The 72,089-nt window shown below is 38.8% G+C and overlaps 2 protein-coding genes and 1 long non-coding RNA gene across 5 annotated transcripts; 2 read left to right on the forward strand and 1 right to left on the reverse strand.

Moving 5' to 3' along the window:
- Positions 1-9,558: 9,558 nt before the first annotated feature.
- Positions 9,559-38,875, reverse strand: LOC100478771 (NKG2-A/NKG2-B type II integral membrane protein-like). 3 transcript variants are annotated; one of them, XR_004621349.1, is made up of 7 exons: positions 38,547-38,875; positions 38,067-38,144; positions 37,362-37,415; positions 36,692-36,843; positions 22,586-22,715; positions 12,843-12,943; positions 12,566-12,596 (listed from the first exon to the last, which is right to left on the reverse strand). XR_004621349.1 is itself a non-coding variant. In XM_034645622.1 (6 exons), the coding sequence occupies exons 1-6, from the start codon at positions 38,731-38,733 to the stop codon at positions 12,467-12,469; spliced, it is 702 nt and encodes a 233-aa protein (XP_034501513.1). In that variant the 5' UTR covers positions 38,734-38,855; the 3' UTR covers positions 9,559-12,466. The 3 variants fall into 3 exon arrangements, 2 of the variants coding, with proteins under 2 accessions (XP_034501513.1, XP_034501514.1); XM_034645622.1 differs by lacking the exon at positions 22,586-22,715 and having other exon boundaries at positions 9,559-12,596; positions 38,547-38,855; XM_034645623.1 differs by lacking the exons at positions 12,566-12,596; positions 12,843-12,943 and having other exon boundaries at positions 21,054-22,715.
- Positions 19,637-20,923, forward strand: LOC117796705. Its single transcript, XR_004621350.1, has 3 exons — positions 19,637-19,716; positions 20,024-20,121; positions 20,864-20,923. It is a non-coding gene; the product is annotated as an uncharacterized LOC117796705 (long non-coding RNA).
- A 24,243-nt stretch (positions 38,876-63,118) lies between the features above and the next one.
- LOC117796704 (USP6 N-terminal-like protein) lies at positions 63,119-67,037 on the forward strand. Its single transcript, XM_034645624.1, has 4 exons — positions 63,119-63,877; positions 65,657-65,748; positions 65,988-66,053; positions 66,466-67,037. Exons 1-4 carry the CDS (start codon positions 63,739-63,741, stop codon positions 66,631-66,633), a joined length of 465 nt encoding a protein of 154 aa, XP_034501515.1. The 5' UTR covers positions 63,119-63,738; the 3' UTR covers positions 66,634-67,037.
- The last annotated feature ends 5,052 nt before the right edge of the window (positions 67,038-72,089 follow it).

The following is a 72,089-nucleotide window of genomic DNA, read 5'->3' on the forward strand; positions in this document are numbered from 1 at the left end:
AAAATTAGTACAGTGTTGTTGACTATATTCCCTATGCCATAATTTACACCCCTGTGACTTATTTGTTTTGTACTAAGAATTTGCACCACTGACTTCCTTTCACCTAGTTCACCCATTCCTCCTTCCCTCTGCCTATGGCAATCACGACTATGGTCTCTCTATATACGAGTTGTTTCTATTCTCTGTGTTTGTTTTTAGGTTGTACATTATCAGTTAAATCATACAGTACTTGCCTTTGTCTGTCTCACTAATTTCATTTACATAAAACCTTGGAGGTCCATCAGTATTGGCAAAAATGACAAAATTTCATTCTTTTTTATCTCTGGGTAATATTCCATTGCATATATGTGTTGCTTCTATTTATTCATTCATCTATAGATGGACACATGGTTGCTTTCACATCCCGGCTATTGTCAGTAATACTGCAACAAACAGAAGGTGCGTACACCTCCACAAGTTAATGTTTTCATTTTCTTCAAATAGATGCCCTGACATGGATTTTCTGATGTTATGGTACTTCTATTTTTAATTTTTTGAAGACCCTCCATACTGTTTTGAATTGTGACTACACCAATTTAAATTCCTACCAACAGTGCACAAGGTTCCCTTTTCTCCACATCCACAACGATATTTGTATTACTTGTCTTTTCAATTCTGACAGGTGTGAGGTGAAATCTCATTGTGGTTTTGATTTGCATTTTCCTGATGATTAGTGATGTTGAGGATTTTTTCATGTGTTGGTTGGCCATCTCTGTGTCTTCTTTGAAAGAATATCTATTCAGGTCCATGGCCCAATTTTTAATCATTTGTTTATCAATTGTTTTGGATTGAGTGATTGGAATTCTTTATATATTTTGAATATTAACCTCTTGTCGGATATATCATTTGCAAATATCATCTTCCATTCAGTAGGCCAACTTTTTGTTTTGTTGATGGTTTTGTTAGCTGTGCAAATCTTTTTAGTTTGATGTATTGTTTATTTTTGTTTGTTTTGTTGCCCTTCCCTAAGGAGACAGATCCAAAAGAATAAAGGTAAGCCCTATTTCCAAGATCTTAATACCAATGCATTCTTGTGGGTGTCTTACGGTTTCTGGCCTTACATCTGGGTCTTTAAATCATTTTAGGTTTCATTTTGTGTATGGTGTGCAAAAGTGCTAGATCTTGAATTTATCCATCTCTTCCAGCTTGTCCCATTTGTTGGCATAATTTTTCATAATATTATCTTATAATTGTTTGTATTTCTCTGGTGTTGGTAGTGAAAAAAATCTTGCTCCTTTTATGTAAAAAGCACAGGTACACATACAGTACATAAAGAGAGATATAATGTATTTTGGGTTTGAATTTTCATGGGGATGGTTAATATCATGTGTTGTAAAGACTCCTTGGTGGGTTGAGTTTGGGGGAGATAATGAAGAAAATGTTGAGGAATGTAATATTAAAGAATAATACACATGATGTAAGAGTGCTCAAATCACCCAGGTTTTTGTAAGTAAGGCTATACCTTCTTTATCAAGAAGTATGAACAAATGAGTAACATGCTCTGACTATTTTAATAGTCTCAATTTGGCAGTTGGAAAGAAATACAGAAATTATAATAAAAAACAGGAAGGCTCAAAATAAGTCAGCAAAAGATGTGGTGTTTGGACTAAAGTAAATAGTGGCACTGGTGAGAAGAGAATGGATTCTGGCATGCTCTGAAGTCAGTGTTAACAGGACTTTAATGTGAGAATGTGGTCTGAGAAAGGAGAGGTGTCAAGGATGAAACGTGTTTTGCCTTGAGTATCTGAAAACAGATTGAATGTAACCATTCAATGCGTTGTAAAAGATTAGTCATGAAGTAGGTGTCAGAGTGATCAGTAGTCTGTTTTTGGATCGGAAATGTCAAGTATGAATTATCCATTAAATACACAAGTGGAGTTGTTGAATAGGGATTCAGATGCAAAACTCGGAAGGTAAATGGTGAGATTTGGGCCAGAACGTACAAAACCGGTTTTTCTGCCTGTATGTGGTACTTAAAACTAAGTGATAATATCACCCAGGAACTTAAAGTAGATATAAACAAGAGGAAGTCCATGGATGGGGCCTTATGGCACTCAAATGTAAGTGGTAAAGGGGAAGAGGTGGAATCAGCAAACAAGACTGAAAGAACAGTGATTGCCCTGGATGCCAAATGAAAAGTGCTTCCAGGAGGAATGAATGATCCACTCTGTCTAATGTTGCTCCTAATTCTGGTAAAATGGGATTTTATTATTTAAGGTACAAAATAAGGAATGATTCCAGTGAGCTTTGAGGCAAAATTCCAATTTGTGGTAGATTTAAAGGAAAATGGAATAGGAATTAGAAATAGTTTTACTATGATGCAGTTGGGGGTGTTCATTAAAGGTATCTTTACTGCTTCTTGAATGGAGGACCCAGTGGGCTACCAATCCTGACTACAGTTACATATGCTCTTTTCCAGTATGGTTTATCTGCATTTTCCCTATCATTCTGATCCACTCTGCAAATGTTACCCTTCATGCCTGAGTAGCTTTTATAGTTTCTACCTTCTCTCGTCTTCAATTGTTCTTTCAATACACTTACTTCTCCCTAATTGTTCTTTAATCATTCCATCAATTAGTCCTGTAAATGTTTTTGTTCTCATTTCTAGAAGTTTTCTTTTTGACTTTTTCAAATTTCTCTGGGTTTTTCCCATCACCCTACCCTCAGATACTAACTTCTTTTTTGGTGCATCCATATTTATCCCTTGTACTTTCATTCCCTCTATTTATACTTTAAAATCAATATTCAAGAATATTGATTTGTTGTCTTTTTTCCCCTTTTTTTAAATTTTCTTCTTCTTCTTCACGTCTCTCTCTCTCTCTCTCTCTTTTTTTTTTTTTTTTTTTGGCCTACTTTTCAATTTTAGATCACGGCTACCAAATCTTATGTGTCCTGGGTTCAAAATATCTGCAGAGTTTTATCTTTGGCAAAAATGATCCCTGAACTCTGGGAAATAATTTTGCCTGTGATAAACTGTACAGGTGGGGAATTTCTTCTTATTATGAAGAAGCTAATGGTGATGATTATGTGGATGGATAACTAGAGTTTTTATTTTTTATGTATTAATATAATTTTGGAGTCATAAGATTTTTTAAAACCCATTTTTTTTTTTTAATCTGGAAAATACTGCATCCATTTCAAGGAAAGGAATCTGCCAAAGGTATACTAACTTAGTCTATATAACACATACTTAATGGCTTAATGAAGAATAAACAGAGTAAGAATTTGGGGTAGAAGAACTCTTAATTATTTTTAGTCTTTCACATTATATAACTGTTAATCTGTTTTGTCTCTGTGCCCTCTGTGCCTGCCTTCTTTGGGACTATTTGAATATTTATTAGAATTCTATTTCAATTAATATTTGTCTTCTAGGCTATTTCTGTTTACATTATAGCTTTAGTGGTTGTTCTAAAGATTACAGTACATACTCTTAAGTTTTCATAGTCTAATTGGAATTAATTTTGAAAAATTTAAGAAATCTTGCACCAAACAGGTTATTGTGTAGTGTAGCTGTCATGTGTATTACATCCTGCATGCATTGTAAACTTCAGAATACACTGTTGCAAACTTTGCTTTTAATAGTCATGCATACTGCAAAGAAATTAACAGAAGATTTTCCCACATTTACCCAGATATTTATAACTTTTCATGCCCTTCTCACCTTCCCAAATACCTAGTTTTCCATCTGGTATTATTATTCTTTTTTTTTTTTTTAAAGATTTTATTTAATTTATTTGACAGAGATAGAGACAGCCAGAGAGAGAGGGAACACAAGCAGGGGGAGTGGGAGAGGAAGAAGCAGGCTCATAGCGGAGGAGCCTGATGTGGGGCCCGATCCCACAACACCAGGATCACGCCCTGAGCCGAAGGCAGACGCTTAACCGCTGTGCCACCCAGGTGCCCCTGGTACTATTATTCTTAAGCCTGAAGAATTCCTTTCCTGTAGCACCTCGTGCTCTGCAGGCCTGTTGACGACGGATGTTCCCAGCAGCTACTTGAACACGTCTTAATCTACCTTCATTCTGGAAGACTATTAATGATATTAAGTTCTGGGTTGGCAGATTTCTTTGTTATGATTGATATTCTATTATCTTGTAAATTTCATTACTTATAATGAATTTCTGGACATATAAAGTGTTGTTATTCTGTCCTTGCTCTCAAGATTTTCTTTTTATCTCTTTCAGAAGTATGACCACGATACACCTACTAGTGTTTTAGATTATATTTATCTTACTTAGTTTTTGCTGGGTTTCCTGAGTTTAACTTGGCATTTTTCAACGAATTTGAAATAGTTTCAGCCATCACTTCTTTAATATTTTTCTGCCAAATGTTTCCCTCTCCTTCTAAGATCTTTATTACACATGTGTCATAACTTTGATGTTATCACATTGTTTTCCCTTTAAAAAATTATTTTTATTCCCCTCTCAGACTGGATTACTCTTATCCAACAGGAGCATTTAGGGCTACACAAGCTAAATTTTTACCTGTTGCCTTAGGAGGAGCCATAAAGAAACAATGGCTGTAATTAAGGGAAAATCAGCATAAAATGTAGGGCACTGCCACACTTTTTATGGCTTTATCTCCAACTTTATCTCATTAATTACCAGAAAACAAAAGTCAGATTAATAAATTTGGGACAGGAGATTAGGCAGACACAGATCAGTCCTTCCTGCATTCTCCCTGAACTGGCCGCCTGCAGAGAATACACTTTCTGCTCTGCTCTAACAATAGTCAGTTTTAAAAGGACATAATTTTCCTCTGAATTTAGTACTGAAATGAATACTGTTTAACTCTGGGTCCAGAATAACAAACTCTTTTTTTTTTTTTTAAGATTTTTATTTATTTATTCGACAGAGATAGAGACAGCCAGAGAGAGAGGGAACACAAGCAGGGGAGTGGGAGAGGAAGAAGCAGGCTCATAGCAGAGGAGCCTGATGTGGGGCTCGATCCCATAATGCCAGGATCACGCCCTGAACTGAAGGCAGACGCTTAACGACTGTGCCACCCAGGCGCCCCGGGAATAACAAACGCTTTATGTTCAACATCTAACGTATATGTCAGATTAAGACACAGAGAAAATGACCATTTTCATCTTTATATTCCTGACTTCTCTGCGACCTTTTCTATTCTCAATTCACTCTTATAGCAGCTCCCTAATATACATACAATATATATTGTATTTCCACTGATTTGGGTGCATCCTTCTTCTTCTTCTTCTTTTTTTTTTTTTTTTTACTATGTTCAATTAGCCAATATATAATACATCATCAGTTATTGATGTAGTGTTCAAAGATTCATTAGTTGGGTATAACACCCAGGGCTCATCACCACACCTGCCCTCCTTATTACCCATCTCCCCATCCCCCTGCCTTCTGTAACCCTCAGCTTGTTTCCCAGAGTCCAGAGTATTTCATGGTTTGTCTCCCTCACTGATTTCTTTCCATTCAGTTTTCCCTCCGTTCCCCCGTGGTCCTCTGCTCTATTCCTTATGTTTCACATATGAGTGAAACCATATGATAATTGTCTTTCTGTGCTTGACATATTTCACTTAGCATAATCCCCTCCAATTCCATCCATGTTGATGCAAATGGCAGGTATTCATCCTTTCTAATGGCTGAGTAATATTCTATTGTATATATGATGCATCCCTTAACACATGTTCACTCTACCAAATAATCCCCATGGCTTCTTATGGGGACATGTAAGAGTTTAGGCACTTTTTATTTTTATTTATTTTTTTAATAATATTTTTTATTATATTATGTTAGTCACCATACAGTACACCCCTAGTTTTTGATGTAAAGTTCCATGATTCATTACTTGCGTATAATACCCAGTGCACCATGCAATACGTGCCCTCCTTAATACCCATCACCAGCCTATCCCATTCCCTCACTCCCCTTCCCTCTGAAGCCCAAAGTTTGTTTCCCAGAGTCCATAGTCTCTCATGCTTCATTCCCCCTTCTGTTTACCTCCCGCTTTCTTCTTCCCTTTCTTCTCCTACCGGTCTTCCTACTTCTTATGTTCCATAAATGAGTGAAACCATATGATAATTGTCTTTCTCTGCTTGACTTATTTTGCTTAGCATTATCTCCTCCAGTCCCGTCCATGTTGCAGCAAATGTTGAGAAATTGTTCTTTTTGATGGCTGAGTAAGATTCCATTGTATATATGGACCACAGCTTCTTAATCCAGTCATCTGTTGAAGGGCATCTCGGCTCCTTCCATGCTTTGGCTATTGTGGACAATGCTGCTATGAACATTGGGGTGCATATGGCCCTTCTCTTTACTACGTCTGTATCTTTGGGGTAAACACCCAGTAGTGCAATGGCTGGGTCATAGGGTAGTTCAATTTTTAACTTTTTAAGGGACCTCCACACTGTTTTCCAGAGTGGCTGTACCAACTTGCATTCCCACCAACAATGTAGGAGGGATCCCCTTTCTCCACATCCTCTCCAACAATTGTTGTTTCTTGCCTTGTCTATCTTTGCCATTCTAACTGGCGTAAGGTGGTATCTCAGTGTGGTTTTGATTTGAATTTCCCTGATGGCTAATGATTTTGAACATTTTTTCATGTGTCTGTTAGCCATTTGTATGTCTACATTGGAAAAGTGTCTGTTCATATCTTCTGCCCATTTTTTGTTTATTTGTTTCTTGTGTATTGAGTTTGAGAAGTTCTTTGAGGATATTGGATACCAGTCTTTTATCTGTGGTGTCATTTGCAAATATCTTCTCCCATTCTGTGGGCTGCCTCTTAGTTTTTTTGACTCTTTCCTTGGCTGTGCAGAAGATTTTTATCTTGATGAAGTCCCACAAGTTCATTTTTTCTTTTGTTTCTCTTGACTTTGGACATGTGTCATGAAAAAAGTTGTTGTGGCCAATGTCAAAGAGGTTGCTGCCTGTGTTCTCCTCTAGGATTTTGATGGATTCCTGTCTCACATTGAGGTCTTTCATCCATTTGGAGTTTATTTTTGTGTATGGTGTGAGAGAGTGGTCAAGTTTCATTCTTTTGCATGTAGCTGTCCAATTTTCCCAGCACCATTTATTGAAGAGACTGTCTTTTTTCCACTGGATATTTTTTCCTGCTTTGTCAAAGATTCGTTGCCCAAAAAGCTGAGGGTCCATTTCTCGGTTCTCTATTCTGTTCCATTGGTCTATGTGTCTATTTTTGTGCCAGTACCATGCTGTCTTGGTGATCACAGCTTTGTAGTATAGCTTGAAATCCGGCAACGTGATGCCCCCAGCTTTGTTTTTCCTTTTCAACAATTCCTTGGCAATTCAGGGCCTTTTCTGTTTCCACACAAATTTAAGGGCTATTTGTTCCAGTTCTTTGAAAAATGTCCTCGGTATTTTGATCGGGATGGCATTGAAAGTGTAGATTGCTCTGGGTAGCATAGACATTTTAACTATGTTTATTCTTCCGATCCATGAGCATGGAATTTTTTTCCATCTTTTTGTGTCTTCTTCAATGTCTTTCAATAGTGATTTGTAGTTTCTAGAATACAGATCCTTTACGTTTCTGGTTAAGTTAATTCCGACATAACGTATGATTTTTGGTGCTATTGTAAATGGAATGGATTCCCTAATTTCTCTTTCTTCAATCTTCATTGTTCGTGTATAGAAATGCAACTGATTTCTGAGCATTGATTTTGTATCCTACCACATTACTGAATTGCTCTATAACTTCTAGTAGTTTGGGGGTGGAATCTTTTGGGTTTTCCATACAGAGTATCATGTCATCTGTGAAGAGAGACAGTTTGACTTCTTCTTTGCCGGTTTGGATACATTTTATCCCTTTTTGTTGTCTGATTGCTGTTGCAAGGACATCTAGTACTATCTTGAATAATAATGGCGAGAGTGGGCATCCTTGTCGTGTTCCTGATCTTAAGGGAAAGGCTTTCAGCTTTTCCCCATTGAGAATGATATTTGCTGTAGGCTTTTCATAGTTGGTTTTTATGAAATTGAGGAATGGGCCCTCTATCCCTACACTCTGAACGGTTTTAATCAGGAAAAGATGCTGTATTTTGCCAAATGCTTTTTCTGCATCTATACGCCACTGGCAAGACTTATTCACAAGAATAGGGAAAGGACCCAAATTAATAAAATTATGAATGAAAGGGGAGAGGTCACTACCAACACCAATGAAATAGGAAGGATCATTAGAAACTTTTATCAACAGCTTTATGCCAATAAATTAAACATCCTGGAAGAAATGGATGCCTTCCTGGAAACCTATAAACTACCAAGACTGAAACAGGAAGAAACTGATTTTTTAAACAGACTGATTAATTATGAAGAAATTGAAGCAGTGATCAAAAACCTCCCCCAAAACAAGAGTCCAGGGCCTGACAGATTCCCCAGGGAATTCTACCAAACATTCAAAGAAGAAATAATACCTATTCTCCTGAAGCTGTTTCAAAAAATAGAAACAGAAGGAAAGCTACCAAACTCATTCTATGAGGCCAGTATTACCTTGATATCCAAACCAGGCAAAGACCCCTTCAAAAAGGAGAATTACAGACCAATTTCCCTGATGAATATGGACGCCAAAATTCTTAACAAGATCCTAGCTAATAGGACCCAACAGTACATTAAAAGGATTATCCATCATGCCCAAGTGGGATTCATCCCTGGGATGCAAGGGTGGTTCAACATTCACAAATTGATCAGTGTGATAGATCATATCAACAAGAAAAGAGTCAAGAACCATATGATCCTCTCAATAGGCACTTTTTTATGCTCATGTTTAGATATGTAAAAAATACTTGGAGAAAATTGGGAGGTGTTCCACATCAGAAGGTATTAAGCACCTTCTCTCTAACTTTTCTCCATTCTTAATGGTAAGAGAGACACATGTGTAGATGGGATGCTCCAACATTGGAAGGAAAAGGGCATTTTACTGTCTTCTTCCCTTGGACCCTGTAGGTTCCCTCAATTTAGGAACTGAACAGGATATCTTGTCACACCTAGACAATTCCTTTCAAATTTCTTTAATTCCAAAAGATACAGCATTTACATATGTCCAAAATAACACACTGGGTGAGGAGCCTGGGGTTCTTGACCAATAAGAGAAAGAACAGTAATTGCAACTTAATTTCAAAACTGGAAATGCAGAGTCACCTGGGTGGCTCAGTCGGCTATCTGCCCATCTTCTGCTCAAGTCATGGTCTCAGGGTCCTTGGATCCTGCCCCTCATAGGGTCCCCTGCTCAGCAGGGATCCTGCTTCCTGCTTCTCCTGCTACCTCTGCCTCTCCCCCCTGCTCATGCTCTCTCTCTCTCACTCTTTCTCAAATGAATAAATAAAATCTTTTAAAAAAATGGAAATGCCTGTCCAGAAAAAAATTACTCTTGTTTGGTTTCCATACATGATGTGTATTGAATTTCTCAAAGACCTGTTTTAAAATGCAAATATCTTTGATATATATGAGCCAAGTGGTTAAGTCAGATTATATTTCTGATGTACAGCTAAATATATTGTAACAATAGAGATTTGGATGGGTGAAAGGAAGAAGACAGTTTTAGAACTTGTGTTTTCTTGGAAATCAGCTTTTATTTGATATTTAGAAACACAAAATACGAAGAGATCACGCAGCAAGAACTTAACGTGGTTAGGCTTTATTTTAAGGATCTTCAGGCGTATATTATTTATCACTCAGATCAGCCCTATGAGGGGCTACATATATGGTTATCATGTCACAGATGATGGAAATGAAGCATGACGTTTTTAAGTAAAAATGACTGAGATTGAGTGAATATTTATGTGCCAAGAAGTGCTTTTCAAATAATCTTCAAGTAACTCCATGAATAAGATACGATTTGCTCTATATTTTATAAAAGAAGAAATTGAGCCAGAGCAGTTACATAACTGAGTCACCAGGCTGACAGTGTGCATTCAGAATTTACATTGAAGTGACCTGGTTTCACTGTCGATGTCCTTACAGTTTATACCATACTGCTCTCCCTGCTGTAAATTCATCAAGGACCCTGTTGGACATCTGCATGATGATGTTCACCACTAAACAAATCTATTTGATAACAGTTTTTGGCTCAGAGGAAGCAAACACCTAGATGGGAAGTTAGGAAATTACTTTTTAAAAAAAAATTTTACAATGTTTATTTTTATAAAGATATCTATCTTATGAAATATAATGAGAAAAATATTCTTGTAGCTATTATGGTAGAGTAGGTTATTGTTCAGTGAACCTATATTTCCTTCAACTGACTAATTTGAAAACAGTGTGCTTTGAAGATAATCATTGAGAGGTTTGGCTATGTCATTTGTTTTCACAATATATGGTGAGTGGAAAAGTGACACTTTATGAGTTCAGACTGCACACATTAAGAAGCACATATCTGCTGGCCCCTTGGAGAGCTGCAAATCTCCTCTTAAATAGGTCATGTACCAGATAGCCCACTGTTCAAAGAATAAAATATATAAAAAAAGATCTGAACTGCATCTGTGGTTTATAGCCAAGCTCATACAACCCAAACCTCCATCAACTGAAACACAGCCAAACCGCAAATGGGTGAGTGAGAAACAAACCCGTAATTTTAAACACCATTGCAATCTTGGGTTGTTTGTAACACAATCTTAGCAATTAGTTACACCCACCATTTACATATTATATGAAATTAATTTTGAATATGCATCTATCTTCTCTGTGTTAACATGGGAAATGAATATAAAGAATATATCTATGTTCAAAGAGCTAAATGTATATGAAATATGAATTTATTTTGCAAGTAATAATCCTGTTTAATCTCTCTCTCTCTCTCTGGTAACTGAATTAGGGTCGAAAAAAAATCTCTCAATCATTATCAAATTACTAAAGTCTTTCCTGAATTCTGGTAATAACTAACTGATCGACACAAATACCTGTACATTTTAAATTCTTATTTTCGTTATTATTTAACATTTTATTTTTCACATCAAAATATATTTCTAAACCTGGTAATAAAGAGTGACAGAAGTGAGGACAGAGAGAATTTAACAAACAAGATCTCTCCCAAAATATCTGAAAACCAGGAAATCAATAGACAAGAAAAGAGTACCAGAAGAAACTGGTTATTGCTAAATGAAAAAACAAGCTCTACCAAAAAATGAACCTAATCGTTGATAGTGCTGCATTAAAACAGATTCTGAAGGTACACTTTGGTTCCATTCTCTGAGGAGTTGAGGCAGATCCTGACGGCTCTTATAGAGCAAACCCGTAGTTGTTGCATGGAAAGTCTGAGGGCCTGTTAACAATTCAGTACTCTCAGCTCCAAATCGATCGTTCACTCCCCGGTTCTCAGACAATAGAGCAGATCCTATCAACTTTTCTCCCTTGTCAGCTCACATGAGGTTGAGTTTTGTTGGTAAAACGCAATGGAGAGACACTGTAGCAGAAAGGGCTCTTCTTCCTGGTTTCATGGTGTTTTCAGGGTGTTTGGCCTCTATGGCTTGGTTGCCAGCCTCATGCACACAGGAAGTCCCATGTATTCAGCCTCCAGGAAGTTTCTGTGGCCAGTACCAGTCAAAGTTTCCCATCCTCCAGCCTCTACCTGCTTACACTCTGGTAGGGAATCCTTCCTGGCTGCCAGTCACAGCCTGAGATCCATCCTCACCAAGTTCAGCCTGTGGACTGTGGAGCTGCTCTGTCCCCACCAATTCCGTGAGCATGTCTGCCATGAAGCTGTGTAGCCATATTGTCTTCAATGACACCTGAGTCCCACCTTCAGAGAGTAGACCTGGCTTCCTAGTGATCCCTCCTTCGGGTACTCTCCTTTCATCCTAAGGTATTCTTATATTTTTCTTTCATCCCCTCTCAGAAGGCTTTCCCTTACAAATAGTTAATAATACTTTCATCAAACTTCCCCTAGTTTCTGTCTCCTTCCTCAACCCTGACTGATAACCTTGCCACCCTGAGTTGCTCAACCCTCATTTGCAGCCCCTTTAAGGGCTAGGACAAATTTGGAAATATGAGTGGATTTGTTCACCTTATTGAGGACTTGACATTAACAGTACTCAATATTATGATTTATATATAATTTATTTTAGTACACACAAAAGCTTAAGAAATGTATAATATGTTCCTAAGTATATATATTTTTACATTAATATAAATAAAGGTTGAAAAATAGTTCTGTACACCAAGAGTGAAACCTCAGGTACGCTTTGGACTTTGGGTGATTATGATGCGTCACTGCAGGGTCATCCTTGAAAGAAATGGACCATTCTAGTGAATGATGCTGATAACAGGAGAGGCCGTCACATGTGCAGACAGGGACAATCAAGCAAATTGCAGTAACTTCCTCTTAATTTTGTTGTGAACCTAAATTGCTCTCAAAAATAATATCTTTAAAAAATAACTGAGTAAATAATTGTATGGCTTGAAGAAAAGAGAAATATGCTCTTTACAGATGGTGAGATAGCATTATACCAAATTTAAGTAAGCTGAAGTGCCTGGTGCTTACAAATATGCGTTTTTCTTTCTAAGCAGGATGCAAGAGAAAATTTGTTTGTGTGAACATGTAAAAATGTACAATTGTTGTCCATTTCTGAAGTTACTGACAACCTGAAATATAGAAAATAATATCTAATTAATCTTGGTAATATATAATTTAATATTTTAGTATTTTAATGAAGAAGCAATTCATTTACTAATGATTATATATCTAAATACGAACATTTTATATCATTTTTCTATGGAAACACTTCAAACACTGTGTTTATATAGTTATATAGTTATTCACATAATACTTTTTCTTTCTGTGAGTAATTGTTTTGAAGCATAAAATATAGGAGTTCTGGAGAAACTTACCGCTTGGAAAAGAAAGTTAGGCCTTTGGGCAACACCCATGAATTATTGCTTCTCTGGGAGACTCTAATCCATGAAGAATGAATGACGAAGTTCAACATATACTATGAGAAAACAGATTTTATTAGAAGTCAAATAAAAGTTCTTAAGCTCATTTGAATCTTGTAGCAACAGATAAAGTTACTTCCTTCTTACATCATCATCATCATCATCATTATTGTAATTATTATAGAGAGAACAAGAGAGAGAGCAGTAAGGGGAGCAGAGGCAGAGGAGTTCAGTCTCATGATCTGAGATCATGACCTGAGCCAAAATCAAGGGTCGGATGCGTATCTAAGTGAGCCACACAGTTTCTCCATAGAATCTTTCAAATGATAATATAATGTGACACCCTGGACACATTATGAAAATATCTTAGTAAAACTAAATGCAGAGGACAATCTGACCAAGCTAACAATTTTAAGTTTCTGATAACTGACCAAGGGTTAATTGAAAAGGGTTAATAATAATTTATGAAATATTTATAATTGAAAAAAAAACCTCCTAGAAATTCAAGTAAGAAGCACATTTGTAATCTTCTTGCCGCTTCCATGCCTCCCCACTTGCCTGCCCTAGTTCAGTGATCAAGAGGAATTGTAGTATTTACAATTTGGGAAAGGCTGTGAAAATCACTGGTGCTATTGCCACAGGGGCAGCCCTGATTAACTGCGGGGAAAAGGATAAATAGCCCATTGGTTTTTCAGCTCAAAGTGGGGAACATGCTTGATAATGAATGAGGAAGACTCATACTTTCTCTAATTTGAGGTGGAGGCCTCCCATAAATATAAGGGGAAGATATTGAAAGTGAAAGTACAACAGAAGAGATGACATTAACTATCTAGACACTCCTTGCTGATGGAAAAAAAAAAATGTGCCCACATGTAGAGGAGAGCCCAATAAATCCAGTTTAAAGTGAAAGCTGAAGGAGAGTTGAGAACTGATACCAAAGTTATGAGCACTCCCCTCATACACACATGGCCATACATACACAAATTACATGGCAGAGTGTGGATGGAAGCCCTACTGATTTGCAGTATTTTAATATAGCCTTAAAAAAAATTAATGGTTGACATCTAAGCTACAAAATCACAAGGGCAATCCTTAGGAAGATAGGCTAGAAAATAAAAATAAATAATAAGAATTTGGGAAAACTGAGCAGACATATCAGCAGGCAATTCAGAGGAGAAGATTCTGTTGTAAAAATTATGCAAGTTCCAAAAATGAGAAAATCTAAGAAAAATGAAATACACTGCATGTTTTCTAAACTATATTTTCAAAATGCCCACCCAAAAAAATTAAAACATTCATATAAAGTGGAAACTGTCTACATAGTAAGGGAAAACAAGGTTAATAGAAACTTTTACTGGGAATAGATGTTACATTTATTAGAAAAAAAGTATTCTAAAGTAATATTTATGAATAAATATAAATTATAAAGACAACTATGATCAAATTATTAAATGAAAATATGGCACCAAATAACAACTAGGGAATATCAATAGAGAAATAAAACTATATGAATAGACCACAGAGAAATTCTTAGTTTATGAAAACATACCTGAAATGAATAATGCGCTAAGTGGACTCCAGAGAAAATTTGAGATGCAGTAGAAAAAAAATGATGAAATGGAGGTTGGAGTAACAGAATTTACTCATCCCACAGAATGAGAGAGAAAAAAGAGAGAAAAATTAACAGGGTTCAGAGACCTTTAATAGTATCAGGAAAACCAGCATAGGTCTAAATATAATCTGAGAAGACAAGAGAGATAGAAAAGGACAGAAAACAATCTTAAATCACAATGAATGAACAACTTCTTAAATATCATTAAAAAATATGTATGGACCCCAGTCTCAACAAACTAACAGAATGAGCACATAGAAATCCACATCTCAAAACATCATAGTGAAATGATTAAAGAACACTTGTAAACACAGACAAAGAAATAATCTAGAGGGAAAAGGGTGGATTATGAGGTGACTTAAGTCAATGTGAGAATCAGGAAATGGGTGATACATCTTCCACATCCAGCAGCCTTAGACCATTTTATGTACCACAGAATTCGTATCTGCCCTGCACACTGTTTCAGACTCGAGGGGGTGTAACATCAACAAGATGAAGGAATAGGAAGCCCCAGGCCCTAAATCCCCCATGGAACAATACCTTCAAAAGGCATCCAGACAAAAACCTGTGTATATTCGGTCTAATCATTTTTGATGAGGGTGCCAGGACCGTTCAAGAGGGAAAGGGCAGTTTCTTTCACAAATGGTGGTAGGAAGCTGACTATCCACATGCAAAAGATTGAAGTTGGATGCCTACATTTATATCATGTACTAAAGTCAACTCTAAAGGGACTAAAGACTTAAACATAAGGTGTAAGACTATAAAATTCCTTGAAGAAAATGTGGGGGGAAAGTAAATAAAACTGTATTTGGCAATGATTCTTGGATATGACACTGCAAGCACAGACCACAAGGAAAACTCCATTGTAGACAAATGGGCTACATAAAACTAAAACATTTTTGTGCGTCAAAGGGACAGATCAACAGAATGAAAAGATAGAGTGGGAAAAAAAATGCTTAAAAATTACATATCAAAACAGAGATTCGTGTCCAAAATATATAAGGAATTCTCTGTCACTAATAACAAACAAAAACCAAATAATCCAATTAAAAATAGGCAAGGTAATTGAATAGACATTGGAAAATATACAAGTGATCAAAAAGTATATGAAAAGATGCTCAATATCACTAATTATCAAAGAAATGATAATCAAAACCATCATGAGATATCACCTCATATTCCTTAGGATGGATATTGTAAAAAAAAAAAAAAAAAGTGCCCATGAGGAAGTAGACACAGTTGTACACTCTTTTTTTTTTTTTTTTTAAGATTTTGTTTATTTATTCGACAGAGATAGAGACAGCCAGTGAGAGAGGGAACAAGCAGGGGGAGTGGGAGAGGAAGAAGCAGGCTCATAGTGGAGGAGCCTGATGGGGGGCTCGATCCCATAACGCCAGGATCACGCCCTGAGCCGAAGACAGACGCTCAACCGCTGTGCCACCCAGGTGCCCCACTGCTGCACACTCTTGTTGGTAATGTTAATTGGTCAGCCATTATGAAAAATATTTTACAGCTTCTTCAAAAAATTAAAAATAAAATTACTATATGAATCCACAATCCTGCATATAGGAAAATATTTAAGAGAATTGAAAGCAAGATCTTAAAGAGGTATCTGTGCACCCATGCTCACTGCAGCATTATTCACAGGAGCCAAGTGGCAGAAGCAGCCCACATGTCCATTAATGGATGAATGGATCAGAAAACATGGTATACACATAAAAATGTAATATCATTCAGCCTTGAATCCTGTCACATGTTATAACATGGATGAAACCCCAGGAGATTATGCTAAGTGAAAACAGAACAGTCACACATAAAAGAGTGTATTATTACATTATACGAAGTATCTAAGTAGTCAAACTAAAAGAAAGTAAAATAATGATTGATAAGGGTTGAGGGGAAAGTGGAGGAGGGGAATTATGTTCAATAAGTATGAAGTTTCAGTTTTAAAAAGTAAAAGTTCTAGAGATCTGTTGGACAACAATATGAATACAGTTAACACTCCTAAACAGTATGATTAAAGTTGATTAAGATGCATGCTGTAAAATGTTAAAATATATGTTAAATGTAATGGATAAGACATGAGATGTTGTGTGATTCCAACTATACAACATCCCAGAAAAAATAAAACTATTGTAACAATAAAAAGATCAGTAGTTGCCAGGGTTTCGCAGGAAGGGAAGAATTAATAGGTGAGGCACAGAGGACTTTTAGGCCAGCGAAACTATTCTATATAAATATGTCTTTATATATATCTCCAAATTCATGAAATGTACAAAATCAAGAGTAAATTTTAATTAAACTATGGTCTTTCGGTGATAAAGATGGGTTAATGTACATTCATCAGTTGTAGCAAATGCATCCCTCTGGTTGGGGTTATTGGTAATGGGAGAGGCTATGCGCGTGTAGACAGTAAGGGTGTATAGCAAACCTCTGCACCTTGTTTCAGTTTTGCTGTGAATCTAAAACTGCTCTCAGAAGAAAAGTTGAATTTGGTAAATTTTCTATTATTTTTAGCATGATTAAAACATAAGATAGGGGGCGCCTGGGTGGCACAGCGGTTAAGCGTCTGCCTTCAGCCCAGGGCGTGATCCCGGCGTTACGGGATCGAGCCCCACGTCAGGCTCCTCAGCTGTGAGCCTGCTTCTTCCTCTCCCACTCCCCCTGCTTGTGTTCCCTCTCTCGCTGGCTGTCTCTATCTCTGTCTAATAAATAAATAAAAAATCTTTAAAAAAAAAAAGTAAGATAAAAAGCAAACAAACAAAAAGAGGTGATCTTGAAAGCAGAGAGAAACTACTCATTACGCTTAATTACAACCAATAATATGATTAATAGAGGAGTTCTCACCAGAAACTATGAAGAATAAAAGACAGGGAAGGTCAAAACCAAAGAGCTCAAAGTATTGAAAAAAAAAGCAAAAAACAAAAACACAAACCAAAAAACCTCAAAAGAAGGCAAAACAAAACAAAGAAACTTGTCAAACGAGAATTCTAAATTTGGCAGAACAGTCTTTCAAAAAAAAGAAAAGGTGCATAAGGACCTAACAACACACACAAAATCTAACTGAATATCTTCTTAGCAGAACTGTTCTTCAAAAATGTTTTTCAAGATAAAAGTACGTAACACTAGATGGTAACATAGATCCACAAGAAGGAATAAAGGTCAATAGAAATGGTAAATATGTGAGTAAATTTAAGAGTGTGTGTGTGTGTGTTTCTCTATTTCTTTAAAAGGTAAGATTATTTAAAGCCATCATTATACCATTGTATGGTTGGTCTATACCATATAGAGATACAACTTTGTGCTGGTAATTGGGCACATTGGAGGGGGATGAAAACATTATTATTATTAATTATTATTATTATTTTTGCATTTATTGATTTTTGTGGTGCAAAGTCACTATGAGTGGTTTATTTCAAGTCACCAATGTGAAATCATGAACACAGTGTTGAAAAAGCTATGCATAATTGGTGTTCAGAAACCAGCGCTAGCTGGCTTTAGCACATTTTTAGAAGTATAGGTTTCCCTCACTATCTGAATGTGGAGTATTGCTATGAAAATATTTGTAGTCTAAAATGGTATAAATTGAATAAGTTATTGCCATTAATTTATATGAAAACTTTTTGAGCATTCCCAGGCTGCCACCTAGGCCAGAGTTGAAGCTTTGACAACTATATCCCATACTGCTACACCTTGCTTCTGGGCCCAAACAACACTGAAACCCCAAATCCCAGAATCTGTGTCACTGATGCATTTCCTTCACCAGCCAGAGTCACAGCGACCCCAAGTACAGTGTCTCTGGAATATCGACACATGCCTCCACCCTAGACATCCATGCCACAGTGACAAGTGAAACTGTGCCCCAGGACATGACACTGTGTTCGTTCCATTTGCACTTCCTCCCAGGACTGACTATAGCTCCAATGCTGCTTTGAGGGCTTTGAGTGTCATAATGCCAGAAGCATTTCCTAGAAGGATGACCTCGTTAAACCTTCCTTTCATCACAGGCCAGTAGAGAGAGTGGAATGTGATATAATCCCAATAGTTAACTTTTCCTTTGTTTACCTTGCCTCGGAAGACATAACTAGAACAACGATGCTATGGGTAATGTCAGAAAATTCCTGCCTGTTTTCTCTTCTAGGATTTTTATGGTTTCAGGTCTCACATTATGACCTTAATCCATTTTGAGTTTCTTTTTCTGCACGGAGTAAGAAAGCAGTCCAGTTTTATTCATTTGCATGTAGAAGTTCAGTTTAACCAGCATTCTTTGTTTAAGAGACTATCTTTTTCCCATTGCACCTTCTTTCCTCCTTTGTCCAAAATTAATTGAGTATGAACTTAAGGATTTATTTCTGGGTTTTTTTATTCTGCCCCATTGAGCTATGTGTCTACTATTGTGCCAGTACCATACTGTTTTGATTACTACAGCTTTGTAGCATATCTTGAAATCTGGGATTGTGATACCTCCAGTTTTGTTCTTCTTTTCAGGATTGCTTTGGCTATTGAATGTCTTTTGTGGTTCCATACAAATTTTAGGATTATTTGTTCAAGTTCTGTAAAAAAAAAACCTTGTTGCTATTTTGATATGGATTACATTAAATCTGTGGATTGCTTTGGATAGTTTGGACATTTTAACAATGTTTGTTCTTCCAGTCCTTGAGCATGGAATGTCTTTCCATTGTTTGTGTCTTCTTTAATTTCTTTCATCAGTGTTTTATGGTTTTCAGAGTACACATCTTTCATCCCCTTGGTTAAGTTTATTCCTAGGTATTTTATACTACTTAATTATTGGTGTATTTGGAAAGACACCAGATTTCTGTACATTGATTTTATCTTGCAATATTGCTGAATTCATTACAATTCTAGTAGTTTCACTGTGAAGTCTTTAGGGTTTTCTATATAGGGTATCATGTCATCTGCAAACAGTGAAAGTTTTACTTCTTCCCTACCAATTTGGATGCTTCTTCTTCTTTTTTTTTAAAATTAATTAATTTATATACTTTTATTATTAAGTTCAATTAGCCCATATAAGATGCCTTTTATTTCTTTTTGTTATCTGATTGCTGTGACTGGGATTTCCAGTACTATATTGAATAAAAGTGGTGACAGTGGACATCCTTGTCTTTTTCCTGATCTTAGGGGAAAAGCTCTCAGTTTTTCACCACTGAAGATGATTCCAGGTGTGGATTTTTCATGTACGGCCTTTATTTTGTTGAGGTATGTTCCCTCTAAACCTATTTTGTTGAGAATTTTGAACAAAAATGGATTTTGTACTTTGTCAAATGGTTTTTCTGCACATATTGAAATGATCATATTGGTTTTAACCTTTCTCCTGTTTATGTAATGTATCACATTGATTAATTTGCAAATGAAACAACCTTGCACCCCAGGAATAAATCCCACTTGATTGGTGTGAATATATATTTTTTAGTATATTGTTGGATCCAGTTTGCTAATATTTTACTGAGGATTTTTGCATCTATGTTCATCAGAGATAATGGCCTATAGTTCTCTTTTTTCCTAGTGTTTTTATCTGGTTTTGATATCAGCATAATGCAGACTTCATGGGTTGAATCAGGAAGCATCATTCTGCTTCCATTTTTCGCAACAGTTTGAGAAAAAGTAAGTATTAACTCCTCTTTAGATGCTTTGTAGAATTACCTATGAAGCCATCTTGTCCTCGACATTAGTTTGTTGGCAGTTTTTTGTTTACCTGTTCAATTTCATTACTTTTAATCAATCTGTTCAAGTTTTCTATTTTTTCCTGATTCAATTTTGTGAGTTTATATGTTTCTAGGAATTTATCCATTTCTTTTAGTTTTCTATATCATTTATTTCTTTAAAAAATATATTTTATTTATTTAGAGACAGAGAGAGTGTGAGCGGGGGAGGGGCAGAGAGAGAGGGAGAGCGAATCCCAAACAGACTCTGTGCTGAGTGCCTACAGCCCAATACGGTGCTTGATCCTACAACCCTGAGATCATGACCCAAGCCAAAATCAAGAGTTGAATGCCCAACCAACTAAGCCACCAAGGTGTCCCTATATCATTTATTTCTGCTCTAATCTTTATTATTTCCTTCCTTCTGCTGGTTTTGTGTTTAGTCTGTTCTCCTTTGTCTAGCTCCTTTAGGTGTAAAGCTTGGTTGTTTATTTGAGATTTTTCTTGCTTCTTGAAGTAAGCCTGTATTATTACAAACTTCCATCTTAAAGACCTTTCGCTGCATCCCAAAGATTTTACAGTGTTGTGTTTTCAATTTCGTTTGTCTCTATGTATTTTTTTAATTTCTTCTTTGATTTCTTAGTTGACCCATTCATTATTTAGTATCACAAAATTAAACTTTCATGTGTTTGTTTTCTTTTCAGATTTTTCTTGTGGTTGATTTCTAGTTTCAGAGCATTGTGATCAGAAAAGATGGCTGGTATGACTTCAATCTTTTTTCAATTTGTTGAGACTTGTTTTGTAGCCTATTCTGGATAATGTTCCATGTGCACTTGAATGTGTATTCTGCTTTAATAGGGTGGAATGTTCTGAATATATCTATTAAATCCATCTATTCCAGTGTGTCATTCAAAGCCACTGTTTCCTGTCTAACTCTGTGTCTGTTTCTATGTGTTAGGAAAGTCAGCTACATCTCCTGCTCTTGAAAATAGCAGCTTTATGAAGAAGCGTTCCTGTAGTGCCCTGCTACACAACGTCCCTTGCTCAGTGGATCCAGGCATTTCAAGGGTGTCTCTTGTGTGTGTTGTATGAACCTTGCTGTTGTGGCTGATCTACTTTTACCTTGAGTCCAGTCATCTGCAGTGGTCATTGTCTGTTGGGGAATGGGTTTGGTCCCATTTGGGGCCTCCTTGGGCTTGAGTTGAGTCAGACCAGACATTTCCAGAGATGCAATATCATAGAATAGCAAGGCATTCTCCCTATCTCCCATAGAAGCTTTCATTGGTGGTTAAGACCTGCAGTCAGACTGCATATCGACCCCCAACCCTCTGCTGGGACCACAACTGGACTCCTGTGTGTGGTTATCTTCTCCTCTCCCCCAGGGCAGAAATCCTTTAGACTGGTATTGGCCCCTGTTGGGGCTTCTTGCATACTGCCAGGCTTGTAGCACAGCTTTGCATGGATTCTGGACAAGGGTATGTGGGAGGTAGCAGGTTCCCAGGAGAACATAGGGCAGGGCACACAGTATTAACAAGCTTTATTCAGGCGGGAAAAGACCTGAAATGGGGCCTGGTTGGAGGAGCCATGACTACAGGGAACACAGGGATGATGCATGGTGTTAGCAAGTTAGGTGGAGAGCATTGTTGTAGCACTGGTTTGGGCACCTGTCCTTGTCTCTAAGCCGGGGAGCAGGGGAAGGAAATGCTACTGGCCAGCTCCTTTGTTCCTTTGAAGATCCCTGCCCTCCTGTATATGCTCTGAAATTAGTAATAAATCTTCTTCTTGTATACCCCAGGTGTTTTTTAAGCTGATGCTTCTATGGTGTATTTCAGTCATGTTATTTGTTGTGCTGTCTCTAAGGGTGGAGGCTGAATTTTCTATAGCCCCCCCAGGCTCTCCTAGAGATGAGACTATTCATTTTTAGAGTTCCAGGTCTTAATCCCCATTGATATTAAGAACTCACAAAATAAGACTCCTCTGGTTTTCAAAGTCAATGTTATGGGATTCTTTTCCCCTGAGTGGGTTCCCCATACGTGGGGTGCTTTGTGTGAGGGTTTCTTTCTCCTCTCTCCACACTTATGGCAGCCATTCTTCAAATGAACAGTCCTGCAGGTCTGCTTAGCTCCAGACTGCATCTCTGGACTTCCTACCTTCTTGGACATAGCCTCTTCTCTAGACTCAGCTGTGGACAGTCTGTTATGCCAGTCTTTGGGTCATTTTCTAGGTTATTTACATTGATGTGGGTGTTATCTAGTTGTATCCGTGAGATGAGGTGAGCTTAGGATCTTCTAACTCTGCCACTTCCCCAGAAGTTGGGATGATATTTTCAAAGTGATCAAAGGAAAAAAAAAATAACTATCAACCGAGAATGCCTTGTTCAACAAAGCTATAATACAGAAATAAAGGAGTGATAAAGACTTTCTCACCATCTCAGGGGATAGTGGATCAAAGTTTCAACTCTGGCTTTGGGTGGCATCACAGGATTGCAGCAGCATGACTCCACTGGTGTCTGTTAAAGCCGTGCATCATAAGGAATTTATAAGCACTAGATCTAACCTACAGAAATGTGAAAAGGAATTCTTCAAGCCAAAACAACAACAAAACACACACACACACAAATTAATAACCTAAAAATATATGAAAGTATAAAATCATATTTCCTTTTGGAAATATGGTACAGGCAAAAGGAAAAAGATCATTGACAATGGTTTAGACAATGATGTTTAGGATAAGTCACCAAAAGCACAGGCATCAAAAAATAAAATAAAATAAAAATGTGAGACTACATTAAATAAAGAGCTTTTGCACAGTAGAAGAAACAGTCAAAAAAATGAAAGACAACGTATAGAATGGGACAATATAATTGCAAACCATTTATCTGATAACGGGCTAATTTCCAAAATATATAAAGGACTCATACAACACTATAACAAAAAGAAGATAATCCAATTTTAAACCTGGGCAAAGGACCTGAGTAGACATTTTTCTGAAGACATAAAAATAGCCAAGAGGTATATAAAAAGGTGCTCAACCACACTATTCATCAGGGAAATGCAAATCAACAAGTATAAAGCAATGAGTTGATCACCTCACATCTATTAAAACGTCTCTTATCAAAAAGATAACTAATATTGTTAGGACATGAAGAAAAGGAAGACTTTTGGTGGGAATGTAAATTGGTGCAACCACAACGGAAATCATAATTTTCAAAAATTAAAAATAAAACTATCATATAATCCAGTAATCTCACTCTTGAGTGTATATTAAAAGGAACTTAATTCAGTACCTAAAATAAATATCTGCACAACCATGTTCATTGCATTACTTACAATAACCAAGAAATGAAAGCAGCCTAAGGTCTGCCAACAGATAAAGGGTTAAGAAGGTATGATATATATATCACATATATATGAATGTTACTCAGCCATGAGGGAAAAGGAAATCTTGCCATTTGTGACAAATGGATGGACCTTGAAGGCATTATATTAAGTGACATAAGTAGGAGAAACACAAATACTGTGTGATCTTACTTTCACATGGAATCTAAAAAATTGAACTCGTGAAAACATAGTCAAATGTTGTTTGCCTGGGCCTAAGAGGTGGGGAAACTGGGGACGTGCTGTTTAAGTGTACAAAGTTACAACTAGAAGATAAGTTCTGCTGACCTATGTACAACTTAGTAATTATAGTCAGCATTACTGTATTATTAACCTCAAAGCTGCAAAGAGGCTAAATCTTAACTGTTTTCAACACAAAACATAAATGATAAACATGTGACATGACAAAGGTGTTAGTTAATATTACCATAGTAATTATAATGCAATATATTTATGCAACGTTATATGTAAATTACACATCAATAAAAGCAAACAAACAGAAGATATATTTATTATACTTACAGGAATGACTAAGAAAATAATTTTAAAATATAGCTAAGACATCAACGGAGGAATTGAAATGGAACACTAAAATAATATGTGTTTAATACAAAAGATGTCAAAGTGGAAGAAGAAAATGAGACATACGCATAGAACACACAGCAAAGTGGCAGACCTAAATTCAGGTATACAAATAATTACATTAATATGAATGAAATAAATACTGTAATCAGAAGGTAGAAAAAGTCACTTCACTCTGAATAAAAAAGTAAGATCCATCTATATGCTGTTTACAATAGACACACTTTAGATTTAAAGGCACAAATAGGTGAAATTAAAATAATGAGAAAAGAGACCCTAAAAGCAGTAACCATAAATGAGCAGAAGTGGCTATTCTAATATTAAAGTAGCTGTTAAAACAAGAAGTATTATCAGAATATTTTTTAAAATTCAAAATGTTAAAGCTGTCAGGATAAAGGGAAGGTAAAATTATTATAAATATATGTTATTCACCTAACAGAACCCTCAAAAACATGAAATAAAAACTGACAGAATTAGAAGGATAAATAAACAATTCAATAAGTATAGTTGGAGATCTAAAAGCTCTTCCCTCAATAAGTGATAGAATGCTAGTCGCAAAATCAGGAGGACTACGGAAGACTGTAAAAACACTAGGAACCTGCTTGACTTAACTGACATATGTAGGAAGTATTCTTCTAGGTCATAAATGCTATCAAAAATTCAAATAAGTGAGGGGCGCCTGGGTGGCGAAGTTGGTTAAGCATCCAACTCCTGGTTTCAGCTCAGGGTTGTGAGATTCAGTCCTGCCTAGGCCCCACCCTCAGTGCAGAGTCTGCTTAAGAGGTTCTCTTCCTCTTCCTCTGCCCCATCCTCCTCTAAAATAAATAAATAAATCTTTTAAAAAATTAAATAAGTGAAATAATTCAAAGAACATTCTCTGAAGAAAAAGAATAAATGAGAAATCAACAGCAGAAAAAAATATGGAAAATTTTCAAACATTTGGAAAGTGATACACCTCTGAAAAATTTACAATTCAAAGATGAAACTGTTGTAAATACCTTGTACTGGATGATATAAATTACCTTGTACTGGATGATATTAAACTTAGAATATATCAAAAAAATAGGGTAGAACTAAAGTAGTGTTTAGAGACAATTCATAGCTTTGTCACTTAACAGGAAGAATGTTATGAAATGAATGATCTGAGTAGCTTCCCTCTCAGGAAGCTATAAAAATGTAATTAAAGTTATAGAAGGAAAAATGATAAGCACATATTTAGTTGAAAGTTGATGCTGAAATACGTATACTAGAATAACTCATGGTAGCCTCAAATGGAACAAGAGCCAAATATCCAACGGTATCATCATTAGAATGGATTGGATTCTACATTGTAGCAGAATCAGATAATGAACAGCAAGGAGGTATGGACATTTTACAACTTTATTCAACTATATGGATGAATCACACAAGTTTAGCTTCACCTGAAAAATCCAAAAATAAAGTATTCATACTATAAGATTCCATGCATATAAAGTGCTTTTTAATGAAGAAAAAAAATGTGAAAGGGGCCTTCTGCAATTCATTTTCTCATTCTGTGCAATGGTGATACTTGAACATTCAGCCATCTGTTGGCATGTATAACATGTGCTTCCATCTGTATGTATATTATACTTCAGTAAAATTATTGTAAGAGAATATTATGCAAACATGCAAATACATTTAAAAACAGACAAAAGGAGAAAAAAATCCTACCAAATATAACTTGTGAAAACCCAAACAAAAATAAATAAAAATATCTTCTTTTTTTAAATAATTTTTTATCATGTTATGTTAGTTACCATACAGTACATCCTTAGTTTTTGATGTAGTGTTCCAGGATTCATTGTTTGCATACAACACCCAGTGCTCCATGCAATACGTGCCCTCCTTAATACCCATCACGCCCATTTATATCTTCTAACAGGATTAAATCTGCAATTCAAAAAACTCTCCACACTGTTACTGAGCATTTAGATGTTTATGTATAAAGAAATATATAATGCCAATTAAAAAAAGTTTTTGCAGGGTAGGAAAGAAAAAAGATTGATAAAATATGTTATATGTATTTTTGATGGGGATTTTTCAACAAAGGAAACTACGCATCTGTGGCAATTATAAATAAATTCCAACAATATACAAAAATAATAGACTATGACATAAGTAGTTTTATTGACTCAATACCATGTTAAATGTACATTTAAAATCCCATAAAACTAATCCATCACATTAGCAGAGTAAAGAAGATAAAATGATATGACTTCTTGGGGGATGGGTAACCAAGGTGGGGGTGTAGTAGGAGGACCCTAGGCTTGCTTCATCTCTTGACACAGCTAGATAACTATGAAAGCATTCTGACTACCTAAGAAATTGACCTGATGACTGATAGAACAAGCTGCACAACTAGAGGGAGTGCAGATGACACATCAAGAAAAATATGAAGTATGGAGACATGGTTTGAGGTTGAAACGGATCATTGGTACTGCAGAGAGGTGGGAGCTCTGGTCATGGAGAAAGGCGACAGAAAGAGGAGTACACAGGGAATGGCACAAGGAGAACACTTGCCCAAAGCCATTGGTTGGGAAAACAAGAGGGTTGATTTTCATGAGTTTTTGCCATCAGTGGAGCTCAAAGGCTGTTGTTTAAGGGCCAGTGGGCTAGGCTGGGATAGAGACCTTAGGGTGGTGCCTACTCCTGGAGAAAAGGCAGACAAGTAACCCTGGAGCAGATGGCATGATCTGAGCATCTCCTAAGGTTCATAGGGAGAAACTGTTCTCACTTCTTGGAGCATATCTGTGAGAGCTGAGATTGTATCTCTGGGGGCAAAAGAGATGGCAGGATCCATTCCTCCCCCCTACCCTTCAGTATATGCACAAAGACACCTGCTGAGGGCAGCTAACATGGACACTGGCTGTTAAGCCTGCTTTGCTCCAAATCCCATTCCCCTGTGCTTAGGCATGGCTGCCTTCCTGGGTCAAACCTGCATCAGTTCCAGCATGGCAAGAATGTCCCCAAAAGTTTAGCCATGTCCCTGCCATACCAGGTCCCTAAAATTTAGAGTTTTAAAGGTCAGCAGGCCTAGCTGGGTTAGAGCCCAAAGTGCACTGTGCTACTGCATGGAGGCAAGAAACCTGGAGACAGACCATCTGAAGAATACCTGAGATGCACAAAGGGAAATTGTTCACTATTGTGGGAAGGCTTCTCTGGGAGCAGCAAGCATGCAGATGAAGAAGCTAGCTAGCACCATTTCCCTCTTCACCCTCTCAGCATAAGCCAACCTCAGTAAGTAGCTCAGTGACAGCACTGACTACCTAACCTGAATACACCAAGTCCCTCCTTGCTGTGCCTTGCTGGTACTGCTTTTCTTGGACAAGTGTGCTTAAGGACCAGAGCAGTGGGTCCCTTCCCCAGAAAATCAACACAAATCCCCCATGTACCATATCTATTGACCACAGAGTTCTGCAAACCTTCAGTTCTACTGGAAATAGCATCAGATCTCATTTAACAAGTAGATGAAACCACACCTAGTTAATACTTGCCACATTCTGGCCAACATCCAAGCACTGCAGGCAAGAAGAAACCCTGCAGATGACTGACCTGAGGAATAAAGCAACCAAAACACAGCAGCAGAGCGTAAGCAGTATATGTCCTGAAGGTGCCAGGGTCTGGAATTATATAGCCTCTTCTTCATAAAGCCATTACTGTCAGGAGCAGGAAGCATAACAGGATTTTCTGACACAGAAAGGAGACAGAAACCTAAACAAAATGCCAAGACTGAGAAAGTCAACCCAAAGGAAAGAGTAAGAAAGGATCACAGCCAGAGATCTAACCTAAAAGATATAAGCAAATTCTGATGCAGAATTTAAAGCAACAATCATAAGGATACTCACTGGGCTTGAGAAAAGTATGAAAGATGTCAGCAAAACACCTGTCACAGAGACATAAGGGGGGAAAAAAAGAAAGAAAAGAGAAGAAAGAAAGAAAGAAGAAAAAAATCAGACAGAAATAAAAAATGCAATAACTGAGATATGAAAATCAACTGGATGTAATAACTGCAAAGACAAAAGAAACAGAGAAATGTATAAGTGATATAGAAGATAGAATTATGGAAAATAATGCTGCAGAACAAAAGAGAAAAAGGAACAATGGATCACGAGAGTAGACTTGGAGAAAATGTGACTCCATCAAACATCATAATATTCATATCATAGGAGTCCCACAAGAAGAAGAGAGAAAACGCTGGCAGAAGGCATATTTGAGGAAATAATACCTGAACACTTTCCTAATCTGGGAAAGGAAACAGACATCCAAAGACAGAGGCACAGAGAACTCCTATCAAAATCAACAAAAGCAGGTCAATACCCAGACATATTGTATTTAGATTTGCAAAATATAGTGATAAAGAAAAAATCCTAAAAGCAGCAAGACAAAAGAGACCCTAACTTACAAGGGAAGACAAATATAGTTAGAAGCAGTTCTTTCCACAATAACTTGGCAAATCAGAAGTGAGTGTCATGATATATTCAATATGCTGAATAGGAAAAATCTGCAGCCAAGAATACTCTATCCAGCAAAGCTATCATTCCAAATAGGAGAGATGAAGAGTTTCTCAGACAAACAAAGCTAAAGGAGTTCATAACCATTAAACCAGACCTGCAAGAAATAGTAAAGGGGACTTTTTGAGTGGTAAAGAAAGACCAAAATTGACAAAGACTAGAAAGGAACAGAGAAATCCCCAGAAACAATGACAAAACAAGTAATAAAATGACACTAAATACACACTTCTCAATAATTATGTTGAATGTAAATAGACTAAGTGCTCCAATCAAAATACATAGGTTGTTACAATTAATTTAAAAAAAAAGAAAGAAAGAAGACCCATCTATTTGCTGTCTACAAGAGGCTCATTTTAGCCCCTAAAGACCTGCAAATTGGAAGTAAGGGATAGAGAAACATCTATCATACAAATCAACATCAAAAGAAAGCCAGAAAAACTATACCTATATCAGACAAATTAGATTTTAAAATAAAGACTGTAACAAGAGATGAATAGTAACATATAATAAGAGGACTATCAAACAAGAAGGTTTAATAATGGTAAATATTTATGCCCCCAACTTGAGAGCAACCAAATATATAAAACAATTAGTAACGAACATAAAGGAACTCATTGATAATAATACGATAATAGTAGGGGACTTTAACACCCCATTTACATTACAGATCATCTAAGCAGAAAATCAACTAGGAAACAATGGCTTTGAATGCCACTCTGGACCAGATGTACATAACAGATATATTCAGAACATTTTATCCTAAAACAACAGATTTCACATTATTTTCAATTGCACATGGGACATTCTACAGAATACATCACATAATAGGTCAGAAGTCAAGCCTCCACAAGTACAAGAAGATTGAGGTCATTCAGTGCATAGTTTCTGAACACAACACTATGAAACTTGAAGTCAACCACAAGAAAAAACTTGGAAAGACAACCAACGCACCAAGATTAAACAAAATGTTACTAAAGAATGAATTGGTCAAGCAGGGAAATGAGAGAAGAAATAATAATAATTTAAAAAACAGCATAAAGCTTGCAGAAGAAGGGAAATAAAGATTAGAGTGGAAATACATGACAAAAAAAAATAACAGTAGAACAGATCAATGAAACCAGGAGCTGTTTCTCTGAAAAAAAATAATACAATTGATAAACTGCTAGTCGGACTTATCGGAAAAAAAAAAAAAAGAGAGAGAGAGAGAGAGAGAAAAGACCCAAATAAATAAAATCACAAATGAAAGAGGAGAGATTACAAACAACATCACAGAAATACAAACAAGTATAAGAGAATATTGTGAAAAATGATATGCCAACAAAGTGGCAAACTGAAAGAAAGCGCTAAATTCCTAGAAACATGCCAACTACCAAAACTGTAGCAGGAAAAAATTAAAAACCTGAACAGACTGATAACCAGCAAAGAAATTGAATCAGTATTCAAAAATCTCCCAACAAACAAAAGTCCAGGGCCAGATGGCTTGCCAGGGGAATTCTACCAAACTTTTAAAGAAGAGTTGATACCTTTTATTCTCATAATACGCCCAAAGATGGAAATGGAAGGAAATCATCCAAACTCATTCTACAAGGCCAGCATCACCCTGATTCCAAAACCAGACAAGGACTCCACTGAAAAAGAGCACTAGAAACCAATATCCCTGATGAACATGGATATAAAAATTCTCAACAAAATAACAGCTTATCCAGTCCAACAATACATTAAAAGAATCATTCACCATGATCAAGTGGGATTTATTCTTGGGCTGCAATGGTGGTTCAATATTTGCAAATCAATCAACTTGAGAAACCACATTAATAAAAAAAGGGATAAGAACTATATGATCCTCTGAACAGATGCAGAGAAAGTTTTGACAAAGACATCCATTCAGAATTTAAAAAAACCAACCTCTCAACAAAGTAGGGATAGAAGGAACATAACTCAAAATCATAAAGACCATATACAAAAAACCCACAGCTAATATCATCCTCAATGGGGAAAAACTGAGAGCTTTTCCTCTATAGTCAGGAACAAGATAGGGATGGCCACTCACACCTCTGTTATTCAACATAGTACTGAAAGGCCTAGTTACAGCAATCAGACAACAAAACGAAATAAAAATCATCCAAATTGGCAAGGAAGAAGTCGAACTTTCATTATTTGCAGATAATATTATACTCAATAGAGAAAACCCAAAAGACTCCACCAAAAAAACTGTTAGAACTGATAAACAAATTCAGTAAAGTCGCAGGATCAATGTACAGAAATCTGTTGTGTTTCTACACACCAATAATGATGCAGCAGGAGAAATCAAGCAATCAGTCCCAATTACAATTACACCAAAAACCATAAGATACCTAGGAATAAACCTAACCAAAGAGGTAAAAGTTCTTTACTCTGAAAAGTATAAAATACTGATGAAAGAATTTGACAACGAAACAAAGAAATGGAAAAACAGGGGCTCCTGGATGGCTCAGTCGGTTAATACTCTGACTCTTGATTTTGGCTCAGGTCGTGATCTCAAGGTCGTAAGATCAAGCCCCACATCAGGCTCCACACTCAGCACAGAGTCTGCTTGAGATTCTCTCTCTCCTTCTCCCTCTGCTCCCACCTCACAGCTCACATTCTCTCATAAATAAATAAATAAATAAATAAATAAATAAATAAATAAATACAATCTTTAACAAAAAGAAATGGAAATCATGGATTGGAAGAACAAATATCGTTAAAATGCCTCTACTACCCAAAACAACCTACACATTCAACAGAGTCCTTATCAAAATAACAACAGCATTTTTCACAGAGCTAGCACAAATCATCTTAAAATTTGTATGGAGCTACAAATGACCCTGAATAGCCAAAGCAATATTGAAAAAGAAAAGCAAAGCCAGAGGCATCACAATTCCAGACTTTAAGATCTATTATAAAACAGTTATGATTAAGACAGTATGGTACTAGCACAAAATAGACACAGATCAATGGAACAAAATAGAAAACCCAGAAACAGATCCACATTTAACCATTTGGTTAACTAATCTTCAACAGCAGGAAAGAATATCCAATGGAAACAAGACAGTCTCTTCAACAAATGGTGCTGGAAACACTGAGCAGCAGCACGCAAAAGAATGAAACTGGACCGTTTTCTTCTACCATACGCTAAAATAAATTCAAAATGGATGAAAGAACTAAACATGAGACAGGAAACCATCAAAATCCTAGATGAGAGCACAGGCATTAACCTCTTGGACATTGGACATAGCAATTTCTTATTAGATACTTCTCCTGAGGCAAGGGAAATAAAAGAAAAAATAAACTATTGGGATTTTCATCAAGATAAAAAGCAAAAGAAGCAAAACTAAAAGGCACCCTTTGGAATGAGAGAAGATATTGGCAAATGACATATCTGAAAAAAGCTTAGTATCCAAAATCTATAGAGAACTTATAAAACTGAACACCCAAGAAACAATTCAGTTAAAAAAAAATCGGTAGAAGACACAAATAGACATATTTTCAAAGAAGGCCTACAGATGGCGAACAGACACATGAAAACATGCTCAACATCACTCATTATCAGGGAAAAACAAATCAAAACTACAATGAAATATCGTCTTATACCAGATGAAATGGCTAAAATGAACAAAACAGGAAACAAGTGCTGGTGTGAATATGGAGAAATAGGACTCCCCTTGCACTGTTGGTGGGAATGACAACTGGGGCAGTCACTGTGTAAAACAGTATGGAGGTTCCTCAAAAGTTAAAATAGAACTCTCTATGATCCAGCAATTGCACTATTAGGTATTTACCCAAAGGACACAAAAATACTGATTCTAAGGGATACATGCTTCCCAATGTTTACAGCAGCATTATCAACAATAGCCACATTATGGAAAGAGCCAAATGTCCATCAACCAATGAATGGATAAAGAAGAGAAGATATATATAATGGAATATTACTGAGCCAAAAAAGAAAAAGAATGAAATTTTGCTATTTACAATGACATGGATGGAACTAGAGAGTATTATGCAAAGTGAAAAAGGCAGATAAGGACAAACACCATATGATTTCACTCACATGTGGAATTTAAGAAACAAAACAGATGAACGGAAGGGGAAAAAAAGAGAGGCAAACCAGGAAACATACTCTTAACTGTACAGAACAGACTTAGGGTGGCTGGAGGGGTGGAGGCCAGGGGAATGTACTAAATCGGTTTTTAGGAGGGCACTTGAGATGAGCACTGGGTGTTGTATGTAAGTGATGAATCACTAAATTCTACAACTGAAACTAATATTACATGGTATGTTAACTAGTTTTAAATAAAAATTTGAAAAAATAAATCATATTTTTTTTCTGATGCAGAATGCATTTGATAGAACTCATATTCTATTTTGAAAAAAGAAAATCTTTAAAAAAGACAAAAATAAGAGGAAATATCCATGCAAAGATCTAGAAAACACAAAACAACTCTGAAATAGAATAAATATATATGTATTGTTAAAAAAAAAAGAGGTTTTTTTTGTTGTTGTTGTTGCTGTTGTTGTTTGTTTTTTTAAAGGAAAAAGCAGGGATGCCTGGGTGGCTCAGTTGGTTAAGTGACTGCCTTCGGCTTGGGTCATGGGATCAAGCACTGCATCCAGCTCCTTGCTCAGCAGGGAGTTTGCTTCTCCCTCTGCCTGCCACTCCCCCTTCTTGTGCTTTCTCTCTCTGTCAAATAAATAAGTTTTTAAGAAAATAAAAGAAGGAAAAGGCAATAAAATACATAACTAGATTAATGAAACAGATGAGAAGGTGCAAAATTTTTACCCACACATACAGTGAACAAATTTCAACAATGATGCAAAGTCATTCAGTGGAGAAAGTATAGTCTGTCAACAAACGTTGTGTAATAACTGGCTATCAAATAGTATTAATAATTACCCTACTCCACATACAAAAGTGCTCCAAACTGATCATAAACCTGTGGGAGTTCACAATGCCTGGCTAGCTAAGATACAATAAACACAATCTTCCTTGGCAGAGGCTAGTTGAAAAGCAAAGAAGGAGTGACCAGAAAACTGGGCCTCCTTTGAAGTTTCTGGGCTGAAAATAGCCAGATCCTCCTTGTGGCTTAACGCAGTCTCCCAGGGAGCAGGTGTTTAACTTAGGTTAGACATAAATCCTTAGTAGTCACCTACCCTGGCTGCAAGTCATGAACACAGATAGTTCTAATCACAAGACGCTGTGAAAATGTCACTGCCCTAGCTATTGAAACTTCACATTCTTCTCTAATCTTGATTCTTTGATGTAACAATAGCATGCATAATAAAAATGAAGGCAGAGTTTGGCTCGGGACCTTTTGCCACTAGAGCGTCTTGTCCCCTCACCCTCTCCTTTCTCCTACTTAGGTGTCTGGAGTAATCTTTTCATTCGTCACCTCAGGGTTTGCTGGCCAAACCCCACAAAACCTAAGTGTAAACTATAAAATTCCAAATGAGTGCAGGAAAAGATGCTCAACACTATTTTTTTTAATTATTATGCTCAACACTATTACTCCCAGGAAAATTCAAATTAAAACCACTGCGTATCAGACTTCCTCTTCTGGAAAGAGAGAGAGAATATACTTTTCCCTAGTCCTCCCACCAAATAGAGCTAAAACCACTGGATATATATACAACGTAAGAACATTCAGACAGGTGAGAAAGCTGACAGAACCGAGCACTCCAGACCTAAGGAATGACACGGCTGTGAGAGCCCTGGAATTTCTCTTTCCCTCACATGTCCCAGAGTGGTGAGCAAACCGCAGACACTAACGGGTACAGACAAAAGTCCCAAAACTGTTTTTTTTTTTTTTCCTCTCCAGTCTAAATAATGGAAGATGAGCACTGGGTATTATACACAACTAATGAATCCTTGAACAGTACATCAAAAACTAATGATGTTGGCTAACTAAGCATAATAATAATAATAAAAAAGGCATGCTAGAAAGATAAAAAATATTTAAACACTATATGCATTATTCCAATCAAAAGCCATTGACGATCCAACAAAAATATCACTCAGGAATGCAGGGGAAATCAAGACATTTTGCAATAAAGGAAAACTAAAAAAATGTGTCACAACCAGACCCACTCTGAAAGAATTGCTAAAGGGAATTATCTAAACAGAAATTGTGATAAAAGAAGGAATTGTGGATCATCGGGACAAAAGAGATGACAAAAGAAAGACTAAAACTATCATTAGATCTAAAGGACTTTCCTTCATCTCTTTTCTAAATTGATATTTGAAGCAAAATTATCAGTTGAAACAAAACTATAACATCTATGTGATTCTCAACGTAAGTAGAGAAATACCTAAGACAATTATAGCATAAATGGGTTACATTAAAGGGACATAAAGGAAGGTAAGGATCTACATTTTACTGAACATGCTGTAGTTGTGATAGACTGTGTAGAATGTGACAGATGTATATATAATGATCTGTATCATTATATAAATATATAATATACTATTATCTTTATAAAGCAGATTAGAACTTATGTATTTACCTATGTATCTTTATATATAAAAATTATTTATGAAGAAAGGATCGATTTTGCTATAAATTATGCTCCATCAATGATATAGGAGAGTATAACCTTCACTTTTATCTCACAGAATCACAAATATAGCATCACAAAAAATAAATTTCCAATGGATTATAAAGCCTAATAAAAGTTAAAAAATAAAGAAATAAAAAAAGTAAATCCTAGAAAGCAATATAGGAAGTTACATTCATGAACTTTGACTAATTTCTGAAATTAGTCTAAAATAATCACCAACACCCAAAATGATAAATTGTACTATAGTAACATTAATAAATTTGGTTATTAAAAGACTCCAATTAGTAAAAATGTGAGTCACAGAGTCAAAAATCTATTTGCATCTTTAGCACTCTGAAAAGAGCTCATATCTAAAATATGACAAAGACTACTAAAAAGGAAAAAGTAGACACTGTCTAGGAGAAATGGGCAAGAGACACACTCGAGCACTCCTCACTCTCATAGAAGAGACTATTCAAATGATTAATACTCCAGAACAATGGTACTGTTATATAACCATCAGAATTTATTATATTAATTTTCCTGAGACAACTGAGTTTTAGAGCAAGGGACTATTTGGTAAAATGTGTATTTATACAATAATCTAGAAAAATGTTGGAATAATGTAATAAACTGACATCACACGTATCTATGACCATGTAATTTCATTCTAATGCTTAGAAGAAAATGAATTATAATTATATATAATTACAATTATAATGTTATATTTCTACATCATTATTCTATTATGATAAATACAATATTTATATGCCTAAATATATTATATACTATGTATCATATAAACATATTTATGTAAATATATATTATTATAAGTACAATATAATATGTGAAAAAAGATAAAGAAAAGGCTTTTCATGAAATAATAATTCATAATACCCACATACTAAAAAGGAATTGAATTTCTTTAGAATAAGTAGATTTAAAATATCATATTCATATTAGCAGTGAAAATTCACAAACTATAAATAAATGTGATAATATAGAGGATAACAAATATCATATGAGAGTGAAAGAAGACACACATACAAATGTATACCGAATGATTCCATTCATATAAAGTCCAAAAATAAGCAAAGATATTTCATAATATTAAAATTGGCAAGACTGATAAAGGCTCTAAACTTCTATTCCCATGATCTGATTTGTAATTACATGGTTCTAGCTACTTTGTGATCAATTTGCACAATCATATGTTTAGTTTCCTTGTTGTATAGTAAAATTAAATAGTAAAGTTATTTCAGGCAAAAGAGCATTTATAGAAGAATGGTTTTCTATGAAAAGCAAGACTGAAAATTATTTAATATACATTAAAGGGATAAAAATATAAATAAAATATCATAGAGTCAAATTATGGAATATTGAGATTTTAAAATAAATAAACTACAAATACAAAAATATGAATGAACTCTACAAATATATTATTAACTGGTAAGTTTTTAATAAAATCTGGAAACATTTGAAATCTTACCAATTCTTCTTCATCATCTATGTAGAGCAGGTTAGAGTTCTTAGAAGCACAGGCTGACAAGCTCTCATTCCATGGTTTTCTTTCAGTGCTAATGTAATAGCAATTGTTGGAATATGTAATCCACTCTTTTGGACAACGACCACAGTAATAAGCTAAAGAAAGATTATGAGATACTATGCATGAGATCTTTGAATATCAACAAATTAAAATTAATTTACAAACTCGTATATGTATACACATATCTATGCACACTCACAGGATAGTATAAATAAAACAAAATACACTCATACACACTCACAGAGAACAGTCAGCCTGTCATTCCCTAATTTATGTGCCCACATAAAACAAACACACAAAATATCAATCTCTACATGTCCTGAGATCACTGAACAAAACCACTTTTTTAGAATAGTAAAATGATTTATCTCTTATCTTGTTATAGCAGGAGGAAATTTAAGGCGATTGGTAAAAATGGGTATGGGGATTTTAAATGAATATTTCTTCATATTGTTGCTTAAGAAGTAATACTCTCCTATAACCATTTCTGAACCTTTATTACCCAATTTTATAATTCATCCCCCCCCCAAAAAATCTACTATCACCTTTGACCAAAGATAGAGATAAAATAGAAACTACAATAATATCAGAATTTTGAAAAATCATTTTGTACCTTTCTGGATCTTTGTTTTCAGGGATGAATTGTTCTGCTCCAGTACTTCAGTAGCTGAAATAATTAAAGGAATCTTCATAAAAATTTAATATTGAAATAAATATAATGATTTGGGTTTCTTAACTTAGAACTTGGTGTATTGTTTAGAATTATAAAATTCTGTAATAAAATTTATCTTACCAAGCAAAATTAATAAAGTAATGAGGATATGGGAGAAAATATTTTAAAGCCTAAAGAACCAAACCATTCCATCTCTTACAGGATTGGGTTTAACCAGTCTTAAGAACTGGGTTGCTGGAGGGGTGGTGGGTGGGGCAATGGGGTAATTGGGTGATGGGCATTAAGAAGGGCACGTGATGAATACTGGGTGTTATATACAACTGATAAATTACTGAACACTGCATCTGAAACTAACGGTGTACTATAAGTTGGCTAGTTGAATTTAAATTTAAAAAAATAATTAGTTTGTATTTCTCAATGTGTCTCCTACAACATCTCTTTACATAATGAAACTGAATATGTGTAATACTCTTAACAATTATTCTGCTATTTATACTTTCGACAAATTCAGAATAATCATTCCACATTTAGAGGATACATGCATTGAAATGAAAGATCTATTCCTATAATAGTATGAGATAGTTTGAGACACTGACAATCATTAAAATGAAAAGTTCCCAAATAGTCATTCAAACACTTACTTACAGGTAATAAGAACTATTGTCATCACAGCAGACATCAAGACAAAGCAGATGATTCCCAGGATCCCAGCAATGAGCTTCCCTGGAAATAGTGGTAAATGTTAGGAACAGAAATGAAAACAATGAGAAAGGATAGAGGGGAAAAATCATTTAGGAAATTTACATACAAGAAAACCAACAATGCACAGGGTATCACATAGAAAAACTTGGACCTCAAACCCATATCTACCACTGTAATCTTCTCAGAATATACCATTGCATTTGCAGTAAAGATAATACTCCATGAGCTATTAGTCGAAGAGTACGAGTTACAATGCCTGAGTAAAATTAGTCCTCAGATTCCAATTACAATTCTGTATACCAACTCCAAGCTCTGATCTTACAAATGAAAAATACGGGAGATATTCCTACTCATTCCCTACACCCCTGCACCCCAAGTGCACATCCTAGAACAGTTATACTGTGTGCATATTCAATGTTTTACCTTTGCAGTAATTGTTCTTGCCATTCTCTTGAAGATCCTGAGAAGCATTTTGAAGATTTAATTCTGCATATATTATTTCTTGCACAGTTTCTGAAACGGAACTTTTAGTGCTCTTAGGTTTCATTTGCTGTCTCTTTGGGTTCTTCACTAGATTAAGTTCTGCATAAGTAACTCCTTCGTTATTCATCTCTGCAGCTGAGTATTGTCAGGCACAGTGCTGAATGGGACTGCACTGAAGGACTTGATGAATAGTTTATGTAATGACAAGATTGCTAGGACAGTCACACTGGGTGGAGTATGAGGTAAGTGGTAGTAATTATTTGCAGTTGAACAATGTAAAATCTGGTACTAATTTCCTTAGAGCTTTAAATAGGTGTTTCATGATAGAGTAAGTGGTTTTTATAATGATATTCTATGTTTGTCACAATAGTATGGGGCTGGAAAAATGTAAAGCAAAAAATTACTGGAGGGGAAAAGAATTCATGAATAATATTGTCCTTATTAATGTAAGGTCAGATTCCACACAAATATTTTAACACTATTAAAATAACTTGGTTAAAATTAATATGCTATATTAGAAAATAAATGATGCACCAATTTTTATGACAATTTAAAAATCTGGTAATGGTTAAACATTGACGGTTCTGATTGGGGAATAGCAGTTTTGGCACAAATAGGAATTTCCTATAATTAATTACTTTTATTTGATGACATATTTATTTATTAAAGGGTGATGTGTTATTATTAAATGATCTTTTATTTTGAGTAATTGTAGAGTTCTGAGAAACTAAATTTAAAAAATTAGGTATGTTCAAAATGTTACATGAATAACACTAAACTTATCCAAAACCTAAACAACATTGAAAACAAGATAAAAAAATGATTTTTTAAAAACTACTTATTTAACACCAGAAATTGGCATTGATGGCAAAATATGAAACCATAAAATGATAAATAAAAGTGTACATCATTTATGGAAGAACACTGTTGTTGCAAACTTTCAGAAAGATCCCATGTCTATCCTAGGTCGTGAGGGTAACAACAGTTGTAATAAATCAAATAAACGTAAATTAGTAATTCAGCCAAAGAGTTTTGAAGTCAGTGAGATCTAGAATTACTTCTGGCTCTCAAATTTAAAAAGTACAACCTTTAAAAAGTTACTTGACGTCTAGCTATCTAGTTTGCTAATCTAAAATTACAGTTAAAATGTATAAAATATAATGCACATAAAGCACTTAATACTCAATCCGGCTTTTATAAACTCTCAATAATACATTAATTATTTTAATTATTTTTAACACAATAGCCACATTATAATTACTCATTCATATTCGTTAGCCCATTAAACAAAACTCATTAGACAGTGGTGTCTTTCAGTATGGAATCTTTTTTTACCAAGTTTTGCTCAATTTTTTTAAAAAAGTCTTTTGACTGTTTATAGTTAAATTAAAATAGCATTTTACAGGTGGTACCTCTTCCTGCTTTTTATGAAAAACCAAACCGCTTTCATTTACCTAAGCAAGTGTATGAGGAATAACGTTTTACCTTTATGTTTTGATGAATTCATTTTAAGAGTCCATTTTTAAAGGCTAGGCTAAATATCAAATCATACATGTAGGTATATCTATACTGATGACAAATTCAAAATTAACTGTTTCTTGTCATGATGCTTATGGAATTTCACTTGACATTACATTGATTTACAAACCCAGCTATGTGTGTGTGTATACACTTGATTACTTCACCATAGGCAATATTTTAAATATTTTAAGACATTTTCTAACATATTTCATATCTATTCTTGTTTTTCACCCTGAATTGTTGGAATAAAGATACCAATGTTCTCCATGATTTAATTGTATATTAGTTGTAACTCAGTTCCACCCCATCCAGCATTTGTAATCTCCCACTGAATGAGGTGGCTGGAGAGAGACAGCAGAGTAGTGACACATACCTTCTGTTGGCCAGAAAGTCATGCATCTTCTGATGGGAGACCAAGTTACTCTTGTAAACAGGTAGTATCTGTGGTCTTCACAGACTGCCGGCCCTGAGAGAGCTCAGAGTGAGGCAATAGTGGAAAAAGATTTCTCATCAATCTGTCACTTAAAATTTGGACAGGAAATTCTTACACTTGGGCTATTTTGAAGACAGTTTATTTCATCACACACCTCCAGAATGTCTGAGACTTTCAGCTTGTAGTGTGTCATTTAATTGGCATTGTGCCTCTGAGAAATTTTTATGTTCCACAAGATATTGGGGTCAGAGACTTGAGCACCCAGGCTGTTAGCTTGCTTCCATCTGAAACACAAACACGGAGAATTTAGGCCTTGTGAGAAATATCTTAGATGTTTAAGTTTTACTGTGAGACAAGTTTGCTAAATTAGCATTACGTACTTCTTTCTTATGCTCTTGCTATGTCATTTCTATTATACTAAAAAAATTCTAAAATCAACATCCTAATAACAGGTGTTTACTGATATTTGACACTAATTCTGAAGACTTACCACATTTTCAACTTTATTGTCACTGTCACAATGACATCAATTTCCAAACTTTCCTCTATTTTTCTGCCTTAGGTTTTAATATGCCTGCATTCAATTTTATTATCTGTAAGTACATTATTTAGATTTATGCTGAAAATTTCTGGGAAGGATAAACTATCAAAAAATTTTGAATAATAACACCATGGCAGAGATTAAAATATTAAATAATTATTCATATTATTCATTGATTCATCCTCCCATGATAACTAGTTGTCTGTATTTTAATAGAAATAGTTGTTCTAAATGACAAAAACCTAAACAGATAGGAGAAGATGAAGGTAATTTTTAAAATTTTTATTTTATTTCAATTTAATTAATTAACATATAGTGTATCATTAGTTTCAGAAGTAGACTTCAGTTATTAAGGTGAAGGTAATTTTTAGAAATTTCACTTAACTCAAAAAACTGGGGAGGACAGAAAGAGTACTTTTAAAATGCAATTAGAATTTTTTTGCTTGTCTGTTTCTATTGATCTGTATTTTTCTCTTTTCTTTGCAACATTGGGTGACAAATTTATTAATTTAATGATGCATAATTGACATATTATATTAGTGATTCACAACATAGTGAATCAGACTTTATATACATTATGGACTATTCACCATTATAAATCTTGTTACCATTTGTCACCAAAGTTATAACAGTATTATTGACTATAACTCCATCACAACAAATGCACTCCTTAATCCCATCATCTATTTACCCATCCCCCCACCATCGGTTTGTTCTCCTGTTTCTTTCTCTGCCTCACTTTTTTTATTCCTTTGCTCATGTTTTGTTTCCTAAATTCCACATATGAGTTAAAAAAATATAGTATTTGTCTTTCTCTAGCTGACTTATTTTGCTTAGCATCTTAATACTCTCTAGTTCCATTGATGTCATTGCAAATGGCAAGATTTCATTCTTTATTGACTGAATAATATTCATATATATATATGAATATATATCACATATTTTTTAACCATTCTTCAATCAGTCAGCGGACACGAGCTGTTCCATAGTTTGGCTATTATAGAAAACACTGCCAGAAACATTGGCGGGGGGGCATGTATCCCTTTGAATCAGTATTTTTGTTTCCTTAGGGTAGATACCTAGCAGTGCAATTTCTGGGACATAGGGTAGTTCTATTTTTAACTTTTTGAGGAACCTCCATACTGTTTTCCAGAGTGGCTGCACCAGTTTGCATTCACACCAACAATGCAAAAGAGTTCCCCTTAGTCTGCACCCACACCAACATCTGTTATTTCCTGTTTTGTTCATTTTAGCCATTCTGATGGTGTAAGGTGATATCTCATTATAGTATTAATTTGTATTTTTCTGATAATGAATGATGTTGAGTGTCATTTCATGTGTCTGTAAGCCATCTATATGACTTCATTGGAAAAATATCTGTTCATGTCTTCTGCCCATTTTTTAGCTGGATTATTTGGTTTTTGGGTGTTGAATTTATAAGTTCTTTATTATTTTGGATATTGTCCCTTTAACAGAGATATTATTTACAAATATCTTCTCCCATTCCATAGGTTGTCTTTCAGTTTTGTTGGTTGTTTCCATCATTTTGCAGAAGCTTTTTGATGAAGTCCCAATAGTTTATTTTTGCTTTTGTTTCTCTTGCAAATTGCTACAGCCAATGTGAAAGAGGTTATTGCCTGTGTTCTCCTCTAGGATTTTTATGGTTTCAGGTCTCACATTTAAGTCTTTAATCCATTTTGAATTTATTTTTGTGTATGGTGTAAGAAAGTGGTCCAATTTCATCCTTTTGCATGTTGCTGCTCAGTTTTCCCAGCACGATTTGTTGAAGAGACTGCCCTTTTTCCATTGGATATTCTTTCCTGCTTTGTCCCTGGTTATGGGCTTCTTTATGGATTTTTATTCTGTTCCATTGATCTGTCTATTTTTGTGTCAGTACCATACTATTTTGATGGCTACAGCTTTGTAATAAAGCTTGAAGTCTGGAATTGTGATTCCTCCAGTTTTGCTTTTCTTTTTCAGGATTGCTTTAGCTATTCAGTCTTTTGTGGTTTCACACAAATTTAGGATTATTTGTTCTAGCTCTCTGAAATGTGTTGATATTTTGATAGGGATTGCATTAAATCTGTAGATTGCTTCAGGTAATATAGACATTTTAACAATATTTGTACTTCCAGTCCATGAGCATGGAATGTCTTTCCATTTCTTTGTGTCATCTTCTATTTCTTTCGTCAGTGTTTTATAATTTTCAGAGAATATGTTTTTCTCCTTTTTCATTAGGTTTATTCCTAGGTATCTCATCATTTTTGGTGCAATTATAAATAGGATTGATTCCTTAATTTTTCTTTCTGCTATTGGTGTATAGAAACGCAACAGATTTCGGTATGTTGACTTTGTATCCTGAGAGTTTACTGAATTTGTTGATGCATTCTTAGAAGTTTCTTTGCTGTGGTTTTTTGAGTTTTCTTTTCTTTTTTTTTTTTTTAAAGATTTTATTTATTTATTCGACAGAGATAGAGATAACCAATGAGAGAGGGAACACAAGCAGGGGGAGTGGGAGAGGAAGAAGCAGGCTCATAGCGGAAGAGCCTGACGTGGGGCTCGATCCCATAACGCCGGGATCACGCCCTGAGCTGAAGGCAGACGCTTAACCTCTGTGCCACCCAGGCGCCCCTGAGTTTTCTATATAGGGTATCATGTCATCAGCAAATAGTGAAAGTTTGATTTCTTTTTTGCTCATTCGGATGCCTTTTATTTCCTTTTGTTGTCTGATTGCTGTAGCTAAGTCTTCCAATACTACATGAAATGACCATTATAAGAGTGGACAGCCATGTCTTATTCCTGACCAAGAGGAAAAGCTCAGTTTTTCCTCATTGATGATGATATTAGCCGTGGGTTTTTCATATATGACCTTTATGATGTTGAGGTATGTTCCCTCTAGCCTTATGTTATTGAGGGTTTTTACAAATGGATGCTGTAGTTTGTCACATGCTTTTCTGCATGTATTGAGATGATCATTTGATTTGTATCCCTTCTTTTATTAATGTAGTGTCACTTTATTGCTTTGCAAATATTGAACCACCTTGCAACCGAGGAAATAATCCTACTTGATCATGGTGAATGATTTTTTTAATGTATTGTTGGATATGGTTTGCTAGAATTTTATTGAGAAAATTTGCATCCATGTTCATCAGGGATTTAGCTGGTTTTGCTATCAGGGTAATGCTGGCCTCATAGAATGAATTTGGAAATCTTCCTTTCTTTTCTATTTTTTTGATGCCTGGATGGGTCAATCTGTAGGGCATGCAATTCTTGATCTTGGAGTTGTGAGCTCAAGCTCCACATTCGAGGAACAGTTTACTTAAAGAAAGAGAAGAAAGAAAGAAAAAGAAAGAAAGAAGAAAGAAAGAAAGAAAGAAAGAAAGAAAGAAAGAAAGAAAGAAAGAAAAGAAAGAAAGAAAGGAGGGAGGGAGGGAGGAAGGAAGGAAGGAAGGAAGGAAGGAAGGAAGGAAGGAAGGGAGGGAGGAAGGGAGGGAGGAAGGAAGGAAGGAAGGGAAAAGAAAGAAAAGAAAGAAAGACCTTGTAGGTTGAGAAGAATAGGTATTAATTCTCTTTAAATGTTTTGATAGAATTTCCCTACGAAGCCATCTGGCCCTGGACTTTTGTTTGTTGAGAGGGTTTTTATTACTGATGCAATTTTGTTGCTGGTTATTGGTCTGTTCAAGTTTTCTATTTCTTCCTGATTCAGTTTTAGTAGTTTATATGTTTCTAGGAATTTATCCAATCTGCAGGTGTCTTTAGGTCTAAAATGAGTCTCCTTAGGCAGTATACAAATGGGTCTTTTTTTTTAATCCATTCTGTCACCCTATGTCTTTTGATTGGATCATTTTGTCCATTTACATTCAAAACAATTATTAATAGATCTGTATTTATTGCCATTTATTTCTTGTTTCATTGTTTCCTGAGATTTTTTTCTGATCATTTCTTTTCTTTGTCACTTTGGTCTTTTTCTTTCCACGCAAAGAGTCCACTTTAATATTTCTTGCAGGACTAGTTTAGTGGTCATGAACTCCTTTAGCTTTTGTTTGCCTGGGAAACTCTTTATATGTCCTCTATTTGGAATGATAGCCTTGCTGGATAGAGTATTCTTGATTGCAGATTTTTCCCATTCAGCACTTTGAATATATCATGCCACTCTTTTCTGACTTGCAAAGTTTCTGTTGTGAAATGTCCAGCTAGCCTTATGGGTCTTCCCTTATAAGTTAAGGACTTCTTTTGTCTTGCTGCTTTTAAGATTGTTTATCATTATATTTGCAAATTTAACTACAATATGTCTTGATGTTGGACTGCTTTTGTTGATTTTGTTGGGATTTCTCGGTGCCTCCTGAATCTGGATGTCTGTTTTCTTCCCTAGATTATGGAAGTGTTCAGCTATTATTTCCATAAATAAATTTTTTGCCCCCTTTTTTCCCTTCTTATTTTGGGATTCCTATAAAATGAATGTTATGACATTTGATGGAGTTGCTCAGTTCGCTAACTCTATTCTCATGTTGCATAATTCTTTCTCTCTTTTGTTCAACTTCATTATTTTCCATTATTTTGTCTTCTAGGTCACTAATTCATTCCTCTCTTTCTTCCAGGCTGCTGTTCATTGCATCAAGTCTGTTTCTAATTTCGTTTGTTGTATTCTTCATCTCTGATTGGCTCCTTTTTAACTCTTTTATCTCTGTGGTAGGGGTCTCACTGATGTCTTCTATTTCTTTCTCAATCCCAGTGAATATCTTTATGATTGTTGCTTTAAGTTCTCCCTTAGGCAAGCTGCTTATGTCTGTTTCACTTAGATCTCTGGCTGTGACCTTATCTTCTTTCATTTGGAATAAATTCCTTCATCCTAGCACTTTGTCTAAGTCTCTGCCTTTTTTTTCAATTTAGAAAAGCCACTTATGGGGCGCCTGGGTGGCGCAGTACGTTAAGTATTCAACTCTTGGTTTCAACTCAGGTTATGATCTCAGGGTCGTGAGATCAAGCCCTGCGTCAGGCTCCATGCTCAGTGTGGAGCCTGCTTGGGATTCTCTCTCCCTCTCCTTCTGCCCCTCCTGCTTGAGTTCTCTCTCTCTCTAAAATAAATGAGCCAAGAAAGAAAGGAAGAAAGGAAGAAAGGAAGAAAGAAAGAAAGAAAGAAAGAAAGAAAGAAAGAAAGAAAGAAAGAAAGAAAGAAAAGCAGTTATGTCTCCTGCTTCTGAAATAATGGCCTTATGAAGAGGCTATGTACTGCCTAGCACCTCACACTTCAGGGAGTGTTTCTGGTACGTGCTCCATGTACTCTGTTGTTGCATTTTGGCTGCTCTATCCTTCAGGCCAGTTGTCTGCAGAGACTCTCCTTTCCTGCTGTCGGCAGTGTTTGGTCCCTGGCTTGAATGTGCTGAGTTTTAACTATGTGTGCTCTGGGCTGCTTTGTGAAATGAGACCTAACATCAACCCCACCAGAACTGAGACTTTGCAGAACTCTCTGGTTGGAAGATATGGTGTGGGCAGGGATTTGTGCTGGCCTTCTGGGGGAGGGCCTGCCGCTCTGGGACTGACACAAACTTGACTGGAAAGGCCAGGCCTGCCAGAGCTCAGGAGTGCGGGGCTTGGTGTAAGCAAGTTAGGCACCCAGTGTTGTCACTATGCTGCTTCCTGCAGGTGGTTCTGTGTTTATGTTTAGGTGCAGGAGAGGGAAATGGCACCAGCCACCTCCTTTTTTCCTAGAGAGTTGTCAGTGAATGCTGCCTCTCTGGGATGTGCTCTGGGAAAAGTGAATAATCTCCTCCTTGTGTGCCCCAGGCATTCTTGAGATTGCTATTCCCACACCATCTGCCCCCATATTGTTTGCTCACCTTCTGTCCAGCAGCAGAGCAGTGCTGTCAGAGCTCTATCCCAGCCAAGTTGGTGACCCTTAAGACTCCAGACTTTAGGCTCTTCTGGTTCCAAGAACTCATGAAATTCAGCCCCTCTTGTTTTCCAAGACAATGGCATTGGGGAAATGTTCTCTTTGTGTGCTCCCCTCTGTGTTCTTCTCTCTTGCCCTTCTCCATGACCATGGCTCCCTCTCCTCCAAAGCACTCACAATCCATTTCTCTCTTAAACCACATCTCTGTGGTTTCTATCTTCTTTGATGTGGACTCTTCTCTCCCTTTAATTGTGGAGCCTGTTCTGTCAGTTTTCAGATTAATTTCTTGGGTATTTAGGATGATTTAAGAGTTATCTAGTTGTGTTTTGGGGACAAGACAGGCTTAAGGTCCTCATGTTCTGCAACCATCTTCCTCCTTCCTCCTGTGACTTCTTTTTAACCGTTTGTACCACTTAATCCCCTTCACTTACATACCCATCACTCTTCCCCTCTCCCCTGTGGCAATCACCATTTTGGTCTCTATATGTTTGAGTTGGTTTCTGTTTTGTATATTTGTTTTGCTTTTTTATTCAACATATAAGTGAAATCATACAGTATTTGCCTTTCTCTGTCTGACATATCTCTTTAAGGATAAAATGCACTAGGTCCATCCATGTTGTCAAAAATGACAAAAATTTCATTCTTTTTTTATGGCTGGGTAATAATCCATATAAGATATATATATATCTTCTTTATCCATTCATCTATCAATGGATACTGGAGTTGCTTCCATACCCTGGCTATAATAAATAATGCTGCAATAAACATTGGGGGGGGCATATATCTCCTCAATTAATGTTTACATTTCTTTGGATAAATATCCAGAAGGGGGAATTTTGGGATCTTACAGTATTCCTATTTTTAATTATTTGAGGAACCTCCATATTTGTTTCCATTCTTGCTACACCAATTTACATCCCCACCAGCAGCCAATGAGAGTTCTTTATTCTCTACATCTTTGCCAATACTTGTTACTTATTGTGTTTTTGTTTCTAGCCGTTTTGACAAGTGTGCTCTTTGTGGCTTTGAATTGGATTTCCATGATTAGTGATCTTTTTGGGTGTTTGTTGACTATCTTTATATTTTCTTTGAAAGAATGTCCGTTTAGGCTCTTTGCCCATTTGTTGATTGGGTTTTTTGGATGTGGTATTGTTCTTTATATATTTTGGATATTAATCCCTTATCAATTTTTCATTTGCAAGTATCATCTCCCATTCAATAGGTTGCATTTTTTTTTTTTTTTGGCTGATGATTCTCTTTGCTGTGTGAAAGATTTTTGGTTTGATATGGTCCTATTTGTTTACTTTTGTTTTTGATGCCCTTGCCTAAGGAGACAGATCCAAAAACATAAAATTAAGACCTGTGTCCAAGAGTTTACTTTCTGTGTTTTCTTTTAGATGTTTTATGGCTTCAGGTCTTTCATCAGGTTTTAATTTTTTTTGAGTTTATTTTTACATATTGTGTAAAAAAGTGGTCCACATTCTTTTTCTTTTTTTTTTGCATGTAGTTGTGCAATTTTTCAACACTATTTATTGAAGACTGTATTTTCTCCATTACACATTTTTGCCTCCTTTGTCATTTTAATTAAACATGTAAGCACAAGTTTATTTCTGGTTTTCCATTCTGTTCCATTTTTTTTATGTCTATTGTTGTGCCAGTACCATACTATTTTGATTACTATAGCTTTTTAGTATAGTTTTAAATGTAAGAAGATGATATCTCTAGTTTTGTTCTTCTTTCTAAAGATTGCTTTGGATAATTAGGGTCCTTCCTTTGTAGTTCCATATTTTAGGATAATTTGTTCTAGTTCTTTGAAAACTCCTATTGGTATTTTCATAGGGACTACATTGAATCTGTAGTTGTTTTGGGTTGCATAGATATATTCACAATATAATTTTTTCCCCTCCATAAGCACAGTATATCTTCCCATTTATTTGTATCATCTTTGAATTTATTTTATTAACGTCTTAATTCAAATACAAGGTTTTTACCTCCTTGGCTAAATTTATTCCTAGGTATTTTATTCTTATAGATGCAATTGTAAATGGTATTGTTTTCTTAATTTCACTTTTTGATAAGTACTGCTACCCTAGTTTTCTTTTTTATTTCCATGTGCATGGAATATCTTTTTCCATCCCTTCACTGTCAGTCAGTATGTGTCTTTAGATCTGAAGTGAGTCTCTTGTAGGCTGCATATAGATGGATTTTACTTTTTATCCAGTTAGTCCCTTATCCAATTCAGTCCCTTAATTGGAGCACTTAGTCCATTTAGATTTAAAGTAATTATTGCTAGATATGAACTTACTGCCATTTTGATAATTGTTTTCTGGTTGTTTTGTAGTTTTTCACTGTTTCTTTCTGGTGTTTTTTTTCTTTTTTTAAAAATTTAATTATTTAATTATTTATTTATTTATTTTGGTTTCTTCCCTTGTGTTTCCCTTGTGTTTCTTTAGTGTTATGTTCCAACTCCTTTCTCTTTATTTTTGTGTGTGCCTGTTATAAATAAGTTTTTGGTTTGTGGTTCCCATGGGGTTCATACATAACATCATATGTATATAACAGTCTATTTTAAGTTGGTAGTCACTTAGGTTCAAACACATTTGGCAAGCACAATATTTTTGCTAACCCCCCACCATGTTTTGTGCTTTTGACACAATATATTACTTTTTTTTACATTGTGTATTATTTAACCAATTATGCATAGTTGATATTTCTACTTTGGTCTTTTAATCTTCATATTAGCTTTGTAAGTGGTTGATCCATGACCTTTAATATATGTTTGGTTTTTGTCAGTGAGATTTTTTCTTTTATAAATTTCACACTTCTATTTATGACTTTTTCTTTTTCCTTAAAAAAGTTTCTTTAACGTTCTTATAAGGCCTGTTTAGATGTCATGAACTCGTTTAACTTGTTTCTCTGTGAAACTCTTTATCTCTCTTTCAAATCTGAATAACGTTGCCAGTTAGAGTATTCTTTGTTTAGCATTTTTCCTTTAAGCACTTTGAATATATCATGGCACTCCCTTTTGGCCTGCAAAGTTTCTGCTGAAAATTCAGCTGATAGTTTTATGGCAGTTCCCTTGTATTTAACTAGCTAATTTTCTCTTTCAGCTTTTAAGATTCTCTATCTTTAATTTTTGCCACTTTAATTTTTATGGGTCTGGTTGTGGGCCACTTTGGGTTTATCTTCTTTGGAGCTGTCTGTGCTTCCTGGACCTGGATGTCTGTTTTCCTCCCAAAATTAGTTACAGCTTTCTGCTATTATTGATTTAAATAAGTTTTCTGCTTTTTCTATTTTCTTCTTCTAGGATTCTTGCCGTGCAAATGTTAATGAGCTTGTTGTTGTCCAGAGTTTCCTTAGCCTATCCTCATTTTTAAAGAATTCTTTTTTTGTTGTCCTGCTTGTATGATTTCTACTACTCTGTCTTCCACATAGCTGATCCCTTCTTCTGTATCACTTTCCTTTGATTCCTTCTTGTTTATTTTTAAATTTTCGTTCTCATACTCTTCAATACTGATAGATTCTTTTTTTCTATTTTCCATTTCTTTGTTGAAATTCTCACTATGCTCATCTTTTCTTCTCCTGAGTTTGGTGAGCATATCTTTGATCGTTACTTTGAACTTTTTATCAAGTAGATTGTTTATCTGCATTTCATTTTTGTCTTTTTCTGAGATATTGTCTTGTTCTTTCATTTGGAATATATTCCTCTGTCTCCTCATTTTACCTGACTCTGTGTTTCTATGTATAAGCAGATTAGCTAGTCTCCTAGTGTTGAAGGAGTGGCCTTATTAAAAGGTGTTTTGTAGGACACAGAAGTGCAATTCCTCCTGGTCATGAAAATCAGGTGCTCCAGGGTTGTCTCCTGTGAGGTCTGTACACACTCTTCTGTTGTGTCTTGTCCACAATTACTATGAGACTGGTCTCCATCCTGGCTGGCTGTGAAGCCCTGCTGCAAGTCCTGTGGGCACACTGGTGGGCAGGTCTTATGTGGAGCTGTTCTCAAAATGTATTGTAAACCCTAAAGGGTGATGGTGGAAGCAGCTGAAACACCAGCAGTGTTCCTGTTCTCAGGCTATTGAATGGAATAGCCTGGTATGAACAGGATCCCATAATCTTCTGGGTTATTCTTATAAAGTGTATTTTAAGCCCTAAAGGGTGAGTGTGGAAGCAACTGAAATGGCAGCAGTGTTCTTGTTTTGGGGCTGCTGAACACAATTATCAGGTAGGAGCAGTATCCCATTATCCCGAGACAGAGCATAGATTGGGAGTTAGGAAAGAAAGTAACCCTCAACCCCTGTTCCTGCTTCCGATGATTCCCTACTTCTCCCTTATGTCGTAACTTCCTCCCTGTCCACCTGCATATAAGGGAGGGTGCAGACCTGGTCAAAGTCTTTGCACTCCTTTCCCATGCTTTGATACATCTGTAATTTTCTGATTTAAATAAATAAATTAAATAAATAAATAAATGCAAGCAAGCTGTGTGGAGAATTCAGCTGCTGCTACACTCCTTGCAGAGCCAGCCTTGCACGGCCACTCAGATTGGGGTCTGAGAGCTTTATTTCAGTGCCTGATGATAGCCTTCCCCTTGTATGGCTGATCAAGAGGGCTGGGTAGGGATACTGAGGGCCTGCTATTGGATGAGACAAGCCCCATAATGGCTGTGTGTGTGACTTGGCCACAAATGTTGCAGGCACAGTGGTGGGCAGGATATGTCCCCTAGAAGTTGCTTTTGAGGGGCTCCAGTTCTGGTGAGGTCACCAGGTTGTGGCAGGATGGTAGTCAGTTTAGTTGGGGCACTGCTCCCAACTGAGGAGATCTACTGGCTTTGGTGGGCAGAGGCCATTTGCAGGAGTGATGGACCTAGCCAAAGCTGCCTGCTGGCTGGGGAGGGGCAAGAGCCACTGTTTTTATAGATAATTTGTTGTAAAATGTAGGGCATTATAGAAGAATATTTAAGGCATATTCAATTAACATGTTCTTATAGAGGAAAGTTAAAATAAAATATTTATTGTGAAAGATAAGAAAACAAAAAGTAAAGTTCAAAGAAATTATAGTGGTTATTGCAAATTAGTGATATACTTAACACTTAATTGTAGCTATATGCTTATACATAGAGATAAAATAAATAAATAAAACATAATAATTTAAAATTATGTTAATATAAATAGAATAGCTTTCCTTTTAATTTCAATAATATTTATATTTCAGTAACTGTTTACTTTTTTAATGAGATACTCCTCCAACAAAAGCAAAGAGAATGACAAAGTATAAAGATGAGTAAATTATAAAGCTGGTAGAAATCTGTTTTAGCTAATGCACTGTCACAATATAAAGTAGGAACGTTTTTGGAAATGATGAAGTACATTTAATAATGACAGATGAGTATCCAAACATTTAGTAATGTTTTATAAAATCTGTATGTACTTAATAAAGCAAGTTCAACATAGTTTTGGAAAAAAGGAAGTAAGCCATCATAAATGGTGATTTAAACAACTCTATCTCCCTGCTTATCAAGCAAACAGATATATCAGTAAAGCTGTAGAAAGATTTAAACTAGACAATAAACAAATATATATATGCACATACATACATACACTGTATAGTAGTATAGTTGACTCATGTTTTTAAGTTCACATGGAAATTTTCCAAAAATACACTCAACATTTCCAAGTATATTAATAAAAAATATACAGCACAGTGGTTTCACTGTAGTAGCCACTAGCCAAATTTGGCAATTGAGCACATGAAATATGGATATTTAAAATTAATTTGTAATGATTTAAAGAAAAATAAAATTTTCAGATTTGTTCCTCAGTCTTACTAGCCATTTTTAAACACAAATATAGACCATTTCCACCTTCATAGAGATTCTCCAACTATACTTTACTTAAAATAGAGGTCAGTAACCAACAATATTGAAAATACTCATATAGTTTTTTTTATAATAATATTTTTTATTATATTATGTTAGTAACCATACAGTACATCCCTGGTTTTTGATGTAAAGTTCCATGATTCATTAGTTGTGTATAACACCCAGTGCACCATGCAATCCTTACTACCCATCACCAGCCAATCCCTCATATAGTTTTAATTCAGTAATATATTTCTAATTAACATGTGAGCCAAACAAATGATCACAATGAATGTTCACAAGTTTTATATGAATTACAAGGAAATTACTACAACAAAATACTGTGTTGTGAAATATTGATTCCTTTAAATATCGCATGATTATAAAAATAGAGCAAAATCTGAACATATATCACAAGAAACTAGAAACATATAAGCAAAAATTAGATGAAATTAAATCCAAATGAAGTAGAAGGAAGAAAATAATGAATAATACAAAATCATGACAATGAACAAAACTGCAGTAGAGAGGATCAAAAAGAACAAAGGTATTCTCATTGAAAAGACAATAAAATTGATAAGACTGTTGAAGAAAAAAACTAAGAGAAATATTTTATATCTAGATAAAACTTGGGAATACCATTTTGATTCTCACAGATATTGAACAGATAATAAAGCCATAGTATGGATGCATTTTAAATATTTCCATTAAATAGAGAATTCTTAGAAAAGGCAAATTACCAAAATGTAGTATAACAAAAAGAAACCTGGGCAAGCCTAACATGTATTACAGAAACTGAGTTCATTACATAAGCTTTCCTAGAAAAAAATTCTGTAAAATAAAGTGGCGTCAGTAGTAAATAGTGACACTTAAAAATATAACAACACTCAAATTGTTGAAGCCACTATGATAAACAGTATGCAATTCCTCCCAAATAAATAAAAATAGGAATACCATACAACCCAGAAATTCTGCTTCTGGGTATTTGTCCAAAGAAAATGAAAACACTAATTCCAAAAGATATAAGCACCCATATGTTTATTGTGGCATCATTTACAATAGCCAGGATATAGAAGTGGCATAAATATCTTATCAATACATGAATAGATAAAGATGTGAGATTTATATGAGATCTTGCCATTTACAACAACATGAATAAACATAGACGGTATTATGCTAAGTGAAATAAGTCAGAGTAAGACAAACACCATACATTTTGCTTAAATGTGGAATCTAAAACAAAACAATTGTACAAAGAAACAAACAAAAGAAATAGAAATGCACAAAACAGACTGGTGGTTGCTGGCAGGGGCAGGAGTAATAAACAAAATAGGAAAAGGAGATTAAAAGTTACAAAATCTAAGTTACAAAATAAATAAGTCACAGGGATGAAAAGTACAGCATAAAGAACACAGTCAATCGTATTGTAATAATTTTTTGTGGTGACAGAGAGTAACTACACTAATCATGGTGAGCATTGAGTAATATACAGAATTGTCAAATCCCTATGTCATACATATGAAATTGAATATGTTATATGTCAACTACACTTCAATTAACATCAACAACAACACAAAAACAACAAAAGGATATGAAAAAATAGCAGTACCCTTACACAAAGAAAGTTGAGGATTTACCTATATGGTTATAAAATCTTTCAGTAATAGAAAAAGAGAAATGCTTCCCAATATAGCCTTTATAACAAAACATAGCTATCAGTCTAATCTCTTTGTGAACATGGGTGAAGAAAAAAATCTTATATACACTATTATATTTCACAAGACAGACATTTGCTCTTATGTTTTTCTTGTAATACATATAAAAATTGTGATTGCATTCATGGTGATTATTTCTTTAGCTCACATGTTAATTAGCAATATATTACCAAATTTAAAACTATAGAAGGATCTTCAAATTTATGGCTACTGACTTCTGTTTTAGGTAAACTGTAGTTAGAGAATTAATTTACTTTATAAATATTGTATAGAAAAAACATTTATCATTCCAACTGATGGAAAAATAATAAAAATGTAACTGATTGATTATAAAATCTATTAGAAAAATAGGAATATTACTGAATTGTTTACCATAAGAAAAGTATGATAAAAAAAAAACCTTTTAAAAAGGGGTGCCTGGGTGTCTCAGTCAGTTAAGCGTCTGCTTTTGGCTCAGGTCATGATCCCAGGGTCCTAGGATCAAGCCCCATGTCAGGCTCCCTGCTTGCTCTCGCTCTCCCTCTTCTGCTTTCCCTGCTTGTGCTCTCTCTGTCTCTCTCTTTCTCAAATGAATAAATAAAATCTTTAAAAAATTACCTTTTTTCCATTTATAAAGCTTTGTTAATCTCTTGTTGTTGTTGTAAACCTAAATGCAGTAAATTGCACAAATGTAATGCCCCGGGGAACTTTCCCAAGTAAATACACTTGTAGCCACAGTTCAGATCAAGATGTGGACCACTGCCAGCACCTCAAGCACCTCCTGATTATCCTCCCAGTCAATGACCTCAGAGAATAAAACATTACCACTCTCCAGCTTCCAGAGAGGGCGGGAAGGCTGGCCATTTTGAGGTGTAATTTACATAGCATAAAATCCATCCATTTAAAGTGTATAAATCCAATAAAGAAGATGATTTGTGAAAGGAGGAAAAAGAAGATGGCAGAAGAGTAGGGGACCCTAGTTTCATCTGATCCCTGGAATTCAAATAGATAGCTGATAAATCATGCTGAATACCTGTGAACTCAACTGGAGATTTAAGAAAAGAATTGCTGGAATTCTACAAATAGAAGAGTGACCACTTTTGGCAAAGTAGGAGATGTAGAAAAGTGAATCTGAGGTGATATTTTGAAAGATAAACCCCAGGGGGAGGGAGCCTCCATAAGTCAGCTACCAGAAAGTGATATAGCAGCAAAATGCAAAACTGGAACTTTTAGAAGTCTGTTTCGGTGGGAGACATCCCTTCTTGAAATGTGCTCAGGTGGCAAAGCAGGGTGGAATCCTAAATGGGACAGTGATACCTGGGGTCACAGGAAGAGTGGGGGTTCCTGAGTGCAGCAGGGTTTCTCAGCATCAGTGCAGGGAAGCAGGCTGCAAACAGAGATCCTAGGAGTGGGCTTTCAGCTTGGTGTTGCCATAAACCATGAACCACAGGATGCTAAATGAGAAAAATATGCAGACAAGAATACTTTATCCAGCAAGGCTGTTCATTCAGAATACAAGGACAGATAAAGAGCTTTCAGGACAAACAGAAACTAAAAGAATTTGTGATCACTAAACCAACCCTGTAAGAAATATTGAAGAGGATCCTTTATGTGAAGAGAGAGCCCGAAAATAGCATAGGTCAGAAAGGAACAGAGACAATATACAGAAATAGTGATATTACAGGTAATCCAAAAGCACTAAATTCGTATCTCTCAATAGTTACTCTGAAGTAAATGGGCTAAATGCTCTAATCAAAAGATAATAGAGTATTAGATTAAATAAATCTGATTAATTAAATATTAATTAATTAGTTAATCTGATTAATCACCCATTGATATACTGTCTACAAGACACTCATTTTAGACCCAAAAAACATCCCCAGATTTAAAGTGAGGGGGTGGGGAAATATTTATCATGCTAATAGATATCAAAAGAAAGCTGGCTTAGCAATCCTTATATCAGAGAAATTAGATTTTAAACCAAAGACTGCAATAAGGGATGAAAAGGGACACTATATTATCATTAAAGTGTCTATCCTACAAGAAGAGCTAACAATTATAAATATTTATGCCCCTAACATGGGAGCAGCCAATTATATAAACCAATTAATAACCAAATTAAATAAACACATTGATAATAATACAATATTAATAGGGGACTTTAACATCCCATTCACAGCAGAGGACAGATCATCCAAGTAGGTGATCAACAAAGAAACAAGGATTTTAAATGACACACTGGACAAGATGGACTTCACAGATATATTCAGAGCATTCCATCCTAAATCTTCTCGAGAGCACATGGAACAGTTACCAGAATAGATCACATACTGGGGTCACAAATCAGGTCTCAACAGGTACCAAAATATTGGGATTATTCCCTGCATATTTTTAGACTACAATGCTTTGAAATTTGAACTCAATATCAAGACAAAATTTGGAAGGAACACAAATACATGGAGGTTAAAGAGCGTCCTACTAAAGAATGAATGGGTCAACCAGGAAATTAAAGAATTTAAACAATTCATGGAAACAAATGAAAAAGAAAAGACAACTCTTCAAAACCTTTGGGATGCTGCAAAGGTGGTCCTAAGACAGAAATATATAGCAATATAAGCCTTTCTCAAGAAACAAGAAGTCTCAAATATACCACCTAACCTTACACCTAAAGGAGCTGGAGAAAGAGCAGCAAATAAAGCCTAAATCCAGGAAAAGAAGAGAATTAATAAAGATAAGAGCAGAAATCAATGAAATAGAAACCAAAAGCATAGACCAGATCAATGAAACTAGAAGCCAGTTCTTTGAAGGAATTAATAAGATCAATAAACCCCTAGTCAGATATATCAAAAAGAAAAGAGAAAAGATGCAAATAAATAAAATCATGAATGAAAGAGGAGAGATCACTACCAACACTGAAGAAGTAAAATTATAAGAGCATATTAGGTGCAACTATATGCCAGCAAATTAGGCAATCTGGAAGAAATGGATGCATTCCTAGAAACCTATAAACTACCAAAACTGAAACAGGAAAAAATAGAAAATCTGAACAGTCCCATAACCAGCAAGGAAATTAAAGCAGTAATCAAAAATCTCCCAACAAACAAGAGTTCAGGGCCAGATTGCTTCCCAGTGGAATTCTACCAAACATTTAAAGAAGAATTAATACATATTCTTCTGAAGTTTTCCAAAAAATAAAAACAGAAGAAAACTTCCAAACTCATTTTATGAAGCCAGCATTACCTTGAATCCAAACCAGACAAAGACCCCACCAAAAGGGAGAGTGACAGACCAATATCCTTGATGAACATGGATGTAAAAATTCTCATCAAGATACTAGCCAAAAAGATCCAACAGTACATTAAAAGTATCATTCACCATGGACAAGTGGGATTTATTCCTGGGCTTCAAGGGTGGTTGAACATCCACAAATCAATCATTGTGATACACTACATTAATAAAAGAAAGAAAAAGAACCGTATAATTCTCCCAATAGATGAAGAAAAGCATTTGACAAAGTACAGTATCTTATCTCAATTAAAACTCGCCACAGTGCAGGGATAGAGGGAACATACCTCAATATCATAAGAGCCATATATAAAAAGCACACAGTAAATATCATTCTCAAAAGGAAAAAAATGAGAGCTTTTCTTCTAAGATCAGGAACATGACAGGAATGTCTACTCTCACCACTGTTCAACATAGTACTAGAAGTCCTTGCCTCAACAATCATACATCAAAAAAAAAAAAAAGCATCAAAATTAGTGAAGAAGAAGTCAAACTCTCCCTCTTCACAGATGACATGGTACTGTATGTGGAAAACACACATGACTCCACCCCAAAATTTCTAGAACTCAAACAGGAATTCAGCAAAGTGGCAGGATGTAAAATCAATGCACAGAAATCAGTTGTATTTCTATATACTATTAATGAGACAGAAGAATGAGAAATTAATGAATTGATCCCTTTTACAACTTCACCAAAAACCATAAGATAGATAGGAATAAGCCTAACCAAAGAGGTAAAGGATCTGTACTTTGAAAATTATAGAATACTTACGAAAGAAATTGAAGAAGACACAAAAAATGGAAAAACATTCCATGCTCATGGAATGGAAAAACAAATATTGTTAAAATGTCTATGCTACCTAGAGAAATTTATATTTTCAATGCAATCCTTATCAAAATCCCATCAACATTTTTCACAGAGCTTGAACAAGTAATCCTAAACTTTGTATGGGACCAGAAAAGAATCTGAATAGCCAAAGGAATGTTGAAAAAGAAAACCAAAGCTGGTGGCATCACAATTTCGGGCTTCAAACTACATTACAAAGCTGTAATCATCAAGACAGCATGGTACTGGCACAAAAACAGACACATAGATCAATGGAACAGAATAGAGAACCCAGAAATGGATCCTCAACTCTTTGGTCAATTGATCTGCAACAATGTGGGAAAGAATATCCAATGGAAAAAAGACAGTCTCTTAAACAAATGGTGTTGGGAAAATTGGACAGCCACAGGCAGAAAAATGAGAATGGATCATTTTCTTACACCATACACAAAAATAGACTCAAAATGGATGAAAGACCTAAATGTGAGACCTGAATCCATCAAAATCCTAGAGGAGAACACAGGCAGCAACCTCTTTGACCTTGGCAGCAACAACTTCTTGCTAAGCATGTCTCCAGAGGCAAGGGAAACAAAAGCAAAAATGAGCTATTGGGACTTAATCAAGATAAAAAGCTTGTGCACAGCAAAAGAAACAGTACACAAAACCAAAAGAAAACCTATAGAATGAGAGAAGATATTTGCAAATTTCTTATCAGATAAAGGGCTAGTGTCTGAAATCTATAAAGAACTTATCATACTCAACACCCAAAGAACAAATAATTCAATCAAGAAATGGGCAGAAGACATGAACAGATATTTCTCCAACGGAGACATCCAAATGGCCAACAGACACATGCAAAAATACTCAACATCACTCAGCATCAGGTATATATAAATCAAAACCCCAATGAGTTACCACCCCACACCAGTCAGAATGGCTAAAATTAACAAGTGAGGAAATAGCCAATGTTGGTGAGAATGCAGAGAAAGGGGAGCCCTCTTATACTGCTGGTGGGAATGTAAGCTGGTGCAGCCACTCTGGAAAACAGTATGGAGGTTCCTCAAAAAGTTAAAAATAGAGCTATCCAATGACCCAGCAATTGCACTGCTAGGTATTCACCCCAAAGATACAAATGTAGTGATTCAAAGGGGAACCTGAACCCCAATGTTTATAGCAGCAATGTCCACAATAGCCAAACTGTAGAAAGAGCTCAGATGTCCATCAACAGATGAATGGATAAAGTTGCAACGACGTGGATAGAACGAGAGTGCATTATGCTAAGTGAAATGAGTCAATCAGAGAAGGACAATTATATGATTTCACTCATATGTGGAATTTAAGAAACAAAACAGAAGAGCATATGAGAAGGGAGGGAAAAATAAAACAAGACAGAGTCAGAGAGGGAGTTAAACCATAAGAGACTCTGAATCATAGGAAACAAACTGAGGGTTGCTGGAGGGGAGGGGATGGGGGGATGGGATAACTGGGTGATGGACATTAAGGAGGGGATATGATGTAACGAGCACAGGGTGTTATATACAACTGATGAATCACTGAACTCTACCTCTGAATCTAATAATACACTATATGTTAATTAATTAAATTTAAATTTTAAAAAAAGAGAAAAAAAGGAAAGAAAAAGACTCAACTGGGACAAGACAGGGGTCTTTCCCCACCTCCAGAGAGGACCCTGCACTTGGCTATGCTGCCACCTCTCAGCCCTCTGTCTCCACCCAAGGGAGACCCCTTGGGCCCCTCAAAACCCAGCTAAGAGTACCAGAAAGGAAAGCCACTGCCCACTTCACACTAACCACAAGCGCACAGCTCTGCATTTAGAACAGGTGACCCATGGTGACTGGATGGTGCACACTCTAGAACCAGCCTGTGGGTCCGAAATACCTCATCACCCTTTCACAAGGAAGAACCACTTGAGGACATAAGCAGATTCCAGAAAGCCAAAGAATAAAACCCAGCAGTCTTATCTAAATTGTGAACAAAATCATAAGTAATGTAAGAGTGGAAAGAAACCAAATGTTTAAAAAACTTTGTAAGAAAAGCAGCAAATATCATGAGGAACCATGAAATGCTTAAAATAGAGAAGTCAGAAACAGAGATGTTTACTATCATCCCTGGTACTCAGAATGGTTTTAGTACTATTAGCCAATAAAATCAGATGAGAAAATAAAAGTATTACACAGAAAAAAAGAAACAAAAAATGAGCTTCCCCCACAGGTGATATGATCTCGGACTTGGAAACCTCAGGACATCACGCGAAGCCCTGTGAATCAGAATCAGGACGGGACCCCAGGAAGTTGGCTGGGTATGGGACACCATGCAGAGGTTGAGGGTTTTCTCAATAGAAGCAAACAAAGCTTAAAAGTGGGAAACACACATTATCGGCTCTATGCAGAGCCCCGAGGATACTTTTTCCTTCAGGAATAAGGGTTTGACAGTGGGGGTGTCTGGGCTGTGGGGCTCTACACTCCTCCAGGGCAGGCTTAGCATCAGCGTGATGGGAGCCAGCACCCTGGAGCTGGGGGTTTGGAGCCCCCAGCAGCCCTTCCATTCCCAGAGCCCAGAGTGGGGACCTAGCAGGTGGGCTGGTGCCAGATTCCTGCTTGGCAAAACAGAATGAGCTCATGGGTGGGGATGGGAAGGGGAGAATGGCTGGTCTCTGCCTCACCCCGCCTCTCTGGCTGTAGGATTCAGGTGGGCATCAGGAGCAGAGGCCTCTCCGACCCATCCTGCCTCCCCAAGTGCCCTGAGATGGGCCTGCACTCTGGGAGCAGCTTCCCAGGGGGCAGGCTCAAGGTCCAGGCTCGGGCTCAGTCCTGGACAGACTCCTGTGTTGGGGAGGGGAGAAACTTCGGGCTGACTCTTGGGAGTCCCCTCCCTGCCCAGGGTTGCTGAGCAGGAGCCCTGACTAGGGCATCACCGGCATGGTGGGCACTTGTGACCCTCCCTGGCTTCAGAGACAAGGGAAGGAAGGAGGTTTCTGAAGGACACACTCATGTGGCGGCTACCAGAGCTCCCTGTTGAGGATGGCAGTTGGTGGCAGGTAGGATTCTGTGTCTCTGGCATGGGTTCATCCTCCCCAGTTCCGGCCACAGAATGAAGGAGCAAGCCAAGCTCTTCTCCCAGGACGTTATGCAGATCAACCTGGACCAAATCAGACCTTCTGCAAACACATCATGCTCTAGAACTGCTATGGTGTCAGGTGAGGCTGCTGAGCAAGCAGGGTTCCTGGGGGGCCCAGGGGCAGGAGAGGCACAGGGGTCCTCTGGGTGGGGAATGCATGGTGTCTAAGGAGAGGGGAGATTGACAGCAGCACACGAAATACTACCGCATGGTAAACGTACTCCGGATGACCCACGTGCCCCACGCTAGGCTCTGCGGAGATGGGGAGGGTGACAGGACAAGAGGCTCCTGGCATCGCTCTGTGAGCTGAGGCTCAAAGTGTTATGTGGAGCTGGCCACATGTACAGCAGGGGCTGTGGGGTGTGGGGGGGGCACTAAGGGGAGCTGGGGGCCAGGCAGCACAGACAAGGCTGGACAAGGACACACATGGACCAAATGCCAGTCTAACAGGTCAAAAAGATACCCACTCTTGGTGTTTTTAATTATTTCTGATTTTTTTTGCATTTTATTTTAGAAAATTTCCATCATTTGTAAAGAGAAATACTATGATGAACCCCCAGATGCCGTCATCTGGTCCAGCCCGGGGTTCCGTGCTCATCACACTCTTCCCCAGCAGCAAGAGTGTCACAGCACACCTGAGACCTTGGGTCTACTTTATCTGGAGATGTTTCCATATGCGTCGTAAAAAACAGGGATCCCTTTGTATGCATGCCCAGAACACCATCAGCACCCTGCAAGGATTTAGTGCACATCCTTAGTGTGCAGCCTGTGTTCGCACCTCCTTGGGCACCTCAGTGTTCTCTGGAAGGTCTGTTCTCATCAGAAACCCAGGTTTCCGGTTGAGTCCCTGAATGCCAGCGGAGAAACTGATGTTGCGGGGGACTGAGCTGGAGGGATGGGAATACCCTGTGCGCCCAGACAGGTTGGGGTGCAGGAGATGGAGCTCTCTCTGCATGGAGAGGGTGGTGGCCAGGGATGTGCTTCAAACCCCAGGGCTCCAGAGATGCTGACCTGGAGGGCTGCCAAGGCTGGTGCTGAGGAGCCGCCTGGACTGGGGCTTCCTATGGGGCTGTCCTATGCCTGTCTCAGGATGAAACAACAATGCTCCTTCACTGAGGGAGGTGCCTTGTACCCCCTGATCCTGGGTGGCCCCTATGACAGCCTTGGCCCTCAGAGTGCAGCTGGGTCATTGCTGACCTGTGACACCTGGTCCAGGGTTGGCCAGCCTCCAGCAGCCCTGAAACCCCAGTCACCATCCCAAACATCCATCATCCTATGGGCACCTTGCCACACACCTCTCAGAGACTGGCCCCGACGTGAGGAGTAGGCCCTACCCACACAGCACACCTGGAAACAAAATAAGAAGGAAATGTACAAAGCAGGAGAGAGATTTCAGATTGCTCATCTAATGTGGGGCCCTGGCAGACTGAGGACAAGAACCTTGGTTATCTAACACGGGATGAGGCACAAAATGGGCACAAGATCTAAACAGATGTTTGAGCGAAGAAGGTGCACACACACACACGGATGTGCATTCATACAGTGTGTGTATGTGTGACAGAGCACCAGGTGACAACACCCCAAACCTTCCCATCCCCACCAGCACACACCAGCACACACCAGCACACGCCTGTCAGAGAGGCTGACGGCCCCCAGGGCTGGCGGGCTCATGTGGCAGCAGAAGCTGGGGTGCAGAGCATGCAGCCAAGCTGGAAGGCATGTTAGCAGCTTCTAACAAAGCTGAACCAAGCCTCACCATACACCCCAAAGTGCTCATAGATACTGACCCAACTGATGTGAAAACGTTTATCTTCGTAAACCCTGCGTGAATGTTCCCTGCTTCCTTCACAAAGGCTCAAACCTGGAAGCAACAAAGATACTCTTGGATGAACAAACACTTGTAATCTGTAAAACAGAATACAAGTCAGTGACGCAAAGGAACGAGCTATCGATGCTTGAATGCCATGGATGCACCTGGGCTGCGTTTGGCTCAAGGAAGGAAGCCAGACCTCGGGCATGGTTGCGTTCGCAGGACATCTGGAACAAGCCAGACCATGGGGAGGAGAGGCAGCAGGAGCTGCCCAGAGCAGGTGCAGTGGGAGTGCCTGGCTCCAAAGGGGGCATTCAGGGTGGAGCAGGTGCTCAGGGCTGGAGTGGGGGGCTGACTCCAAAGAAACGTCACACCCCAAGGTGCCCTGAACACTGCAGGGCCTGCGTGGCTGGTTGCTGAGCCTCACCAGACGTAATGTGCGGTTGACCAGACAAAAGCAAACCAACGCACCCCACTGTCCCCTTTCCTAGGCAGCAAGCCCTGTTCCACATGCTCTTCGCCTATACCGTGTACAACACTGGGAGTATCCCCGCAGCGAGGCGTGCTGCCTCACAGGTGTCCTTTGTCTTGAGTATTTGTGACCAAACATGACCTACTAGTTCATACCCCGGCTCCCACTGTCGCAGAGAGGCAAGAGAGGGGCTCTCTAATCTAGGACCAAGGCAGGGGGCTGGGTGCAGACCTCACTACTGGGGAGGAATGGCAGCTGAGTCCTTGAGTCCTGGGGCTGCCAGGTGTTCTAGCCTACATTGCTGTTGTTGTAAAACCTGGGTTTGGATCCTGAAATACCTTAGCACTAATCAGAAACTGGGCGAGGAGAAAGGTTGCCATTACCCTGAACTGCTTAGTAATGTGACAGACCAGGACATGGCTCCCAAGGAGGCTGCTCCCACTTTGCCACACATTCCAGAAGGGTCCAGACACTCCACGGGGTCTATGGTGGTGTCTTGGCCCTGCTGTCCTTGTGGGCCTTCCCATATGCCACAGTCAGTCCCCCACCTGCACTCATGGTGGGATCTCCAGACCTCGCTGGTCCCCTGGCACACCTCACTTAGGCACTTCCTCCTTCTCCGAGGGGACCCTGGGGCGGCATCCAAAGGGCTCAGGAGAGGGGCTGCATGGTGCCAGCACCTGAGCTGTCCGGGCGGCCCTGCACCTTGCTCTCCTTGCCTTCTGGGGGTGCCTTCTGTGAGACTGGGCTATAAGGAAGCTCTGGGAGCCTGATGCCAGTGCCAGGGGAGGGCACAGAGGTGTCCTCGGTGTAGTCACCTTCCATGTGGCCTGGCTCTTGCAGGAGGTGGGCTACTGCCAGGGCATGAACCACATCTCGGCCATCCTGCTAGTGTTCTTGAGTGAGGAGGATGCCTTCTGGGTGCTGGCTCAGCTGATGACCAAAGAAAGGCATGCCATGGAAGGTAGGGGGCCGGCTGGGCTGCTGGATGGGACTTGGAGCTCAGGACAGCCACCCTGCAGGGCTGCTCCAGCAGGGACCGCACTCTGCCTGCCTCCCCACTGGCAAAGGGCACTGCCTCCCCAGGTCGCCTTCAGGGTCCTGTAGCCATGGCCATCAGCCCCACCATCTGCAGACCAGTCTTGCATCCCTGCTGGTGCTTCAGCCTCCTGTCTGGTGGCCTGTTCCACTGCCCTGGCACCCCGCCAGTCCACACCCAGACAGAGCCCAGGTGGCAGCATGTCCTCCTCCTGTGTGCCCCCAGCCTGACTCCCCATCACCCTCCCCATGGGGGACACTCTCTGCCCCTTGGTGCTGGGGACCCCCTCGTCCCCTGCTGTGCCCACTGCAGAAAAGAGGGTGCTGGGTCAGATGGGCCTGGTCCTTAGCACAGGACACCAACCCAGCTGGGTCTCTGTGAAGAGGAGGGTCCTCTGTCCCTGCCACCCCAAGCCTGGAAGGCAGACCTGCTCTCTAGGAAAAGGGTGTCCAGCCACGGCTCAGGAGGGCTGTGGGCACACACTGGAGTCAGGGCATGGGAGAAGAGGTACCTGCCAGGACTCACCCCCCACCTTGGGGCCCCCTCAGGCTTCATTCCAGGGTGCCCCAAACTGCTGAGATTCCAGGGCCACCATGAGCACATTCTAGGCAAAGCACTCTCAAAGCTGAAGAAGCACATGGTGAGTAGAAGGACCCCAGAGGCGCTGTCCCCATAGCCCGGGCAGGGGTGGGGGGCATGCAGAGCCCTTCCGTATCTGGCAAGAGTCTGGTGTCCTGTTCCTTCTCCTGCTGGGCCCAGGGGCACCCTCGGGGTGGAGCAAAGCTATGGGAAGTGTGTCCTCTTGGATCCATGGAGCCCTGGCACAAGGAGGTTTCTGGCCACTGGGTGGGTCCTCAACGCTTTCTGCCCTTCCGTCAGGACGAGGAACAGATGTGCACTGGCATTTACATTGCCAAGTGGTTCCTTCAGTGTTTCATTGACTGGGTAAGGCCACCCAGGGAGACCTGTTCCCTGACCTGCTCCCTGCCCCTGGGCCCCAGGGAGGGCCAACCTCAGTCCTGCCCTCCAGAGGAGCCAGGCCCAACCCTGGGTGGCTAAGGCTGAGGCTCGCAGCATAGACCCATCCTGGAGAAGCCCAGAGGCCCTCTTGAGGAGGTTCTGGGGTCCTGGTTGTCTGCCTCATCTCCCCCAGAGAAGGCCAGCTCAGCCTGAGATGTGGACAAGCCCTTGGCCCATTCTGCAGCCAGCCTGGGGTCCTCTTGGGGCATGTTACCACCAAGTGTGGACAGAGTCTGAGGCAGCCAGGGGGGCTGCAGGGCAGATGGGACTTCCTAGCCTTTGCTGAGGACCAGGGGCCCTGCTCAGGCTTCTCCTTCCACATCTGCTGTCCCCACAGACTCCCTTCTCACTCACCCTGAAGCTCTGGGACACCTACATCCTGGACGACAAGCACGTGCGCACAGCCACAGCATACACCATCCTCAAGGTGCACAGCAGTAAGAGAGGCCACGGGAGCCCAGGCATGCCCGAGGGTGGGCAGCAGGGCCATGGCCCCCTGCTCTGACCAGTACACAGGCCTTGGAGAGGGAGGGAAGGCCAGGCAGGTGGGTGGGGCTGGGCACTCTGCAGAGGAGCAGCAGGCGTGGGGCCTCCCCCTGCCATAGCACTGCCTGTGGAGCTCCTGGGAACAGCTGGACCCCCAGCAGCTGCCCCTGGGAGGCACACTGATTCTCCATCTGATTCACACCCATTATGCAGAACACCTCCTGAAGCTGTCCCTGAAAGGTCTTTGGGAGTTTCTGCAGGACACACTGTCCCAGACCTGGGTCCTGGAGGATGAGGTGGAGCTCAGACACCTTCAGGCCTCCATGGCCCAGCTTGAAGGATGAAGTGTGACCTGTCAGGCGGGCTCAAGGCCCAGTCCCCTCCCAATTCACCCTCCTGGGGCAGCAGACAGTGGACAGAGCCCCCAGGGCCTTCCTCCTCGTCTCTGTCTATCTCTTCTGCTTCAGCCTTGGGAAAACCAGGCCAGGGCCGGGCACTGGGTGCTCACTGTGCTGGGGCTGGGGATCAGCAGCCTGGGGAGTTGCTGTCAGTGTCAGGCCAGTGTGGCCATGTGGGAGCCATGAGGACTCCCTGGTGCCCCAGCCAGCTGGGGATAAACAGCCTGCTGGAGATGCTAACCCAGTCTGCCTCTTTCCTGTGGAACCTGAAGAGTTCCCCCACGATGCCCCTGGGCCTCCAGCAAGTGTCTTGAGCCTCCAGGCCTCTCCTCCCCTTTCCTAGCATTGAGACACACCCCAGAGTGGACAGGCTGGCCTCCCCAGACCCAGCCACCCAACATGAGCAGCCTGGATCCCCTTCTGGCCAGGCCATCCTCAAGGCCAAGGAACAGCTGCAGGAGGGAACCTCCACAGAGCCCACGGCTGCACACCTGTGTCCAGGAGCCACTGGGGCCCAGGTTCTGGCCTGTTTGCCACCAGCCCAGGACCCCTCGCTAGTCTGGGTGCCCCCACGGTGATGGAATTCCCTCTCTAACCTGCCAGTGAACTAGAAGGGTGCAGGTAGGTGGCCCCTGGACATGGGCTTGAAGCCAGAACACTTGGTCCCTTTCCCTTCATCACCTGCCTGGGCTACCTCAGGGACCACACAGCAGACCTGGCCCTGGAACCCCCCATGGGACTCCTGTGAGGGGCTCCACCCAGCCCACTAAAGATGGAGCTGTAGAGCCCAGGACACCCCTCCTGCTCTGTGGCCCCCGCAGCTCATCGGTAGTGACTCTCAAGGTAGTGACTGGCACAGCCAAGACAGAGCCAGGGCAGCACGCAGCCAGCTGCCCCAATGCCCAGCACACGGCTAGGACTCTCTGGCCTCTGTGTCCACAGGGAACCCTGCCTCAAGCTCATGCAGAATCTGAGCCCCTTACCCACCCCTCCCTACCCTAACTCCCACACACAGGCAGCTGGGCTCTGCTCATCCTGCACTCCAGAGCTACCCCCATCAGGCAGCCTGCTCCTCAGGAGCTCCCCAATACAGCAGTCCCTAGGTCCGGCTCCAGCCTGAACACCCTGTGTTCCACTCCTGTCTGACCTACTGCCCTTGCCCCCAAGCCCACTAAGGGTGCAGGGCCAAAAAGAACCCATGGGGCTCTCTGGGGGCAGAGGGGTCACTGACCTAAGGTCGCTGCTCCAGCCTGGCTGAAGGCAATTCTCTCCAGGGACCTCTGCCTCTCACTAGAGCTGTGTCAGCCCAGACTGGGTCCAGACCTCCCTTGGTGCCCTGCCCTCTGTGGACACTTACAGTGCTAGGTGTCGCTGAGTCCCAGGGGGTCCCAGAGGGTCCCAGAGGGTCCTGGAACTAGAACCAGAGCCAGAGTGGCTGTCCTGTGTTTGGGGGTGGGGGAGAGGGCAATAAGCACTGTTACCTGGCAAGGGTGGGGTGGGCCAAATCCCTAGCTAGTTCTGGGGTGGGGAGCCCACTCACCTGGTGCGTCTGGTTGAGGTCTCCATGTAGGGGATGCCATGGGTGTGGGCAAGGTCATGTGCCTGCCAGGACTCTACGGTGTGCGCAGCCAGGTCACGTTTGTTCCCTACCAGTACCATGGGCACATCACAGGAGTTCTTTACTCACTTGATTTGCTCCCTGCAAGGAAGGAGGTGGGAGTCAGTCAGTGGGCTGCAAGCACGAATGCATCCAGGACCCTGACGGGCAGACATAAGATAAACAGAGGGACAGGGGGACCTCCGAGGGCCGGCAAACAGCTCACCTGTACTGGTGGATGTCCCTGAAGGACTTGGTGGTTTCAATGGTAAACAAACACTGGAAACCCTCTCCAGTGTGCATGTACTGATACCATACGGAACTATACCCTCCTGGCCCTCTGTGTCCAAAATGTTTAGCAGGCACGTCTCACCATTGATAACCACTTGCTTCCTGCAGGAATGCAGTGCTTAAGGACCACCCCATCCAAAGCATACAAAAGACAAGCCCACATCAGAATTCAGGGCTGGGGAGAGGAGCTCATCTCGATGGTGTGGTCATATTCATCCATGAAGTGGTTCTGGATGAGCTGGATGGTCAGGGCACTCTTCCCCACACTTCCAGAGCCCACCTTCCTCAACACAGATCCTGAAGTCCATTCTTGTCTCACATCCCTCGGACTCTGGAGAAAGTTCTGGTCAGCCTCCTGGCTGTTGTCCTCTGAATCAGCAGCCTCTGTTCCTCTGTTCACCATTTCAGGATATGGAACCACCTTCCTCTTTTCAAGGTTACAAAATGCAACCTGTACTTGGGATTATACTCCAACCCATTGAGAGGCCCAGAAATAGGCATTTCTGAGAAATAGACATGAATCACATTTTCTGTGCCTTTGGGAGTTATTGATTGAGGGTTAGCAACTCAGAGTAGCCACCAGGTACCCGAGCTGAAGCAGGCCCCTACCCCGCCCTTCTGGAAAGAAGACCAGAAAGGGGAATGCATTTTCTGTTCAGGACACAAAGATTTACTGGAGGCCTTCATGACATTACACTGATTTACGGTTCCAACCAAACCCAAATCTGCTCTCAGCTGCCCCTTACCTGGATGTTCAGTACACAAGCAGACCATTCCAATTGCAGGTGCAGCATCACTGTGGTGAAGGTCAGTGAGGGCACCTCAGGAAGCCATGTGGGAGATTGTGGCAGCCCCCCACTTAGGATGAAAAGAAAGAGAGGATGGAGGCAGAGCCAAATAGGGCACCCTGGTTGGGGGCCTGGTTGGGTTGGATCCTGTGGCACCCTCCACAGGCTTCTCCTTGATACCCTCATAGCTTTCTGAGACACAGACCCATCCTCTTGGACCCCCTCACCATCCCTACAAATTCCCCTTTTCCCTGACCCATCATCCCCCTCATCCTCCTGGGAGCCATCCTACATACCCAGAGCCCTGTTTTTTGCTCCAGGAGCCACTCTTCCCTCTAGAAGTGCCCTGAAATTTCCTGGGAGCTACCCGCCAAACCTTCATCATCCCTCTGGGAGACCCCTGTCTTTCTGGACCCCCATCTCATCACCCAACAGCTTTCACATCCCCCTAGGAGCCACCTGTCCCCCTGGAGCCCCTCCATCCCCTGGGAGGCCCTCCTCTTAAGTCTTCCCCAAAATCTCCTGTCCCTTTGGAGCCCTGGGGTTCAGCAAGAGTAGAAGTGAGGCAGTCAGGCTTGCAAAGTTGTGCAGACCAGCTGTCAGCCCCTGATAAACAGCTTGGGTTCTCTCTGAGAGCAGGGGGATCCCTCCGAAGCAAAAGTCATGGTGGTTTGGCCCAGGATGTCCAGGGGTATTTTGGAGGCACAGGTGAGTGATGGTGGTGATGGGTTGGCTCTTAGAGTGAAAGGAAGGGACACTCCAGTGTGTCAGCTATAGTAGCTGAGGACATTGTTGGGCTATTTACCAAATGGCAGGACTGAGCAAAACCACCTTGAAGTGGGACAGACTTACTTTAGAAAATCTGGGGATGGACATGAGACAACCAAGGACTTAGCTACTGGCTGATTGGAGATGGATCACAAAGTGGTGCCTATTTAGTTACCACTGTGGGGAGTGGATGCAGAGCCAACCCCCAGACACAACTGGCATCCACTGACTACCAGGGAAGGGAAACTTATCGTGGGGCCAGGGCTAGTGGCTGGGGGCCCAGGGTGGCTGGTGGAAGGTTGGACTAGGCGTAAAGCCAGTGGGGCTCAATACCCTTCCCCTGCTCAGGCCCCTCCAGGGGCCATTGTCACAGGTTGTTATATTTGTCAAATGAAAGCATTTTAACTGAATGAGTGTGTTTCCACTCTAGCATCTCCTCTCCTAGGCTCCACCTCTGATTCCTAGAGGCCTGCTTCTAGGACCAGCTGTATAGGCCAGGGGAAAGAAGGGATGGTTGCTTGGAGACAATCTCTGTGGGTGGCTTTGTTGTACTCGAGTTGTGTGACTATTTAATACTAACACTTTATTATTCGTTCCAATTTTTAAAAAATACAAAAATGAAACACTAAAACATTTTTTAAAAAGACATGAAAGATACTAAGGACCCAGTGAATCTGTATGGGTTAACATGGGCAGGACATTGTTTGAAATCAGGAACGTTTACTTTGAGATTGTTTTAACAAACAACAATGGAGTCAATTTGAAGACCTACTAAGCTTTATGAAGTGGTTACTGAATTGGGCTGTGTCCCATCTAGCACGTGGAGGGTCATTCCAAAGGGCTACGGGAAGGGGAAAGTGTTTAAAGGCAGGACAAGGAAGTCATATACAGAAAAAGAGATTATTTTGGGTGCAGTCACCTTCCTTTGGGTACAAAAGGGTCTTATTGAGTGGACCACCTCATCTTCCTCTGGGGATGGAGAGACTTTGTGTAACAGATGGCCTCCCTGGTGCTGACCAGTGGAGACTACATTTCTGGGGGAGCTTGGAACTAGTTAAATGAGGTATTGAGCCCCAGCTTGGTGACATGACCTAGCATAAGTGATTCTATTTTGGGCCCACATTTTTTTCCGAAACAGGTTGAAGGTGGTAAAAAGCCTGCCATGGGCTCACACACTTTTTCAGGTGTCTCACCTTAGTGTCGACTAAGATTGAGGCTGTTTGGGGTTAATATCTCCTATCATACCTTATCTACCGTCCCTTTCCTTCTTCACGGTGGAAGGAAAAGGTAGAATTAGAGAACCATGGGGCAGATCAGTAGCCATGTGCTCAAAAATTCATTCACATTACTATACATGTAAACATCAGGATTCTGTGCATCTGTTAAAAAGAATGAAGCAGCCTAACATCCTGATATGGAAAAACTCCAGGAAATATTAAGTGAAAAGCCAGAGGAGTGTGTTTATACACGTCAGTGTTAGTGTTTACTGCCTGCTCCCTCCACAGAGTCCGGGTGTCTGTGCAGAGAACTCCTGAGGGGCCGCAGAACACCTGCTGCATCTCCGACACAAGGTGTGACTGTCACACATGAGTGGAGAGCCTTTGCCTCAGACCAGCCTGGTCATCGCTGCTGG

The sequence above is a fragment of the Ailuropoda melanoleuca genome, chromosome 16 (genome assembly GCF_002007445.2).
Source record: "Ailuropoda melanoleuca isolate Jingjing chromosome 16, ASM200744v2, whole genome shotgun sequence".
NCBI classification, from domain to species: domain Eukaryota; kingdom Metazoa; phylum Chordata; class Mammalia; order Carnivora; family Ursidae; genus Ailuropoda; species Ailuropoda melanoleuca.

What these genes read in the sequence shown, in the direction of transcription:
- LOC100478771 (XM_034645622.1), bottom strand. Translation starts at nt 38,733, where the DNA reads ATGAATAACGAAGGAGTTACTTATGCAGAACTTAATCTAGTGAAGAAC. An exon ending in GAAAACAAAGATCCAGAAAG is followed by an intron (nt 36,844 to 37,361) that starts GTACAAAATGAT and finishes ATCTTTCTTTAG; the next exon opens with CTTATTACTGTGGTCGTTGT. An exon ending in CTAACTTTCTTTTCCAAGCG is followed by an intron (nt 12,597 to 12,842) that starts GTAAGTTTCTCC and finishes TCTATATTTCAG; the next exon opens with GTTGTCAGTAACTTCAGAAA.
- LOC117796704 (XM_034645624.1), top strand. Translation starts at nt 63,739, where the DNA reads ATGCTTGAATGCCATGGATGCACCTGGGCTGCGTTTGGCTCAAGGAAG. An exon ending in GCAGGAGCTGCCCAGAGCAG is followed by an intron (nt 63,878 to 65,656) that starts GTGCAGTGGGAG and finishes GGGCCCCCTCAG; the next exon opens with GCTTCATTCCAGGGTGCCCC. An exon ending in CAAAGCTGAAGAAGCACATG is followed by an intron (nt 65,749 to 65,987) that starts GTGAGTAGAAGG and finishes CCCTTCCGTCAG; the next exon opens with GACGAGGAACAGATGTGCAC.